This window comes from Chiloscyllium punctatum, chromosome 38 (genome assembly GCF_047496795.1).
Source record: "Chiloscyllium punctatum isolate Juve2018m chromosome 38, sChiPun1.3, whole genome shotgun sequence".
NCBI lineage: Eukaryota > Metazoa > Chordata > Chondrichthyes > Orectolobiformes > Hemiscylliidae > Chiloscyllium > Chiloscyllium punctatum.
In genome coordinates this window covers 68,442,592-68,514,680 of record NC_092776.1, presented here as the reverse complement: position 1 = coordinate 68,514,680, position 72,089 = coordinate 68,442,592, and positions in this window count along the sequence as shown.

Sequence of the window (72,089 nt, the reverse complement as noted above, 5' to 3'; positions counted from 1 at the left end):
ACGCGTGTTTATAGTGTCTGGTCTGGTTGTGTGAGGTGGACTGAGAAGGTGATATAACTGATCCTTTCAGTGATATAGCAATGCCTTTATTTTTGTTCTCAATCATGCCATTGGACCCTACAAATTCTGACTCCTCCGGCCAGCCCCATTCTTCAGTCTAACTCCATAATTCAGCAACGTGTTGTCCCATGAGTAATTGTCCAGTTTCAATGTTTTGTTCTGTCTATTCCTCTGGCCTTGCTCACCCTGGAGCATCGGGATTCACCGCAATAAACCTCAGTAAAGTCACTCCTCAGAACCAACGCTCCAGGGAACAGAGCCCCAGCCCATTCATTCTCTCCATGCAGCTCAACATCACTCACTCCCACCACTCTAAACGATACTGTCAATATACTTGGAAATCTTTTCTGCACGCTTTCAAGTTTAACAACATCTTCCTGTAGCAGTGAGGACAGAATTAAAGGCTGAATTACCGCAGTGACTAAAACTAGCGAAAGTGAGTATTGCAGATGCGGGAAAGCGTCTGGTGCTGGAAAAGCACAGCAGGTTAGGCAGCGTCTGAGGAGCAGGGGAACCTGATTTCTGTTTGAAGGACTTTTGCCCAAAACGTCGAATTTTCCAGCTCCTCAGACGCTGCCTGACCCGCTGTGCTTTTCCACCTTTTAATGATAAATGGGCTCCATTCAATGTATTATGCTATATTATGAGCGGAAGCATCACTGACAGCACTAACAGGGAAAAGCAGCTCCAGAGAGAATGGGGAGGAGAGATCATTATCTAAGGACATTAGACTGGAATGTTCCAACAACGGATCAGAACATGAGAACGTTGCATTGGAACGTTACAACAATGGACAGGAGTTTACCCGATTATGCTTGGTTTCTTTCTACAAGTTATTATTGGTTGTCAGTGCATGCGCAGATCTATTGTGCTCTTCGCATTATTCAATATTTTTATTATCCTCTCTTGTCTATCGTTGGTGTTCCTGGTAAGTATCACCGTCCCAGATATGATTTCCTTTAAACTAGTTATGTCTGCATTACTGTTAATTCATATAGTCTTCACTTCTTGACACGATTACTGTTCATGTTGAGACTCTGAACTCAAATATTCACTCTGCAGATCACGACGAACTGCATCACTGAACTTGTTCAATTAGTTACTCCCTCCTTGCTCCTGGCAGTGTTACTCAATGGGTCTCTACGTTTAACTACTCACTTTCAGATGTGAACCATTGTCTCACTGCCCTTGTTATTTAAATATTGGGAGCGTGGATGTCATTGTACTCTATTATGTTTACAAAGTCCGTTTCCATCCCGGGACTCCATCTCATCCCTGGCCAATTCTTTTTTTCATTCATTTCTGGGACTTGGGTTTCGCTGGTTGGCTAGCATTGATAACCTAAATCTGTTTGCCCTTGAGAAGGTGGTGGAGAGCTGCCTTCTGGAATCGCTGCAGTCCTCATGCTGTCGGTTGACCCATAATGCTGGTAGGGAGGGAATTCCACGATTTTGACCCAATGACATTGAAGAAATAACTGTATATTTCCAAGTCAGGGTAGTAAGTGGCATGGAGACGAACTTGCAGGTGGTGGTTAAACCAGACGAATCACAACATTGTTGATCCCTTTGGCTATGAGCTGATTCCTGACACCATGTCCTGGCCATTATTAACTTTAACTACTCACTGCTCCAGAATATACTTCACTGGCTGAACCCATCTGCTGTTTGAACCTTGAGCTTTGTAATACAGTCTTAATGATGACAACAATCTGCTGCTGACACTCTCGGGTTGAAACCTGCAGAAACAAATCTGATTCGAACTCACATCAAAATTCCATCCACCTGACATTCCTGTGCATGCTGATCGAAATCGCTATTGTGTCTTGAAATGACTTTATTTTAATATTCTCAAGCACTTTAACTCATCTGTCCATGAAACTTCCCTCAGTTTCTCTGTGTCGATTATCCAAATCCCTGCCAGTTCTTCATATTTAAATTGGTTTCCTTTAAGTGTAGTTTCTCTGAGACATTGATTTTTCACATTCAACCACCCCAAGTGCACGCCCCCAACACACACACAGACACACACAAACGTGCACTGTGTATCGTTCCCATATGATAATAAAGCTTTGCAATGCTCCTCATGCTGGGCAGATAATCCAGTTTACTGAGCAATGCACTAGCACAATCTGCACAGCTCTCCATGTTGGTCTGTCATCTTGTACCAGCATATGTTGTTTGAAGTGTTCCGTGAAACCGATTCAGAATTTGATGAAGCAATCCATTTCAGCTGATCTGAAAATACCTTTATTCAATTATCTTGCTCTTGTAATTTTGCTCTCTAAGTGATCAATTCCCCAGTTAGTCCCACTACTCAGTCTTTTTCTCCATATTTCCACAGCATGTTCTCAGTTAATTAATTGTTTGTTTCTGCCTTTAACGTGAATCTCTCTCTCCCCTGTATCTTTCCCTAGCCTTGAGCTTTGTCTCTCTCGTGTGTTGAGTGCTGGGATTGCGAAGCTCAGAAGGAATGAAATGGTGTGTGTCAGGCTGCTGTTCACTTCCCGCTGTGTCCCCTGTGGTGTTCAATATTGGAAAGGGGTGTGAGTGTGTATATCGGTATGTCATTCACTTCCCGGTGTGTCCCATGTGGTGCTCCATGTTGGATAGGGGTTAAAGCAGCTTTGACACATATCTTTGAAAGATGGTCTGTGCCTGCCCACTGAACGTCTGACGTCTGTGTTTGTCCCTTTGAGCTGATTACGTGGTCAGTAACACGATGATTTCCCTTGAGTATTTTTGTACAGGACCAGGGTTCTAACATCTCTGACAATGCTGTCACTTCAAAAAAATGTTTATTTTCTCGTTTTCTTCAAAGACAGATCTTAAAGGCCGGACTGCCTACTGCAAACGGCTGAAATAAATAAGTTAGGAGGCTTTTAGGTTTTTTATAAGTAAATAGTGATAACAATAGCCAGCTCGCACAGACCAGACTTTCCAGGTTTTCTGAGCTGTAACAATCATCATGTGCCCTGGGGTGGAAGAAGGGTTGGATGCTTCAGTAAATGATCCCTAGCTTCTATTCTCTCTGAAATCTGTCTTGATGCTGTTTACTCCTGGATTGGAGAACTGCATGCAAGACTGAATGGCCTTGGATATGTCTTTTTGTCGAGGGGCGAGTTTATGAGATGTTAGTACATTGGAACAGTTCATTAGTGGAACGCACTGTATCTAATATTCTGTTAAGATTTCCAAAGTTAAGTTATTCTAAACTCCACTTCTTTTTGTATGTATTTTTATTACAGTGTTTAAATAAATTGTGTTTTGCTTAAAGTTGGGTGGTTTGACCAGCCGCATCACATCTAGAAAACCCATTTCACTTCTACATTTACGAAAAGGTATTGGGGCGGCAGTGCTCAGTGGTTAGCACTGCTGCCTCACAGCACCAGGGACCCAGGTTCAATTCCCACTGCTGACTGTGTGGAGTTTGCACAATTTCTCGATATCTGCGTGGGTTTCCACTGGGTGCTGTGGTTTCCTCCCACAATCCAACGATGTGCTGGTCCGGTGAATTGGCCATGCTAAATTGCCCATAGTGTTAGGTGCATTAGTCAGGGGTAAATATGGGGTAGAGGAGTGCGATTGGGTGGTTAGGTCTTTGGTGGGTCAGTGTGGACTTGTTGGGCTGTAGGCCTTGTGTCAATACTGTTGCGAATCTAACCTAAGACAAGGTTGGAATCCAGGTTACCATCTTAATGCATTTTAAGGCAGTCTCGTCTGTTCCATAGCAAACTGGGGATACTTGTTAGTTCGAAATCGATAATTCTAAATTGGGTTCAGGATTAGACTCCCTACAGGGTCGAAGCAGGCCATTTGGCCCAACAAGTACACACCAGCCCTAAGAAGAGTAAACTACCCAGAAACATTCTCCTCCTCTATTACTCCGTATTTACCCCTGACTAGTGCAAATAACCTACAAATCACTGAACAGTACGGGCAAGTTAACATGGCCATTTCGCCTAAACTAAATATATTTGGACTGTGGGAGGAAACTGGTGCACCTGGAGTAAACTCACGTAGGGACGAGGAGATTGTTGGGGTCAATGGCACCATCTTGTAGTTGTTACTGTCTTTTGTTGTAGATGTTGAATTCGGTTGGTTTTGTACAATGCTTTGCGTAGTAATGGCTATTTCTGTCTCTAAGAGTTTTCTGGGTGAGGACAAAGTGAAGTTGGAGATTTTACAAAAGGTGAGCAAGGCAAAGCTTTTAGGATTGGCAGACAAGCTGTAGTTGGGTTTGTGTTTGGGAGAAAAGGAGATAATTACAGCTGTGGATTGGCATTTACATTTTGGTGGAAAGACCATCAGAATCATTTGAAGAGGTAACAAGTAGGTTAGACCAGGGGAACCCAGTGGATGTGGTCTATCTGGACTTTCAAAAGGCCTTTGATAAGGTGCCACACGGGAGACTGCTGAGCAAGGTGAGGGCCCATGGTGTTCGAGGTGAGCTGCTGGGATGGATTGAGGATTGGCTATCTAACAGAAGGCAGAGAGTTGGGATAAAAGGTTCTTTTTCAGAATGGCAGCCGGTGACGAGCGGTGTCCCGCAGGGTTCGGTGCTGGGGCCACAGCTGTTCGCATTATATATTAATGATTTGGATGAGGGAACCGGGGGCATTCTAGCGAAGTTTGCCGATGATACAAAGTTAGGTAGACAGGCAGGTAGTACTGAGGAAGTGGGGAGGCTACAGAAGGATCTAGACAGGTTGGGAGAGTGGTCCAGGAAATGGCTGATGGAATTTAACGTGAGCAAGTGCGAGGTCTTGCACTTTGGCAAAAAGAATATAGGAATGGACTACTTTCTAAATGGTGAGAAACTTAATAAAGCCAAAGCACAAAGGGATCTGGGAGTGCTAGTCGAGGATTCTCTAAAGGTAAACATGCAGGTTGAGTCTGTGATTAAGAAAGCGAATGCAATGTTGTCTCTTATCTCAAGAGGGTTGGAATATAAAAGCAGAGATGTACTACTAAGACTTTATAAAGCTCTGGTTAGGCCCCATTTGGAGTACTGTGTCCAGTTTTGGTCCCCACACCTCAGGAAGGACATACTGGCACTGGAACGTGTCCAGCGGAGATTCACACGGATGATCCCTGGAATCACAGGTCTAGCATATGAGGAACGGCTGAGGATACTGGGATTGTATTCGTTGGAGTTTAGAAGATTAAGGGGAGATCTAATAGAGACGTACAAAATAATACATGGCTTTGAAAAGGTGGATGCTAGAAAATTGTTTCTGTTAGGCGAGGAGACTAGGACCCGTGGACACAGCCTTAGAATTAGAGGGGGTCATTTCAGAACGGAAATGCGGAGACATTTCTTCAGCCAGAGAGTGGTGGGCCTGTGGAATTCATTGCCACGGAGTGCAGTGGAAGCCGGGACGCTAAATGTCTTCAAGGCCGAGATTGATAGGTTCTTGTTGTCTAGAGGAATTAAGGGCTACGGGGAGAACGCTGGCAAGTGGAGCTGAAATGCGCATCAGCCATGATTGAATGGCGGAGTGGACTCGATGGGCCGAATGGCCTTACTTCCACTCCTATGTCTTATGGTCTTATGGTCTTATAATCTTTGGAAATGGCTCGAATTTATTTGCAGATGAGGCAGCTTGAAGGCAAAAAGGACTTGAGACAGTTTGAAATACGATTGAAAGTAGAATTAAAAGAAACGGAGAGGAAGAAGAAAGACAGAAAAATAATGAAGAAAAGCAGAAAGAGAGAGTTTCAACTTCAAACGTTAGCAATTTGAAAGGAAGGTCGACTTAGCAGGATGGAGATGAAGGGAGATGGTAGGCCTGATGAGGAGGATAGTGAGGATGAATAGCTCTATGGTAGCCACAGGCCTGATGCGGATCTGTTTAAATATGTACAAGCATTGTCTACATTTGATGAGAAGGATGTAGAAATCTTTTCAATTTCATTTGCGAAAGTGGATACGGGAATGCAGTGGCCACTGAACGTGTGGATTTAGTTGATCCAAACAAAGCTGATAGTTATAACGAGTGAGGTATTTGCATTCCTATTGGAGGAGGTATCTGGCCAGTATGAGGAGGTGAAGAAAACCATCTGAAGTGCATATGAACTTGTTACAGAAACCGACAGAAAATGTTTTAGAATCTAAAATTGCGTCCCTGTTTAAATGTACATTGAGTTCGAAACGATCAAAAAAGTAATTATGAAAGATGGGTAAGGGTATTAAAAACAGAACAAACCTGTGACACTCTTAGAGAGATTCTTACTTTGGAGGAGTTCAAAAACTCACTTCCTGCAATCGTGAGAACCCGTGTGGGAGAGACGAGAGTTTAAAATGGCATGATTAGAATCTTAATTGGCTAATGATCATCAGTTGGTTTATAAATCAAAGTTTGGCTTCTGGAAAGGTTTGAGAAGAATGTGCAAGATCTTAAAATGTATAACTGTGTGTACATTATACTGGCATAGGCCAGGAGTGGCAGGTATAGGTATTACAGCATTAAGAGGTACAGAAGCATGTAATTCTTTTAAGCTGAGACATGAAGAGATATGTCATTCAGAAGGACTATTGAGATGGGGAGTGCTCCATTATGTAACGTGTGGTTGGAATGTCCGGTGAAACCATCAACTGATATGTTTCACAATTGGGAAGGACGCCTTGAGCTTGGTGTTGGCGTTACAACATTTCACCAGTTAAATTGCCAATAATGTGTCTGAGACAAATATATATACTGATCATAACACCTGAACGTTTTTGGAGAAATTTAGGGAGAAAACTTCCAGTCTGTTCAGACACAGTTATTATTATTGCCATTCAATTTGGAAGTTATACAGGTGACTGGACAAGAAACCGCATTTGCTAACAAGCTGTCGAGACGTGGATGAATAAGAATATAGAGACGTTCTGTCGCAGAGGTAAACTGACTGAAATAGAATGGAGTTTCGAATGTTTGCATGCTTTGTGTCAATGCAATATATATGTATTACAGTCTCCTGACGCTGTAAGAATAAAAGGTTTAAAATTAGGCTATGTTTCTATGTTGATGGTTCGTTTTTTTTTCAAACGGGGATTTTCAGTTATTGAAAAGTTAGTGGAGGGTCTGGGGATGATTTGCTGGAGGTTGTGCTGTGAGTTGGCTCAGACATTCAGCGAGGCCTGAGGATTTGGTGATCCAACTGTGGATGGAGCCTGGGGACTGTAGTTACAGCATCTGAGTCTGTAACACGAACAACAAATGGAGCAGAGGCTGCAGAGAAGGGAAGCTCTAAAACCACGGACTGAGTGTGCGAATGGAAAGGGGTCTGCTGTATCCACCCCGGGTTTTCCAGGAACAGCTTCACAAGCTCCACTTAACACAGGATCAGAGTCCATCTGGTCCCTGACTGAACAAGGAGCTGGTCACAGAGCGTTGTCACCTTCTTCAACATGACCTCCAGCTTCATACTGGGGAGGACGGTGCTGCTGCCAGTGGCTGTTAGCGTCACAGTCTAATTCAGCTTCTATGATACGGAACTTTCCAGGCAGGAGTGGGTGACATATCCATCATGTCCCAACATCTCCCAATATCTCAGCATCAATGTCAATATTTGGTGACGGAGGATACATATTGTGGCTGAGGTGAATATTTTCTCTCTCGGTTGAGATCTGCCAGTGGTATCCGTGTTTTCTCAGTATAGCAGGATTCCCGATGATGTCCTGAGGAGAGCTACAGGAACTGAAGGAACTCTCACCCCACTAATGTTACAGTGTGCCCATGCACAGTATATCACGTTGGTGAATATCCACTGTCCTGGCAGCAGCCACCGCCTCTTCATTCAGAAGTAGTCAGCTATGCCCATCGTCTTTGGGTCTGCATTCAGAAAGAAAGTGTAGACTCTCGGCTAACGGCTATCCCCTTGATACACGGCTCAAAACACCCTCCCACTCACCACTCCCCACCGCCAACCAACCACATCAAAATATCCCATGTGTACTGAGAGCAAAAGGACCACTGGGAATGTCAGAGAGTAGACCATCATGGAGATGGAGATATACTTCCCATGTCTGAATGGGTTCGAGTGAACCCTCCAGAACACAGTGTATCTCTATGTCGTGTAATCCCACTCCATTTCAGTAATATACTGCATTCTATTCGTCCTGAAAAAAAAACTGGCAGGTTATACATTCCGTTCTATTCCATTTGGCAAAGTATTATTCATTGAGTTTACCTGCCCATATCAATTTGCAGACTCTCCACATTGTCTTGATAACTTAATGTCTTGCTTACCTTCGTGTCATCACCAAACTTAGTAGTAGTATATCTGTTCTACCGTCCTGATCACTGATATCGATTGTAAACAGTTGAGGACCCAGCACTGGTAACTGTGTGTCTCTACTGGTTACATTCTGTCAAACTGATTAAGACTGATATATCCAGAGTGCCTGGTTTCTGATAGATAACCAGTCCTCCCCAATTCCGGTGGTGCACAGTCGAAGGGCTGAATAAGAAAGAGGAACAATCCAGCCCCTCGAGCCTGTTCTGCCATTGAAAACAATCATGGCTGATGTCATCGCGGCCTCAATTCCATTTTCCTGCCTGCTCTCAATATCCCTTCGTTTACTCAAAGTCCCAGCATCCCCTGCACACTGTGGCAGTGAATTACACAGATTCACAACCGTTTGAGAGAAGTAATTTCTCCTCACCCCTGTTTTAAATCTGCTCTGCCTAATCCTAAAACTATGATCGCTTGTTCTAATTTGCCTCACATGAGGAAATAACTACTCCACACCGACATTATCAATCACCTTTAACATCCTCCAGACCTCAATGAGGTCTCGTCTCATTCTTCTAAACACAGAGTTTATCGGCCTGAACTGCTCAAACTCTCTTCAAAAGACAAATTCATATCTAGAATCAATCTAATGTACTTGTTCTGAACGGCTTTCATTGTAACTACATCACTCCTGCAGTAAGGACAACAAAGCTGAACACAGTGCGTCAGTTCCAGTCTCCCGAATACCTAGCAGAGTTGCAGTAATTCTTCCTTCTCCTTACACTCTATTCGTTTTCAAGTAAATGCTGAAATTGCACTTGTCTATCTCATTCCTTGCTGTACCTGCCTATGAGGTTTCTGTGGTCTGCACAAGGACACCCAGATGCCTCTGCACGTAAGCACTCTGATATTGCTCTCCATTTCCAAAACATGTTGGATTCCTCTGATCAAAATGGTTAATCCCATATTATCCACGTTAAATTTTAGCTGCCAGATGTTGGCACGTTCATCTAAACTGTTCATGTCCATTTGTAATTTTTCTACATCTTCATTACATCAACCTACTTTTCCACTTGTTTTAGCGTCAGCTTAAAATGTGGCTGTCGTGTTTTCTCTCCTCTCACCCAAGTAATGCAATGGATGGTAAATTGTCAGGTCATGTGGTCTGAACTCTATGGAGCACCAAAAGTTGCCAACCACTAACGAAACACCTGTTCCATCTCTCTGCATTTTGTTGGCTCACAAGCACTCTGTCCAGGTGAATAACTTCCTTCCAAACCCATGTCCTCTTACTTTACAGCTTAATATTTTGCGCAGTGTTTAATCAATGCCTTTTCAAAGTCCTGGTACTTTACATCTCTAAGATCTCTATTGTCTACTTTGTTTGTCACCTCTTTAAAGAACTTGAACAAACAATTTTTTTTTTAAATGCTGGTTCTAATGTATTCTGGTTTTACTTTGCAAATCTCCTGTTGTTAATTAATTAATAATGGATTCTCATAATTTTCCTTAATTCCCAACAGTTTGCTCACAACCTTTTTTTTCATAAGTGAAGACTTTTATCCTAATTCCTAACCTTTCTGTAACCTCTGTGTTTCCTTTACCGTGTTCCTGTGGAATAGGTACAAAGTTTTAAACGATCTGCTCCAGTCGCTGTGTAAGAGGCATGAGTGGCTGAATGGATTCACACAGTTCCTGGTCTATACGCTCAATCGGCTGAATGACCTCATGGTGTTCCTACATTATCATCTCGATGACCGGAATGTCCTGAGTTACAGATTCAAAATCTGCTTCTGCTCCTCCAGATAATATGTCAGAAGCCTGAGGGCTTGTGGAATCTTCCTTTTGCTGTCTAACATTTTGAGGGTCTGAACGGTTTTTTTGATATTCCTTCATAACAGGCTTGAGATACTGAACAATCATGAGCTGCATTTCTGAAATGGGATCGAAGGAGTGATTTGTCTCCTCCTGTTCCCATACAACAGACACATGGGTGAATTACCTCCAATTTGCCATCACAAGTTTCAAATATTTTTATCTTCTTCTTTAATCTCGTGCTGAATGGCCTCCTGTTATTCTAGTGTACCAATCTCTTTCAGTTCCTGTGTTAGAGACGTGAGGAGGCTGAATGGACTGATCCTGTTGCTGCATAACAGTAGGCCACGTGGCCTACTCTGCGTGCAGCGTTTTAGAATCGAGGAGCTGATTGACCTCCACATGTAATTGTATATCAGGCACCAGGGGCAGAATAACCTTGTCCTGATCTGCTGTAAAAGGGTCGAAGACCTGAATACCCTTCTTCTGTTGCTGTGTAACTGGCTGGAGAAATGGAATTGGCTGTGTAATTGGCTTCTGTTGCTGCCTCTTTCCGGTGTTCTATATAAAAAGAAGATCATTTTTCTTTCTTGTAAACTCTAATGTGTATTGAATCAACCTGATCATCTTTTCCTTATAAGTTAACCCCTTAATTGCAGGAATCAGTTGAAGGAACCATCTCTGAGCTGCTTCAAATATAACAATACGCTTTCTACAATGAGGAGACTAAATCTGTAAGCACTACACCAGGTGCGATCTGATTAAGATCCTGTACAGCGTCAGATACACTTTACCAGTCTGCTGTAATGATGCTACCCAGGTTAGAGCAGTCTCAGCTGTCTGGGGGACTGTATAGCATTGTCGAAAGACCATTGTCCTTCTCTAGTCCACCAGCATAACGGGAGATCTGGTGAAAATGTCATAATAACACTTGAGAAGAATGAATAACGTGAAGACTTTATCTCAACGTCCAAATAGGCTTCACCAAGTATCGCACACCTGAACTTACCATTAATCTTCCCAGATGCCACATCACTCAGATTTTACAGAATCGGGTAGGGTGAAGCTTAGAAACAGCAAGGAGAAGCAAAGATTAATGGGAGTTATATATCAAAGTGAAAGTTGCAATACAAATGTTGGGTATGGTATAAAACAGGAAACTAGTTACCCAGGTTTGTGGGTACCACAATAATAATGAACAGTTTCAGGCTCCGTATAATCTGTGTTAACCCACGTGAATAACAATGCTGTGAAAATAGGTTTTCTGAGCGGATTTGGGATGGTTTCCTTGAACAGTATGTTGAGCACTGAGGTAGAGGTCAGGCTGTTTTGAAATTGATGTTATGTGATCAGAAGAGATAATTGAAAACCCCGTTGAAAAGGAGGTTTCGTGAATAGTAACAACTATATATTGAATTTTATATGACGTCTGAATACAAAAAAGTTGTTTTTTGAAATTGTGGTTATAAACCTGAGTCATGCAATTCATGAAAGTATGAGGCGCAAATTAGCTTCGGTGAATTGGAGACGTACATGAAAAAGATTTACTGGAAGACAGGCAATAGTTGTTGTTTCAATAAACACCTTAAAATGTACAATATGCACATGTCCACCACAGTTCAAACAGCAAATGGGTAAGGAGACTTAACAATAGTTAACAAAAGAAGTTAATGATTGCATTAGATCAAAGGAAGCAGCTCAGAAAAATGTTAGATATTATTGTAAGTCATGGATTCAGACATTTGAGGACCAATGAACTGATACAGAAATAAAAGAAAATGCAAACTAACAAGAAACATAAGGATGGCTCAATGGTTCTCTCGATACTTGATGGGAAACTGAAGACAAGGATCGTGTGGAACGGGGAATATCCACACAAGATAATTTCTTGCAGAGATCTAGAAAGTTACAGGGAAACTAAGCCGTTACTTTCATGTAGCCACATATGGGAACTGATTTTAAAAAGTCCTGATTTCAAGGATAACTTAGCAAGTTACATTAAAAATATTGTTTTGGTGGCAGGAGACAGACGGTGGTGGCAGAGGGCTGATTGTGTGTCCGGAGACCAGTGTCTGCTGGTGTACCACAGGGATCAGTGCAGTGTATCTTACTTTTTGTGGCATTCGTAAAAAATCTAGATGTGAATGTGTAAGGGGGTGGGGGAGTGTGATAATTAAATTTGTATTTGACACAAAAATTGGCCGGGTGGTTGGCAGCGAGGAGAAAGGTCTTCTGTTATAGGAAGATACAGATGGAATGGTCAGATGGTCAGATGGAATGGATCTCTGATAAAAATGTGGTGATGTATTTTGGAAGAAGGAACCAAAAGTGGGGTATACAATGAATGGCAGCATACGAGTAAGCTCAGAGGGTGTTTCTGTATAGATCCTGAATGTGACTGCACAGGTTAATAGGTTCGTGAAAATGTGAGGACTGCAGGTGTTTGAGACCAGAATCAAGAGGTGTAGTTCTGGAAAAGCAAGTCGGTCAGTCAGAACCCAAGGAGAAGGACAGTCGACGTGTCAAGCATAAGTTTCTCATCAGGATTGGTGGCCACATTCCTGATGAAGAGCTTATTCTCGAAACGTGACATTCCTGCTTCTTGGATGCTGCTTGACTGACTGCGCCTTTCCAGAAATATGCTTTTAGACTGAGGTTAATATGTTAGTCCAGAAGGCAGAGGGAACCTTCGGCATTCACCGACGTATAAGTTGTCAGAGCTATACAAGTCTATGTTGAGGCGATGTTGGAATACTGTGCGTAGTTCTGGGAGTCATATTGTAGGAAAGATGTGATTATAGTGGAGGGTATGTGGAGGAACTTCACTAGGATGTTTCCTGGGATGCAGCATATCAGCTATGGAGTGAGGCTGGATATACTCTGGTTGTTTACTTTGGAGCAGAATGGCTGAGGGGGAGGTGATTCAGAAGGATATGATTACCAGGGGGATTTCCAGAAAGACTTTTGCTGAAGTCCCAAACCCAGTGTGCAAAATCAAATCGTATGGGATTGTGGCAACTATTTCGACATGGTTACAGAATGGGATAGCTGGCATGAAAGAGTGAGTAAAAGTGTTTGATTTTGATTTTATGACCAGGTGTATTTTCCAGGATAAATGCAATAAAATACAGTAAAAAGCTTTTAGTTGTTGCCACAAAGTGGTGCCATTTTGAATAATTGAAGACAATGGAACAGACAGAAGATATAGCTTGAAGAGAGTTCATCGGTTGTGAGACAGTTCCGCATCATCGACCACCCCTGCAACCCAACACCTCCATGACAGCTTCATCCCCATCTACACCTTACCCCAGCAGCATCGAAGTTGCTGATGCTCAGGCACTATCTTTGCCACAGGGCAGATACACCTCCATCAACAGCTCATTGCCCCCTCTGCCAGACCGTTCAGCGACATATCTCTTACTGCTGGACCCACCTCATCGATGTTACCATCATGGCCTCCCACTATCCGCTTCACCACCACCAACGCAGGACTCAACCAACAACAAGTCTCCAATCTTCAGGCAACACCTTTTGCTGCTGGGCCCTATCTCACCACGTTGCCTCTGCTGATATAGCAGCTGCCAATTCCAGGTCATGTGCTTGCTCCGGAAAAGTAAGTAAGGACTCACTCCTCTCCGCAATGGGCTTAGCTTGAGTTCCAAGCCCCGGGTTCAGATTGAGGACAGTAAATTAAAGAAAGAAAACTGAACGAGAAAATAAGAAGAAGAAAGCAGGTCAGAATGTACAAACCTCCAGCAAAGGAGCCCTTGAACTGGAAACACTGGATTAAAAGGATCCTTCTCTTGACGATGAATGTACGTGGAGATACTGAGGAATATGCCCTTGGGTCACAGCTGTTCGCAAATGTCTCAGATATTTGGTTGATGGAATCAATTGCAATATATCTCAGTCTTCTGTCGGAGAAATGCATTGAGGAGATTCTCGGCCGTGATGAGAAGCCGGGAGGCTCACTGTTTTGAATAACCTACTCCTTTCCTGATGTTTCTGTGCAGTCTGTGGGAAAGCTCTGCCAATGTTGTCACAAACTCTCAGCTGTTAGGAGGGAGGTCTGTTCGGGGTTAAGAGGCCTGTGTTTCCCTTTTCTGATGCAGAAGCTGGTGCTGCGTGTTCTGTCCGGTTTTATCTTTTAAGACCTAGGAGTAGTTTGATACAATTGAGTGTCTTGCTTGGACATTTCAGAGACCATAGAAAGGTTTATCACATGTCGATGTGTCTATCGTCACTTTTAGGCCAGACCAGGAAAGCACAGGAGATTCACTTCCTGAAAGTACATTGGGGAAGGAAAATTGTGTTTATAATTGACACTGGCTTCAAAGTCATTATTACTGACACAAGAGTTTCGATATCGATATTTTATTAATTGTTATTAACTTCCACCAGCTGCCAGAGCATTAGCCTGGTCTGGATTAGTAATCCAGTAACATTTCCATCTCCACATAGGGACTGATCACATACCAAACTGAGCAGGTTACTTCTGTGCTGCTTGACAACTTTGTCAAAACGAAATCCAAATAATTTGACTGTTATGATGGAATTGAAGGGGTGATGTTGGTCATACTGTAATTCTTCTCCTCTTAAGGGGCTTGTCATAATTGAGTAATTTTCCACATTGCCAGATAGATATCAGAGTTGAAACTGGAATGAAACAGCTTTTCCAGGGACACGGCTTGTTTTACATTGCCTTTGCGTATCTACTGTGTTCAGATGTTTCTTCATGTCACATAAAGCGAATCAGATTGTTTGAAAACTGCCATTTGTAATCCTGTGGACATCCTGAAGAGGTGAGGTAGATCATTAACTCAATACTTCTGGCTGAGTATGGCGCAGATAAGGACATGTTTGTCTTTTGCACTGATGTGCAGGCTGTTCCATTATTAAGGAGTGGGACATGTGTTGAGCCACATGCGAGTCATTTAATCCATTTATGACTGGATCTGGCAGGACTGTAGAGATTCGAACTGATCTGTTGGTCTTGCAATCATTCCGCCCTCCCTATCAGATGGTCATTCTGCTGCTTGGAATGTAACCAGTCAAGTGCGGTGGCTTTATGGTTTGCCATCAGTTTTAGGGACACATAGTTCTGCCCTGGCTTGTTCACCACACTCGTCGCTGAAGCATAGATCCGCTTATTGGAAATGGCAGACTGAGGGATTATCCCGGGCAAAAAGTTGCAGATTATGATTGAAGATAATTTTGATTCTGCTGTTGCTGTGGTCTACAGCGCCATATGGAATATACAGTTTGAGCTGTAATATCTCCAATACAGTCCTGCTGCCAGTACCCCAGTTCGCACCAAGTCCCATTCACCCATGCACTCATTGACCTACTCTGGTTTCTGATGTCGTACGCTTCCAATTTTATGTTCTCATTCCACTGAGGGTCTCTCCATGTTGTCACACTTATAGTTTCACTCATTGCCCAACAGCCTTTCACATATTCATCAGAATTCTTTCCTTTCCAGTATGTGCTACCTTCTGTGTTTGGAGTGAATACATTTTCCTCTGTTTCTCTCGCTGGCTGAGAGTACGAGCTCTGTATTGTCAGTGATGCCAGTTTTTACGTCATTTCAGAGACACGGAAATTGTGCATCTTGTGTTATCTTTCACTTCCCGGTATATGGCGTTCCAGGTTGAACAGGGAGTTTGAGCCACGTTGACACATGTCTTTGAAACGTGGTGAAAAGCAGAAATTGCTGGAGAAATTAAGCAGCATCAGTGGAGTGAAAGCGGAGTTAATCATTTGGGTCCAGTGACCATTCTTCGAGGCTCACAGTTTCTTTTTGTGTTCTGGTTTCATATTCTAGTAGCCAGAGTTATTTGTTTTATTGAAAATGTATTTTGTAAATTTTTGGAGAAAAAACAGCAGATCTGGCAGCATTTGCGGAGACATAGAAACAGAGTTAGCATTTTAGGTCCAGTGTGACTCCTCAGTCCATGCTGACTATTCCAATGCCAAACTAACTTAGTCCCTCCTGCCCGCACTTGGTCCATATCCCTCCAAACCTTTCCTATTCATGTACTTATCCAAATATCTTTTAAATGTTGTAATGAAGGACTGGTTGCATTTGAACTGGAAGGGGACCTATGCCCTTGGGTGGAAGGTTTGATCGAGTAGTTCGAGAGGGTTGAAACTAGTATGGCAGGGGGGTCGGATCCTGAGCTGTATACCGGAGGTGAGAGTTTAGGCAGATGTAGCAGTAGCAAGATGTAGACCAGCTAGTGGGAAGGATTTTCCTGGGAAGGAACCAAGGGATCAGTTAAAATGTGTTTGCTTTAACGCAAGGAGCATCAGGAATAAAATTGATGAACTTATAGCATGGATCAGTTCCTGGTGCGATGATGTTGTGGCCATAAGAGAGACATGGGTTTGTCAGGGGCAGGAATGATTGCTGAATATTCCAGGGATTAGAGCATTTAAAAAGAATAGAGAGGGGGAAAGTGGAGGTGGTGTAGCACTACTAATCAGAGAGAGCATCACAGCTACAGAAGCTTCCATTGTCGAGGAAGCTCTGCCTACTGAGTCAGTGTGGGTGGAAATTAGGAACAGCAAGGGAGCAGTCACCTCGTTAGAGGTTTACTACAGGCCTCCCAATAGCAGCATGGAGATTGAAGAAAGCATAGTTCGGCAGATTTTGGAAAAGTGTTGTCGTAGTAGGGTTGTTGTAATGGGTGACTTTAACTTAAACATCGGAACCTCCTTCGAGCAGAAGATTTGAATGGAGGTGTTTTTGTAAGGTGTGTTCAGGAGGGTTTCCTAACTCAGTACGTTGACAGGCCGTTCTAGACTTGGTTCTCAGAAACCAGCCGGGGCAGGTATCAGATCTTGTGGTGGGAGAGCATTGTGTTGATATGACTACAACTGCCTCACTTTCTACATAGCTATGGAGAAGGAAAGGATGAGGCAAAATTGGAAGATATCTAATTGGGGAAGAGGAAACTATGATGCGATTAGACATTTGTTAGGAAGCATGGACTGGGAGCATTTGTTCCATGGAAAGGGCACTATAGACATGTGGATACTGGTTAAGGAAAAGTTGCTGCAAGTGATGAATAAATATGTCCCTCTGAGACACGTAAGAAGCGGTAAGATAAAGGAACCTTGCATAACCAGTGCAGTGGAGCTTCTCATCAAAAGGAAGAAGGTAGCTTACGTAAGGTGGAGGAAGCTAGTGTCAAGCTCAGCTCTAGAGGATTACAGGCAGGCGAGGAAGGAGCTCAAAAATGGGCCGAGGAGAGCCAGGAGGGGGCACGAGAAAGGCTTGGAAGAACGGATTAGGGAGAACACAAAGGCATTTTACACTGATGTGAGGAATAAGAGAATGGTCAAAAAAGAGTAGGGCCGATCAGGGATAGCAGAGGGAACTTGTGTGTGGAGTCTGAGGAGGTAGGGGGAGCTCAAAATGAGTTTTCTACTTCTGCCTTTATGACATAAACGAACTTTGTCGTGAATGAAACCTTTGAAGAGCAGGTGTGCATGCTGGAATGGATAGAAATAGAGGAAGCTGATGTGCTGAAAATTTTGTCAAACATTAAGATTGACAAGTCGCCAGGCCCGGACCAGATTTGTCCTCGGATGCTTTGCGAAACGAGAAATGCAATTGCTTCGTCATTGGCAAAGATCTTTGCATCCTCGCTCTCCACTGGAGTCGTACCTGAGGGCTGGAGAGAGGCAAATGTAATTCCTCTCTTCAGGAAAAGAAATAGGTAAATCCCTCGCAATTACAGACCAGTAAATCTCACATCTGTCGTCTGCAAGGTGTTAGAAAGGATTCTGAGGGATAGGATTTATGACCATCTGGAAGATCATGGCTTGATTAAATACAGTCAACACGGCTTTGTGAGGGGCAGTTTATGACTTACAAACATTATGGAGTTCTTTGAGGATGTGACTGGTAAAGTTAATGAGGGTCGAGCTGTACATGTGGTGTAAATGAACTTCAACAAGACATTTGATAAGGTTCCCTATGGCAGGCTCATTCTGAATGTCAGGAGGAATGGGATACAGGGGAACTTCGCTGTCTGGATACAGAATTGGCTAGTCAACAGAAGACAGCGACTGGTAGTAGATGCAAAATATCCTGCCTGGAAGTCAGTGGTGAGTGGTGTTCCACAGAGCTCTGTCCTTGTGTCTCTACTGTTTGTATTTTTTTTAATGACTTGGATGAGGGGATTGAATGATGGATTAGCAAGTTTGCAGACGTCACAAGGGTTGGAGGTGTCATTGACAGCATAGAGGGCTGCGGCGGGACATTGAGAGGATGCAGAGATGGGCTGATAGGTGGCAGATGGAGTTCAACCTGGATAAATGCGAAGTGATGTATTTTGGAAGGTCGAATTTGAAAGCTGAGAACAGGATTAAGGATAGGATTCTTGACAGTGTGGAGAAACAGAGGGATCTTGGTGTTTAGGTACATAGATCCCTTAAAATGGCAACACAAGTGGACAGGGTTGTTAAGGAAGCATATGGTGTTTTGACTTTCATTAATAGGGGGATTGAGTTTAAGAGCCGTGAGATCTTCTTGCTGCTCTATAGAACTTTGGACAGACCGCACTTGGAATACTGCGTCCAGTTCTGGTCGTCCTGCTATAGGATAGATGTGGATGCTTTGTAGAGCGTTCAGATGAGGTTTATCAGGATGCTGCCTGAACTGAAAGGTTTATCTTATGACGAGAGGTTGACTGAGCTCGGACTTTTTTCATTAGAGACAAGGAGGATGAGAGGCGACCTAATTGAGGTATACAAGATAATGAGAGGCATAGATAGAGTCGATAGCCAGAGACGATTCCTCAGGACAGAAATGACTAACACGAGGAGTCATAGTTTTAAGTTGGTTGGAGGAAAGTGTAGAGGGGATGTCAGAGTCGGGTGCTTTACACAAAGAGTTGTGAGAATATGGAATGCGTTGCCAGCAGCAGTTGTCGAAGCAAGGTTATTGGGGACATTTTTGAGAGACTGCTGGACATGAATATGGTCACAGATATTTGAGGGTGCATACATGAGGATCAATGGTCGGCACAACATCGTGGGCTGAAGGGCCTGTTCTGTGCTGTACTGTTCTATATTCTATGAAAATAAAGAATAAGGGGTAATCCACGATGGAGGACGGGAAAAAATTCTGGCTGTAAGAACCGGTCCGTTTTTTGAGGTACTTTAGGTGTTGGAGGTGATTTCCTCGAATTCCAGGAGCAGCAATTACTGTTTTATATGTTGTTGCATTAGATTAGAGTAGATTGTTTTGGAACGTTGGAAAAATGAAGTAAAAACAACAGCAGTTTAACAGGGAGAAAGGCAAACAAAGGGAGCACATGGTGAGGACAGTGCAGGAGAGAGAGAGAGAGAAAACCTGCCCATTTACTGTCTTTGCTGTTGAATTCGTGTATCGCTGGACATCAGAGTGCACCTGGGAAAATTAACAAACAGTGAAATTCACAACTAATCTTGGAGGCACTGTTGGGCGAATCCACAGCACAGAATCAGATAAGTTAATTGTTGTTTTAAGTCTATCCAATAGAAAGGCTGCAGTAGTGGGTACAGTGGATACTTTCTTGATTATATGTTTTTGGAGAAAAGTCTCTTGATTAAACTTAAAATATAAGCCATAGCTATTAACTTAACCTGGGGCAGTGTTTGTAGAGGAATAAGACGGTGTTATTTTCTGGGTCTGTAGATTGTGAAGGAGCAAAAATGGCCTTTGCAGTGATATGTACTTCTTGTCAGATGTGGGAGTTTAAAGAGGGTTTAAAGGTACTGCGGATTATATCTGGCATAAATGCTGTTGGATGCAAATCTTATCAGATCGAGTGGATAAGTTGGAGAGACAAATAGAAGCGATTAGGAATTTGCCACAGCGAGAGTATGTGATGGATGGCAGTTATAGGAAGGGAGGAAGTCTCAGATGGGTTAACTCCAGGAAGGGTAAGAGAGGTAGGCAGCTAGAGCAGGAGTCTTTTGTGTATATACACATTTCAAACAGGTATGCTGTTTTGGAAAATGTAGGGGGTGAGGGATTCTCAGGGGAACGTAGCAAAAACAGCCAGGTTTCTGGTATTCAGACCGGCTCTAATGTAACGAAGGGTACGTCGGCTTCCAAAAGATCAATTGAGTTAGGGGATTCTGTAGTCCGAGGTACAGACAGACGTTTCTGTGGCCAGCCGAGGACAAGCAGAATGGAGTGTTGTTTCCCTGGTTCCAGGATCAAGGATGTCTCAGAGAGGGTGCAGAATGTTCTCACGGGGGAGAGAGGCCAGCAGGAGGTCATTGTCCACAATGGAACCACTGACATTGGAAGAGAAAAGTTTGAGACACTGAAGGGAGATTACAGAGAGTTAGGCAGAATTTTAAAAAGGAGGTCCTCAAGGGTAGTAATATCTGGATTACTCCCAGTGCTAAGAGCTAGTGAGGGCAGGAATAGGAGGAGAGAGCAGATGAATGCATGGCTGAGAATCTGGTGTATGGGAAAAGGATTCACATTATTGGATCATTGGAATCTCGTTTGGGGATGAATTGACCTGTACAAGAAGGACGGATTGCACATAACCTGGAAGGGGACTAATATACTGGCAGGGAAATTTGGTAGAACTGCTTAGGAGGATTTAAACTAGCAAGGTGGGGGGTGGGTCCCAGGGAGATAGTGAGGAAGGATATCGATGTGAGGCGGGTACAGCTGAGAACAGAACTGTGTCAAAAAGTCAGGGAAGGCAAGGACAAGGTAGGACTAATAAATTAAACTGCATTTATTTCAATGCAAGGGGCCTACCAGGGAAGATAGATGAACTCAGGGCATGGGCAGGAACATGGGACTGGGATATCATAGCAATTACGGAAACATGGCTCAGGGATGAGCAGGACTTGCAGCTGAATTTTCCAGGATACAAATGTTACAGCAAGGATAGAAAGGGAGGCAAAAGAGGACGGGGAGTGGCATTTCTGATAAGGGATAGCATTACAGCTGTGCTAAGGGAGGATATTCCTGGAAATACATCCAGGGAAGTTACTTGGGTTGAAAGTGAGAAATAAGAAAAGGATGATCACCTAATTGGGATTGTATAATCGAACCCACAATAGTCAGAGGGAAATTGAGAAACAAACTTGTAAGGAGATCTCAGCTATCTGTAAGAATAATAGGGTGGTTATGGTAGGGGATTATAACTTTCCAAAGATTTTTATGGGACTGCCATAGTGTTAAGGGTTTAAATGGAGAGGAAATTCTTAAGTTTGTACAAGACAATTTTCTGATCCAGTATGTGGATGTATCTACTCGAGAAAGTGCAAAATGTGGCCAACACTTGGGAAATAAGGCAAGGCAGGTGACTGAGGTGACAGTGGGGGAGCACTTTGGGGCCAGTGACCATAATTCTATTCGTTTTACAATAGTAAAGGAAAAGGATAGACCAGATATAAAAGTTGGAGTTCTAAATTGGAGAAAGGCCAATTTTGACGGTATTAGGTGAGAACTTTCAAAAGCTGATTGGAGGCAGATGTTCGCAGGAAAAGGGACGGCTGGAAAATGGGAAGCCTTCAGAAATGAGATAACAAGAATCCAGAGAAAATATCTTCATGTCAGGGTGAACGTGAGAAGGCTGGTAACTATAGGGAATGCTGGATGACTAAAGAAATTGAGGGTTTGGTTAAGAAAAAGAAGGAAGCGTATGTCAGGTTCAGAAAGGATAGATCGAGTGAATCCTTAGAAGAGTATAAAGAAAGTAGGAGTATGCTTAAGAGGGACATCAGGAAGGCAAAAGGGGGACATGAGATAGCTTTGGCAAATAGAATTAAGGAGAGTCCAAAGGGGTTTTACAAATATATTAAGGACAGAAGAGTAATTAGGGAGAGATTAGGGCCCCTCAAAGTTCAGCAAGGCGGCCTTTGTGTGGAGCCACAGAAAATGGGGGAGATACTAAATGAATAATTCGCATCAGTATTTACTGTGGAAGAGGATATGGAAGACATAGATTGTAGAGAAATAGATGGTGACACCTTGCAAAATGTCCAGATTACAGAGGAGGACGTGCTGGATGTCTTGAAACGGTTCAAAGTGGATAAATCATCAGGTCCTGATCAGGTGTACTCGAGAACTTTGTGGGAAGCTAGAGAAGTGATTGCTGGGCCTCTTGCTGAGATATTTGTATTATCGATAGTCACAGGTGAGGTGCCGGAAGACTGGAGGCTGGCAAATGTCGAGCCACTGTTTAAGAAGAGTGGTAACGACAAGTCAGGGAACTGTAGACTAGTGAGCCTGACCTCGCTGGTGGGAAAATTGTTGGACGGAATCCTGAGAGACAGAATGCGCATGTATTTGGAAAGGCAAGGACTGATTCGGGATATTCAACATGGCTTTGTGCGTGGTAAATCATGTCTCATAAACTTGATTGAATTTTTTGATGAAGTAACAAAGAGGATTGATGAGGGCAGAGCAGAAGATGTATCTATATGGACTTCAGTAAGGCGTTTGACAAGGTTCCCCATGGGAGACTGTTTAGCAAGGTTAGATCTCATGGAATATAGGTAGAACTAGCCATTTGGATACAGAACTGGCTCAAAGGTAGAAGACAGAGGGTGATGCGATGTGCTGCATTTTTGGAAAACAAATCTTAGCAGGACTTATATACTTAACGTTAAGGTCCTAGGGAGTGCTGAACAAGGCGACCTTGGAGTGCAGGTTCATAGCTCCTTGAAAGTGGAGTCGCAGGTGAATAGGATAGTGAAGAAGGCGTTTGGTATGCTTTCCTTTATTGGTCAGAGTATTGAGTACAGAAGTTGAGAGGTCATGTTGCGGCTGTACGGGACATTGGTTAGGCCACTGTTGGAATATTGCGTGTAATTCTGATCTCCTTCCTGTCGGAAAGATGTTGTGAATTTTGGAAGGGTTCAGGAAAGATTTACAGGGATGTTGCCAGGGTTGGAGGATCTGAGCTACAGGGAGAGGCTGAATAGGTTGGGGCTGTTTTCTCTGGAGCGTCGGAGGCTGAGGGGTGACCTTATAGAGGTGTACAAAATTATGAAGGGCATGGATAGGATAAATAGGCAAAGTCTTTTCCCTGGGGTCGGGGATTCCAGAACTAGAGGGCATAGGTTTAGGGTGACAGGGGAAAGATATAAAAGAGATGTAAGGGGCAACTTTTTTTCACGCAGAGGGTGGTACATGTATGGAATGAGCTGCCAGAGGATGTGGTGGAGGCTGGTACATTTTCAACATTTAAGAGGCATTTGGATGGGTATATGAATAGGAAGGGTTTGGAGGGATATGGGCCGGGTACTGGAAGGTGGGACTAGATTGGGTTGGGATATCTGGTCGGCATGGATGGGTTGGACCAAAAGGTCTGTTTCCATGCTGTACATCTATATGATTCTATGAATCTAAGTATTGATTACCCACGAAATTCTTTAGACTCTGGAAATTCTGGTTTCTGCAGACTGGAAAGTAGCTATTGTAATACTAAGTACTTAAAACTGGAGTGGGAGGCTAAACAACAAAAGAAAGATAAACGGGTAAGTTGATGTCACGTCTGAGGAAAATATTAGAACCTTCTGTGAGAAATTTTATAAATCAACGCCTTGGAAATCACGGTGTGCCTTGGCAGAGTCATCTTAGATTTAGAAACCGGGAATCATCGTTGTGAAAACTGTGAAGATTGTGTTAGTTGATGCATCCACAAAAGAGAACCAGTGGGAGTGGTGTATTAGAATTTGCTGAATATTTTTTACAATGTTGCTCACAAGTGAACAAAGGAAGTTAGAGGACATTGATAAGCTGCGGACGGGGGGAGCTGGATATACCACATGGATTGAGAATTGGTCAGCTGAAGCAATGCTGAGCTTCTTGCACTTTTATGGACCGAAGTCAGTTACTCATGCGATATCAAATGTTTTGGTGTTTGAACCACAACAATTTACAAGGCATAGAAATGATTTGGATGTGCATCTCATTTTGTATTGATTAAATGGTACAAGGTTGAGAAGTGTTGTTTTTCAAAAGGACCTGAATGTCTTTGATCATCAGTCACCAAAAATAGCACCTCGAAGGGCGTTAGGTATTCAGCATCTTATGTGGTATGTTGCCCTTCATTGTAATAAGATTCAAGTGCATAAGTGAAGCCGTCTTCCTGCATTTGTTGAGCCATGATAAGAGGTGTTTGGGGCATTGTGAACAGGTATGATCTCCTATGTAAGGCATGATCTCATTAATACAGGCACACCTCAAACAAGTAACAGCAGTCTAATTCATGAGATGATGACACCAAGAGGAGACAGTGATGAAATTGAGTATTTAATCTGTAGTGCTATGAGACAAGGAGGGATGGTTACGTTGCAACGTGAGGGTTGGCGCCGATCACATATTTGTAAAATAGACGCAGTTAGGGTGAGAAATAGTTAACTTAGTAGATTTATTGTCACATGTGCCTAAGTCCAGTGAAAGCTTTATTTATGAGCAGTATCAGCAGATGACAGTAAGCAAGGACACACAGATCATAAGATGAAAAATAAACGTGGATAGAGTAAGGCATAGACGTTACAATGCGCAGGACATTCAAAAACACGATCAGCATGAACAAGATCAATATTAATTGGAGATACATAGCCCATTCGTTAGTCTAATATATTATTCTTAATACATTATATGTCTCAATGAACTCTCCTCACATTAATGTGCCATCGCGATGAGGTCCTACAATACGAATTTAGGGAGTGAGGAACCAAGTTAAAAAGTAGGAAGTCAGAGGTAGTAATCTCAGGATTGCTAACAGTGTCAAGTGTTAGTCAGAATAGGAATGATCGAATAATCACTAGGAATGCGTGGCTTGAGAGATAGTGCATGAGAGAGGGGTTCAGATGTTTGGGACATTGAAACCAGTCCTGGGGGAGGTGGGACTATTACAAATTGCATGGTCTACATCTGGGTAGGACTGGTGCCAATGTCCTGGGGGTGCTTTTGCTAACGCTGTTGATGCAAGTTTAAACCAATATGGCAGGGGATCGGGAAACAAATGAGGAGGTTGGTGCACAGAAAGCGGGGAATATCTAAAGCCTAAGGAACCAGATAATGAAGTCAGCATGACTGAGGGGAAGAGGAAGCAGGAAGCAGAGAATGAACATACAAGGACTGGCAGATTTAATGCAATTAGTATCGCAGGTAAGGCAGATGAACTGTGGGTTAGGAATAGTACCTGGGAATATAATGTTATTGCTATTGCTGCGACTTGGTTGAGGGAAGGTCGTGATCGTCAAATCAATATCCCAGGATATTAATGCTTCAGGTGGGATAGAGAGAAAGGTAAAGGGGGTGGAGGAGAAGCGTTACTGGTCAAAGAAGATATCACAACTGTGCTGAAGGAGGGCATCATGGAAGATTCGACCAGTGAGGCAATATTGGCAGAACTCAGAAATAGAAAGGGTGCGGTAACAATGTTGGATTGTACTACCAACCTCTCAAAACCAAGCATGAGATAGAGGGACGAATAAGCAGATTGACCACAGAAAGATGGAGGAGCGACAGGATGGTGGTGATAGGAGATTTTAATTTTCCCAACATTGACTGGGATTCATTGAGTGCTAAAGGTCTAGATGGAACAGAATTTGTAAGGACCGTCCAGGAGCGTTTCTAGAGCAGTGTAGAAATAGTTCAACTCGGGAAGCGGCCATACTAGACCTGGTGTTGGGAACTGAGTCCGCGCAGGCAGTGGAAGTTTCAGTCGGGGATTATTTTGGGAATAATTATCACAATTCCATGAGATTTACAATAGTCATGGACAAAGATGAGAGTGGTCCTAAAGGAAGAGTACTTAACTGGGGGAAGGCCAACTATAAAAACATTCGGCTGGAGCTGCGGAACGTAGATTGGGAACTGTTGGATAAAGGGAAATCCACATTTGAGAAGCGGGAGGCTTTTGAAGAGAGGTTAATTAGTGTTCAGGAGCGATATGTTCCTGTGAAAATGATGGATAGAAATAACAAGGTTAGGAAACCATAGATGACAAGTGATAAAATGAGGTAGGAGAAAGTGAGGACTGCAGATGCTGGAGATCAGAGCTTAAAAATGTTATGCTGGAAAAGCGCAGCAGGTCAGGCAGCATCAAAGGAGCAGGAGAATCGACCTTTCTGGCATAAGGCCTTCTTCATGAATGAGGACCGTGTGTCAAGCAGGCTAAGATAAAAGGTAAGGAGGAGGGACTTGGGGGAGGGGCGTTGGGAGTACGTTAGGTGGAAGGAGCTTAAGGTGAGGGTGATAGGCCGGAGAGGGGTGGGGGCGGAGTGGTAGGGAAGAAGATTGCAGGTCAAGAACGTTATGCTGAGTCTGAGGGTTGGGAATGAGAAAAGGTTGGGGGGAGGGGAAATGAGAAAGCTGGAGATGAGAGTAGCCAAGACGAAAAAGGATGTGTACATAATGTCTCGGTGAATGAAGATAGAGGAAGCCTTGGAAGATTTTGTGAATATAGGACCAATCTGAAATGAGGAATTAAGAGGGCTAAAAGGGGTCATGAGATATCCTTAGCAAGCAGGATTAAGGAAAACCTCAAAGCTTTTGTTCATATTAAACGAGCAAGAGGGTAATTAGAGAAATGGTGGATCCACTCAAGGACAAAGCAGGAAAGATAAGCTTGGAGGCAGAGAAAGTGGGTGAGATTTTTAATGAGTATTTTGCATCGGTAATCACGAAAGAGAGGGGCATTGAGGATGTTGAGGTTAGGGATAGATCTTTGATTAGTCTTGATCAAGTCTGTGTAAGGAACAAGGAAGTGTGATTTCCAAAAGGCATTAAGAAGGACAAGTCCCCAGGTCTGGATGCGATCAACCCCAGGTTACTAAGGGAAGCAAGAGAGACAATACCTGGGGCTTTAACAGATATTTTTGCAGCATCTTTAAACACGGTAGCGGTCCCTGGGGAATGGAGAATTGCTAATGGTATCTCCTTGTTTAAGTAATATCCAGGTCATTACAGACCACTGACCATGTAGCCAGTGGTAAGGAAACTACTGGTGAAGATACTGAGGGATAGGGTACATACCCATTTGGAAAAAAAGGGCTTCTCAGTGCGAGGTAGCATGGATTTGTGCAGAGAAGGTCATGGCTTACAAACTTAATAGAATTGTTTGAAGAGGTGCCAAAGTTGATTGATGTGGGAAGGGATATAGATGTCATATAGATGGACTTTAGGAAGCCGTTTGATTAATTTCCCCATGGTAGGCTAATGAAACAAGTGAAGTCGCATGGGCGTTCTACCTAGATGGATAGAGAACTGGTTAGGCAACAGGAGACGGAGTGTAATAATGGAATGGAGCTTCTCAAAACGGAGATCTGTGACAAGTGGTGTCCTACAGGGACCCGTGCTGAGACCACTGTTTTTTGTGATAGACATAAATGATTTATGTTGTTTCATTAGCAAGTTTGTAAGGGATTATAGTCCAAAAGGTTTAATTGGAAGCACAGTAGCTTTCGGAGCGTGTTGTGCCACGATTTAATCCTAATGTAAAATATAGTTACAACCTACGCACTCCTCAATTCACTGCTATTCATGTTCATGTCCAGCAGTCGCTTAAATGTCCCCAATGACTCTGCTTCCACCACTACCACTGGTAACGCATTACATGCATTTACAACTCTCTGTGTAAAAGAAAATGCCCCTGACATCTCCTTTATACCTTCCTCCTAATATCTTAAAAACTATGAGTTCTAGTACCAGTCATTCCTGGGGAAAATCCCCTGGCCATTGGCTCTGTTTTTCTCATTATTTTGTACACCTCGATCTGGTCTCCTCTCTTCCTCCTTCTCTCCAGAGAGAAAAGTCCAAGCCTATTCAATCATTCTTCATAAGGCAAGCCCTCCGGTCCAAGCAGCATCTTGGTAGACCTTCTTTACACCCTCTACTAAGCCTCTGTATCGTTCCTATAGTTGGGCGAACAGAACGGGACACAATATTGCAAGTATTGCCTCACCAGGGACTTGTAGAGCTGCAGCAAAACCTCACGGATCAAACACCATATGGTTTGTTAACAACCCTATCCACTTGTGTGGCAACTTTGCGGGATCTATGTGTTTGATCACCCAGATCCCTCTGTCCCTCCACACTGCCAAGAATCCTGTCTTTAATCCTATATTCAGCAATCGAGTTCCAACTTCCAAAATGCATCACTTCGCATTTATCCAGGTTGAACTCAATGTGCCATTTCTCAGCCCAGATCTGCATTCTGTCTATGTCGTGCTGCAGCCTGAAGTAGCCCTCTGTACTATCGACGACACCTCCAAACTTTCTGTCATCTGCAAATTGACGAACCCACGCCTCATCATCCTCATCCAAGTCATTTATAAAAACTTCAAAGAGCAGAAGCCCAAATACAGAGCCCTGCGAGACCCCACTCAACACTGTCGTCAAGGCAGAATATTTTCCATCTACTGCCACTCTCTGCATTCTGTCAGCCAGCCAATTCTGTGTATATCTGTTGAATGCCTGGAAACAGAGTGTTGGTGGAGGGTTGTCTGCGTATGTGTGATTAATGGTCGGTGATCGCGTGGTGGTACAGGGTTTTTTATGTTTTCTGTACATATCTGTTTAATGACAGGAGACAAATGGTGGTGGTCGAAGGTTGTGTGTGTGTATTTTTGTGTATGTCTGCTCAATTGAAGGAGAACAGGGTAGTGGTGGAGGTTTTGTGTGTGAATGTTTTTGTGTATATCTGCTCAATGGCAGGAGGACAGGGTGGTGATGGAGGGTTGTGCGTGTGTTTCTGTGTATATGTGCTTAATGGTAGGAGACAGTGTGGTGATGTGGGTGTTTCTATGTATATCTGTTCAATGACAGGCGACAGGGTGGTCATTGAGGGTTGTGTGTATGTTGCTGCGTATATCTGCTTAATGGCAGGAGGCACGTTGTTCATGGAGTATTGTGCCTGTGTGTTTCTGCATATATCTACTTAATGTCAGGAGACAGGGTGGTGTTGGAGGGTTGTACATGTATGTGCGTTTTTGTGTATATCTGTTTAAGGGCAGTAGACAGGGTGTTCGTGGAATGTTGTGTGTGTGTATTTCCGTGTATAACTGTTTGGTTACAGGAGACAGGGTCGTGAAGGAAGTTTGAGTGAGTGTGCATGTGTGTTTCTGTGCATATGTGCTTGATGGCACGATACAGTTTGGTGTGTGTATGTTATTGTGTATGTCTGTCTAATGACAGGAGACAGGGTGGTGGTAGAAGGTTGTGTGCCTGTTTCTATTTTAAAGGCTGGAGATAGTGTGGTGGTGGAGGGTTGTGCATGTGTGTTTCTGTGTATATCTGATTAACGGCAGGAAACAGGGTGGTGGTCGAGGGATGTGTGTGTGTGCTTGTGTGTGTATCTTTTTTAATGGCAGGAGACAGGGTGGTGGTGGATGGTTGTGTGTTGGTTTCTGTGTATATCTGTTTAATATCAGGAGGCAGGGTGGTTGTGGTGGGTTGTGCGCGTGTTTTTCTGTGTATATCTATTTAAGGGCTAGAGACAGAGTCGTGGTAGAGGGTGCTGTGCGTGTGTTTCTGTGTATACCTGTTCAATGGCACGGGATAGGGTGGTCATGGAGTGTTGTGTGTGTGTTTCTGTGCATATCTATTCAAAGGCAGGAGACAGGATGGTGTTGGAGGGTAGATTGTCTTTGTTTCTGTGTCTATGTGCTTATTGGCCGGAGACAGGGTGGTGGAGGAGGTTTGTGAATGTAAGTGTGTTTCTGTGTATATCTGTTTAAGGTCAGTAGGCAGGGTGTTCGTGGAAGGTTGTATGTGTGTTTCTTTCTATATTTGTTTACTGACAGGAGACATGGTGGTGGTCGAGGGTGGTGTGTGCGTGTTTCTGCATATATCTGTTTAATTGCAGGAGACAGGCTGGTGGTGGAGGTTTGTGTGTGTATTTCTGTATATACCTGTTTAATTGCAGGAGACAGGGTGGTGGTGGAGGATGGTATGTGTTTGTTTCTGATTATATCTGTTTCATGGCAGGAGACATGGTGGTGGTTCAGGGTTGTGCGTGTGTTTCTGTGTATATCTGCTTAATGGCAGGCAACAAGATGTTCGTTGGGGGTTTTGTGTCTGTGAGTGAGTTTCTGTGAATATCTGTTTAATGGCAGAAAATAATGCGGTGGGTAACAGTTGTGTGTTTGTGTATGTCTATGTATATCTCTTTAATGGCAGGAGACAAGGTTGTAGTGGAGGATTTTGTGTGTGTGTGTTTCTGTGCATGTCTGTATATTGGCAGGTGACAAGGTGATGGTGTTGAGATGTGTTTGTATTTCTGTTTATGTCTGTTTAATCGCAAGAGAGACTATGATGGTGAATGGTTGTCTCTGTGTGTTTACGTGTATATCTGAATAATGGCAGCAAACAAGGTGGTGGTGAAGGGTTCTGTATGTGTGTGTGTTTCTTTGTATTTCCGTTTAGAGGCAGGAGACAGGGTGGTGGTGGAGTGTAGTAGGCGTGTTTGTATGTTTATCTACTTAATGACAGGAAATAAGGTGGTGGTGGAGGGTTGTGTGTGTGTTTTGGCATACATCGGTTTAATGGCGGGTGACAAGGTGGTAGTAGAGGGTTTAGTGTGTATGTTTCTGTATATATCTGTTGAATTCCAGGACACAGGGTGGTAGTGGAGGGTTGTGTGTGTGCATATTTCTGTAGAAATCCATTGAATTGCAGGAGACAGGGTGGTACTAGAAGGTTGTGTGTCTGTTTCTGGGTACATCTGATTAATGGCAGAAAATAACTTGGTGGTGTAGTGTCATGTGTGTGTATTTCTGTGTATCCCTGTTTAATGGCAGGAGACAGTATGGTAGTGGAAGGTTGTGCGAGTGTGTTTCTGTGCATATTTGATTTATGACAGCAAAAAGCATAGTGGCCGAGGGTTCTCAATGTGTGTGTTTCTGTGGATATCTGTTTAATTGCAGGAGACAGGTTGGTGGTGGAGGCTGGTATGTGTTTGTTTCTGTGTACATCTGTTTCATGGCAGGAGACATGGTGGCGGTTGATGGTTGTACGTGTGTATCTGTGCATATCTGCTTAATGTCAGAAAACAATGTGGTGGTGTACGTTTGTGTATGCATATTTGTTTAATGGCAGGAGACAGGGTTGTGGTGGAGGGTGGTGTGTGTGTGTTTCTGCGTATATCTGTTTAATAGTAGGCGAGGGGTGGTCGTGGTGGTATCTGTGTGTGTGTTTTTGTGTATGTCTGTTTAATGACAGGAGACAGTATGGTGGTGGAGGCTGCCTGGATGTTTCTGTAAATATCTGTTTAATTGTAGGAGACAGGGTGGTGTTGGAACTTGGTGAGTGTGTGTTTCTCTATGTAACTGTTTAATGAAAGTAGACAGGGTGGTCGTGGAGGGTTGTGTGTGTTTCTGTGTATATCTGTTTAATGACGGGAAACAAATTGGTGGTCAATGGTTGTGTGTGCGTGTGCGTGCGTGCGTTTCTGAGTATATTTGGTTTAATGGCAGAAAACAACGTGGTAGTGGAGGGTTGTGTGTTTGTTTCTGTATATGTCTGTTTAATGGCAGGAGACAGTGTAGTGCTGAAGTTATGCGTTTATGTTTCTGTATATATCTGTTTAATTGCAGGAGGCAAGGTGGTGGAGGAGGGTGGTGTGCGTGCATGTGTTTGTGTGTGTATATATGTTTGATTGCAGGAGACAGTGTGATGTTGGAGGAATGGGTGTGCGTGTTCCTGTGTATATCTCTTTAATGACAGGAGGCCAGATGGTGGTGGAGGGTTGTCTGTATGTTTCTGTAAGTATCTGTTTAATTGCTTAATGGCAGGAAACAAATTGCTGTTCAAGGGTTGTGTGTGCATGTGTGTGTGTGTTTCTGTGTATCTCTGTTTAATGGCAGCAGACAGGGTTTTGGTGTCGAGATGTGTGTGTTTCTGTTTATATCTGTTTAATCACCGGAGTGTGTGTACGTGTGTTTATGTGAATATCTAATTAATGGCTGCAAACAGAATGGTGGTGGATGATTCTGTATGTGTGTTTGTTTCTGAGTATATCTATTTCAGGGCAGGAGACAGACTGGTGGTCGAGGGTTTTGTGTGTGTATTTCTGTGTATATCTGCTCATTGGCACGAGGACAGGGTGGTGGTGGATGGTTGTGTGTGTGTGTGTGTGAATCTGTGTTTATCTGTTTAATGCCAGGAGGCAGAGTGTTGATGGAGGGTGGTCTGTGTATGTGTTTTGTTTTCTGTGCATGTCTGTTTAATAGTAGTTGATAGGGTGGTGGTGCAGGGTTGTGCGCACATTTGTGTATATATCTGCTTAAGACAGGAGACAGACTGGTGTTCGTGGAGGGTTTTATGTGTGTGTGTTTCTGTGTGCATCTGATTAATGAGGAAACAGCGTGGTGGTGGAGGGTTCTGTATGTGTCTGTGTTTCAGTGTTATCTGTTTAAGGGCAGTAGACAGGGTGGAGGTCGAGGGTTGTGTGCATGTCTTTCTGTTTATATCTGCTCAATAGCAGGAGAACAGGGGGTTGGAGGGTTGTGTGTGTGTTTCTATGTGTAACTGTTTAACGACTTGAGACAGGGTAGTGCTGAAGATATGTGTGTATGCATCTGTCTATATCTGTTTATTTGCAGGAGACAGGGTGGTGGAGGAGGATGGTGTGTGTGTTTCTGTGTATATATGTTTAATTGCAGGAGACAGTGTGGTGGTGGAGGAATTTGTGTGTGTGTTGCTGTGTATATCTGTTTATGGGTAGGAGACAGATTGGTCGTGGAGGTTTTGTGTGTGTTTCTGTGTAGATCTGTTTTTAGGGCTGGAGACAAGGTGGAGAGTTGTGTGTGTGTGTGTATTTCTGTATATATCTGCTCAATGGCAAGAGAACAAGGTGGTGTTGGAGGATTGCATGTGTGTTTCTGTGTCTATCTGTCTAATGGCAGGAGACAGGGTGGTGGTCGCGGGTAATGTATGTGTGCATTTCTGTGTATATCTGCTCAATGGCATGAGACAGGGTGGTCTTGGCGGGTTGTGTAAGTGTGTGTTTCTGTTAATATCTATTCAAGGGCTGGAGACAGGGTGGTGGTGGAGGAGGGTCTTGAGTGTGTGTTCCTGTGTATATCTGATTAAAGGCAGGAAACACAGTGATGGTGGAGGAATGTGTGTGTGTTTCAGTGCATTTCTGTTTAATGACAGGAGACAGGGTGGTGATGGAGGATTGTGTGTGTTTCTCTGTGTAGCTCTTTAATGGCAGGAGGCAGGGTGGTGATAGAGGGTTTGGTGTGCGTGTTTCTGTGTGTATCTATTTAATGGCAGGTGACAGGGTGGTGATGGAAGATTGTGTGTGTATTTCTGTGTGTACCTGTTTAATGGCAGGAGACAGGGTGTTCATGGAGTGTTGTGTGCGTGTGTTTCTGTGTACATTTTTTAAGGGCTGGAGAACGGTGGTGGTGGAGGGTCGTGTGTGTGCGTATTTCTGTGTATAACTGTTTAATGACAGGAGACAGTGTGGTGGAGGAGGGATTAATGCGTGTTTCTGTGTATAACTAATTAACGACAGGAGACAAGGTGGTGCTGGAAATATGTGTGTATGTTTCTGTATATATCTGTTTAATTGCAGGACGCGGTGGTGGAGGAGGGTGGTGTGTGCGTGTGTCTGCATATATCTATTTAATGACAAGCGACAGCGTGGTGGTGGAATGTAGAGTGTCTGTGTTTCTGTGTTTATATGCTTACTGGCAGGGGACAGAGTGTGGTGGAAGGTTGTGTATGTATGAACGTTTCTGTGCATCCCTTTTTAAGGGCAGTATGCAGCGTGTTCGTGGGAGATTGTATGTGTGTTTCTGTGTATATCTGTTTAATGGCAGGAGTCAGGGTGGTGGTCGAGAGTTTGTGTCAGTTTGTTTCTGTGTATATCTATTTAATGATAGGAGGAAGGGTGGTGCTCGAGTATTTGTGTATGTGCATTTCTGTGTGTATATCTGCTCAATGTCAGGAGACAGGGTGGTGATGGAGTGTTGTGTGTGCGTATCTGTGTATATCTGTTTAATGGCAGGAGACAGGGTGGTCGTGGAAGAGTTGTGCGTGCGTGTGTTTCTGTGTATATCTATTTAAGTGCTGGGGACAGGGTGGTGGTGGAGAGACATGTGTGTGTTTCATTGCATATCTGTTTAATGACTGGAGACAAGGTGGTGGTAGAGCGATGTATTAGTCTGTGTTTCTGTGTATATCCGTTTAATGGAAGGAGACAGGGTGGTGGTGGAGGGAGTATGTGCATGTTTCTGTTAACTTGCAGGAGACAGGTTGGTGAAGGAGGATTGGGTAAGTGCGTGTGCATTTCAGTGCATATCTGATGAATGACAGGGGATTTGGTGGTGGTGGAGAGCAGTGTGTGCGTGTTTCTACGTATATCTGTCTAATCGTAGGAGACAGGGTGGTGATGGCGGGATGTGTGTGTTTGTGTTCCTGTGCATATCTGTTTAATGACAGGAGACAGGGTGGTGGTGGAAGGTTGTCTGCATGTTTCTGTAAATTTAGGTTGAATAGCGTGGTTGTGGAGAATGGTGAGAGTGTGTTTCTGTGTGTAACTGTTTAATGGCTGGAGACAGGGTTGTGCTGGAGTTTTATGCGTGTACTTCTGTATGTATCTGTTTAATTGCAGGAGACAGAGTGGTCGTGGAGGGTTGTGTGTGTGTTTCTTTGTATATCTGCTTAATGACAGGAACCAAACTGGTGTCAAGGGTTATGCGTATGTGTATGTGTTCCTGTGCATATCCGTTTAATGGAAGAAAACAATGTGGTGGCGCAGGGTTGTGTATGTGTTTCTGTGTATGTCTGTTGAATTGCAAGGGACAGGGTGATGGTGTCGAGATGTGTGTGTGTTTCTGGTTATAAATGCTTAATCGCCGGAGAGTGTGTGATGGTGGGCCGGTGTGTGTGCGTGCGTGTGTGTTTATGTGTATATCTGTGTAATGGAAGCAGACAGGGTGTTAGTGGAGGGTTGTGTCTGTGTGTGTTTCTCTGTATATCGGCTTCATCGCGGGAGACAGGGTGGTGGTGGAAGATTGTGTGCTTGGTTTCTATCTATATCTATTTAATAACAGGAGAGAGGTATTAGTGCAGGTTGCTGTGTATGTGTTTCTGCATATCCCTGTTTAATGGTGAGAGGCAGGGCGACGGTGGAGCTTTGTGTGTGTGTTTCTGTGCATATCTGTTTAATTGCAGGAAACAGAGCGGTCGTGGAGAGATGTGTGTGCTTCTGTGTATATCTGCTTAATGACAGGAAACAAATTGGGTGTCAAGGGATGTGGTGCGCGTGTGTTTGTGTGTATATCTGTGTAATGGCAGCAGACAGGGTGTTCGTGGAAGCTTGTGTGTGCGTGTTTCTGTGTAGATCTGTTTGATGGCAGGAGACGAAGGTGGTTTAGTTTTGTGTGTGTTTCTGTGTATATCTCTCTATTAACAGGAGGCAGGCTGTTAGTGGAGGGTTGTGTCTGTGTGCGTTTCTGTGTATATCGGCTTAATAGCGGGAGACAGCGTGGTGGTGGAGGTTTGTGTTGTGTGTTTTAGTGTATCTCTGATTAATGGCAGGAAACAGGGTGGTGGTGGAAGGTTGTGTGCTTGTGTTTCTGTCTATAATTGTTTAATAACAGAAGACAGGTATTAGAGCAGGTTGGTGTTTATGTGTTTCTGCATGTCCCTGTTTAATGGTGGGAGGAAGGGCGGCGGTGGAGGGTTGTGTGCGTGTGTTTCTGTGTATCTGTTTAATGGCAGAAAACAATGTGGTGGGGAAGGGTTGTGTGTGTGTTTTTGTGTATGTCTGTTTAATGGCAGGAAACAAATTGGGTGTCAAGAGTTGTGTGCGCGTGTGTGTTTGTGTGCGTGTGTGTGTGTTTCCATGTCTATCTGTTTAATGGCAGAAAACAATGTGGTGGGGAAGGGTTGTGTGTGTGTGTGTTTCTATGTATAACTGTTTAATGTCAGGTGACAGGGGGAATGGTGTCGAGATGTGTGTGTGTTTCTGTTTACACCTGTTTCATTGCTGGAGAGTCTGTGATGGTGGACTATTGTGTGCGTGAGTGTGTGTGTGTTTCTGTGCAGATCTGTGTAATGGCAGCAGACAGGATGGTTGTGGATAGTTGTATGTGTGTGTTTCTGTTTATATCAGTTTAATGGCAGGAGACAATGTGGTCGTGGGTGATTGTGCATGTGTGCTTCTCTGTATATCTGTGTAATCACAGGAGACAAGGCGGTCATGGAGTGTTATGTTGCGGAACGTTTCAGAGAACACCTCTGGGACACCCGGACCAACCAACCCAACCACCCCGTGGCTCAACACTTCAATTCCCCCTCCCACTCCACCAAGGACATGCAGGTTCTTGGACTCCTCCATCGCCAGACCATAGCAAACACGACGGTTGGAGGAAGAGCGCCTCATCTTTCGCCCAGGAACCCTCCAACAACAAGGGATTAACTCAGATTTCTCCAGTTTCATCATTTCCCCACCCCCCCACCTTGTCTCAGTCAAATCCCTCGAACTCAGCACCGTCTTCCGAACCTGCAATCTTCTTCCTGACCTCTCCGTCCCCAACCCACTCCGGCCAATCACCCTGACCTTGACCTCCTTCCAACTATCGCATCTCCAACGCCCCTCCCCTAAGTCCATCCTCCCTACCTTTTATCTTAGCCTGATGGACGTAATTTCCTCATTCCTGACGAAGGGCTTATGCACGAATCGTCGATTCTCCTGTTCCTTGGATGCTGCCTGACCTGCTGCGCTTTTCCAGCAACACATTTTCAGCTCTGATCTCCAGCATCTGCAGTCGTCACTTTCACCTCCATAGTGTTATGTGTCTGTGTTTCTGTTTTTTTTTCATGGCAGGAGACAGGAAGGTGGTTTACAGTTTTGTGTGTGTTTCTGTGTATACCTGTTTATTGACCGTAGGCAGGGTATTAGTGGAGGGTTTTATATGTGTGTGTGTGTGTGTGTGTTTGTGTGTGTGCATATGTGTGCTTCTGTGTATATCTGCTTAATAGCTGGAAACAACGTTGTGATGGAGGGTTGTGTTGTGTGTTTCTGTGTGTATCTATTTAATGACAGGAGACAGGATGGTGGTGGAAGATTGTCTGTATGTTTCAGTAAATTTCTGTTTCATAGCAGGAGACAGCGTGGTGGTGGAGGATGGTGAGTGTGTGCTTCTCTGTATAACTGTTTAATGGCCGGAGACAGGGTGGTGCTGGAGTCTTGTGTGTGTTTATTTCTGTACGTATCTGTTTAATTGCAGGAGACAGGGTGGTCGTGGAGGGTTGTGTGTGTGTGTATCTGTGTATATCTGCTTAATGAATGGAAACAAAATGGGTGTCAAGGATTGTGCGTGTGTGTGTGTGTATGTGTGTTCCTGTATATATGCGTTGAATGGCAGAAAACAATGTGGGGGTGGAGGGTTGTGTATGTGTGTTTCTGGGTAGGTCTGTGTAATGGATGGAGACAGGATGGTCGTGGAGATATGTGTGCGTTTCTGTTTATATCAGTTCAATGGCAGGAGACAGTGTGGTCGTGGATGATTGTGTGCGTTTCTGTGTATATCTGTTTAATCACAGGAGACAGGGTGGTCATGGTGCGTTTGTTTTTGTGTGTGTTTCTCTTATATTTGTTTCATGGCAGGAGACAAGAAGGTTGTTTAGTGTTTTGTGTGTGTTTCTGTGTATATCTGTTTAATGGAAGGTGAGAGCGTGATGGTGCAGGATTGTGTGTGTGTTTCTGTATATATCTGTTTAATTGCAGCAGACAGATTGGCGATGGAGGGTTGGGTGTGTGTGTGTTTGTTTCAGTGCATATCTGTTTAATGACAGGAGACAGGGTGGTGGCGGAGGGTTGTCTGTATGTTTCTATAAATTTCTGTTTAATAGCAGGAGACAGCGTGGTGGTGGAGAATGGTGAGTGTGCATTTCTGTGTATAACTGTTTAATGGCTGGAGACAGGGTGGTGCTGGAGTTTTATGAGTGTATTTCTGCATGTAGCTGTTTAATTGCAGGAGACAGGGTGGTCGTACAGGGTTGCGTGAGTGTTTCTGTGTATATTAGCTTACTGACAGGAAACAAGCTGGGTGTCAAGGGTTGTTCGTGCGTGTGTGCGTGTTCCTGTGTATATCTGTTTAATGGCAGAAAACAATGTGGTGTTGGAGAGTTGTGCATGCGTTCTGTGTATGTCTATTTTATGACAGGGGACAGGTTGATGGTGTCGAGATATGTGTGTGTTTCTATTTATATCTGCTTAATCGCCTGTATGTGTATGTGTATGTGTGTGTGTGTGTATCTGTGTAATGGCAGCAGACAGGATGTTCGTGGAGGCTTGTGTGTGCGTGTTTATGAGTATATCTGTTTAATGTCAGGAGATGGAGGTGGTTTAGTTTTGTGTGTGTTTCTGTATATATATCTTTATTGACAGGAGGCAGGGTGTTAGTGGAGGGTTGTGTTTGTGTGTGTTTCTGTGTATATCGGCTTAATAGCGGGAGACAGCGTGGTGGTGGAGGGTTGTGTTTTATGTTTCAGTGTACGTCTGATTAATGGCGGGAAACAGGGTTTTGATGGATGGTTATGTGTGTGTATTTCTGTGCATATCTATTTAATGGAAGATGACACCGTGATGGTGCAGGATTGTGTGTGTGTGTGTCTGTATATATCTGTTTAATTGCAGCAGACAGATTGGCGATGGAGGGTTGGGTGTGTGTGTGTTTCAGTGCATATCTGTTTAATGACAGGGGACAGGGTGGTGGTTGTGTGTAGTGTGTGCATGGTTCTGTGTATATCTGTTTAATCGTTGGAGACAGGGTGGTGATGGAGGGTTGTGTGCCTTTGTGTTCCTGTGTCTATCTGTTTAATGACCGGAGACAGGGTGGTGCTGGAGGGTTTCTGTATGTTTCTGGAAATTTCTGTTTAATAGCAGGAGACAGCGTGGCGGTGGAGAATGGTGAGTGTGTGTTTCTGTGTATAACTGTTTAATGGCCGGAGACAGGGTGGTGCTGGAGTTTTGTGAGTGTATGTCTGTACGTATCTGTTTAATTGCAGGAGACAGGGTGGTCGTGGTGGGTTGCGTGTGTGTTTCTGTGTATATCTGCTTAATGACAGGAAACAAGCTGGGTGTCAAGGGTTGCACGTGCGTGTGTGTGTCCCTGTGTACATCTGTTTAACGGCAGAAAACAATGTGGTGTTGGAGGGTGGTGTGTGCATTTCTGTGTATGTCTGTTTAATGGCCGGGGACACGGTGATGGTATCGAGATCTCTGTGTGTTTCTATTTTGTACTTGCTTAATCGCCGGAGTGTGTGTGATAGTGGACGTGTGTGTGTGTGTGTGTGTGTGTGTGTGTGTGTGTGTGTGTGTGTGTGTGTGTGTGTGTGTGTGTGTGTGTTTCTGTGTATATCTGTGTAATGGCAGCAGACAGGATGTTTGTGGAGTCTTGTGTGAGTGTGTTTCTGTCTATGTCTATTTAATGGCAGGAGACGGAGGTGCTTTAGTTTAGTGTGTGCTTCTGTGTATATCGTTTTATTGACAGGAGGTAGAGTGTAAGTGGAGGGTTGTGTCTGTGTGTGTTTCTGTGTATATCGGCTTAATAGCGGGAGACAGCGTTGTGGTGGAAGGTTGTGTTGTGTGTTTCACTATATCTCTGAGTAATGGCAGGAAACAGGGTGTGGTGGCGTGTTTTGTGTGTGTTTTTGTGTATACCTGTTTAATGGAAGGTGACAGCGTGATGGTGGAGGGCTGTGTGTGTATGTTTCTGCATATATTTGTTTTATGGCAGGAGACAGGGTGGTGGTGGAAGGTTGTGTGCTTGTGTTTCTGTCTATAACTGTTTAATAACAGGAGGCAGGTATTGGTGCAGGTTGGTGTGTATGTGTTTCTGCATATTCCTGTTTAATGGCGGGAGACAGGGCGGCGGTGGAGGGTTGCGTGTGTGTGTTTCTGTTTATGTTTTTTTATTGACAGGCAACAAATTGGGTGTCAAGGGTTGTGTGTGCATGTGTGTTTGTGTGCGCATGGGTGTGTTTCCATGTATATCTGTTTAATAGCAGAAAACAATGTGGTGGAGAAGGGTTGTGTGTGTGTGTGTGTATGTTTCGATGTATGACTGTGTAATGGCAGGAGACAGGGGGACGGTGTCGAGATGAGTGTGTTTCTTTTTATACCTGTTTAATTTCCAGAGAGTGTATGATGGTGGACCATTGTGCGTGTGAGTGTGTGTGTGTGTTTCTGTGTAGATCTGTGTAATGGCAGCAGACAGGTTGGTCGTGGAGGGTTGTATGTGTGTGTGTTTCTGTTTATATCAATTTAATGGCAGCAGACAGTGTGGTCGTGGATGATTGTGTGTGTGTTTTTCTGTGTACATCTGTTTAATCACAGGAGACAAGGTGGTCATGGTGTGTTTTGTGTGTGTGTTTCTGTTATATTATTTTCATGGCAGGAGACAGGAAGGTGGTTTAGAGTTTTGTGTGTGTTTCTGTGTATATCTGTTTATTGACCGTAGGCAGGGTGTTAGTGGACGGTTGTGTGTTTGTGTGCATGTGTGTGCTTCTGTGTATATCCGCTTAATAGCGGGAGACAACGTGATGGTGGAGGGTTGTGTGGTGCGTTTCAGTGTATATCTGATTAATGGCAGGAAACAGGGTTTTGCTGGAGGGTTGTGTCTGTGTTTCTGCATATATTTCTTTAATGGCAGGAGACAGGGTAGTGGTGGAAGGTTGTGTGCTTGTGTTTCTGTCTATAACTGTTTAATAACAGGAGGCAGGTATTGGTGCAGGTTATTGTGTATGTGTTTCTGCATATTCCTGTTTAATGGCAGGAGACAGTGTGGTGGTGGAAGGTTGTGTGCTTGTGTTTCTTTCTATAACTGTTTAATAACAGGAGACAGGCATTGGTGTAGGTTTGTGTAAGTGTTTCTGTGTATCCCAGATTAATGATGGGAGACAGGGCGGCGGTGGATGGTTGTGTGCATGTGTGTTTTTTTTTAATATATCAGTTGAATTGCAGGAGACAGCGTGTTGTTAGAGGGTTGTGTGTGTCCATTGCTGTGTATTTCTGTTTAATGACAGGAGACAGAGGGGTTGAGGGGGACTGTGTGTGTGTTTCTCTGTATATTTGATCAATAGCAGGAAATACCTTGGTGGTGTAGGGTGGTGTGTGTGTGTTTCTGTGTATAACTGTTCACTGGCGAGACTACGTGGTGATGGAGGGTGCTTTGTCTGTGCTTCTGTGTATATCTGTTGTGGTTCTGTTCGCCGAACTGAGAATTTATGTTGCAGACGTTTCGTTCCCTTTTTAGGTGACTACCTTAGTGTTTGGGAGCCTCCTGTGAAGCGCTTCTGTGATGTTTCCTTCGGCATTTATAATGGTTTGTCTCTGCCGCTTCCGATTTTCAGTTTCAGCTGTCCGTTGCGGTGGCCAGTATATTGAGTCCAAGTCGATGTGTTTGTTGATAGAATCTGTAATAAGTGCCATGCCTCTCGGAATTCCCTGGCTCTTCTCTGTTTGGCTTGTCCTGTAATTGTAGTGTTGTCCCAGTCGAACTCATGTTACTTTTAAACTGCGTGTGTGGCTACTAAGGATAGCTGGTCGTGTCGTTTCGTGGCTAGTTGGTGTTCATGGATATGGATTGTTGGCTGTCTCCCTGTTTGTCCTATGTAATGTTTTGTGCAGTTCTTGCATGGACTCCATCAAGTCACGTTTCAAAAATCATTTTAATCCGCGTGCTCAGACATATCATGAAACATATCTGTGGGATGTGAAAATTTAGGATCAGAGGCCGGGGCACTACCATCACTCAACAATAGCCCCTTTAGCTGCAACATGATTCTCCTGTGTGTTTGTTCATCAGCTTTCTTTGAACATACTGTGATACCGCCCCCCGCCCCCCACCCCCACCACAGAAGAATCGAGATCATCTGTTCCAGGGAAAGTGATACCACCACAAGTTCATGGAAGGAAATCGAATCCAGAGCTCTGATACAGGGCAGGCGTGCTACCCACTACACAAGACTTAAACCATGCCCAGAATGTGCGTCATATTATAAGTATCAGTTTTCAGCTCTATATGGATTTATTAAATTCTGATTAACATTACTGAAAAACACGGGCAACAGTTTTCATTGTTAACCAAATAAAAGCTATGAGCCTCAACCATAGGATGATGAGTGCATGCGCTCTGCCATCGATATGAACAATGAACTTCTTTAATTGCTTGGAAAAGATTTCCAGTTTAAATGGCTATTATCTGTAATCTGCAATATTCGGGCAAGAAATCCTGCAGAAACACTCTGCACGGAAAGAGCACAATTTCTGTCCAAAAAACACTGGCCACTATTTCCAACCTCTCACATGTGGCTTCCCTCTTCCTGAAAGTATTAAGTGATACAAGGCATCGGTTTACTTTCCAGCCTCTCCTTAGCCTCTCCTCCCTCTACTTGCACAAAGCAAATCAAGTTCTTCGTCTTTGGGAAACGCAAGGCCTATGTTTGAAGACCTTCTGGAGAGGCTACGGTCTTTTAAAACTGAAGAATGAGGGTGAGCAGGCAGTGATATCACTCATTGGGCTGAGGTGTGGCAGTTCGAGTTTAACTTGTATAAATGCGAGGTATTGCATTTTGGTAAAATAAAAAGCGGGGTGGGTTACACAATTAATAGTAGTGCGTTGGAAGTCTTGTAGAAAAAAGGGGCCCACAGGTGCAGATCGAATTCGCAGAAGTTTGTGGCATTTATAGACAAGGTGTTTAAAGTTACTTCATTGCTCAGACTTTTGGGGTTAGAAGTTGAGAAGCCATGCTGAGATTGTGCAGGACATTGATTAAGCCTCTTCTGCAGTACTGTGTGCAATTCTGATATTGGAAGGAGATTATTAAGCTCAAGACGGTTCAGAAGAGATATACCAGATGTCGCCAGGAACAACCCATCTTCTGCCTCAGGAGCCAACAAACACACAAAATGAACATTGAACTCACTAATTTGCAAATCTCCCCTCGACGACCCAGATCCCAGATCCACGCGTCCGACACAGATGCGCCCTCTCGTGGGAACGTACCTGTCCATCTTCCTACCCACCGATCCGCTCAAACTCCCCACCGACCAATCACTATCACCTTCTAGCTTCGCCCACCTATCACCAACCTTTCCCCCAGCCTCACCACCACCACTCATTTATTTGTCAGACCCATTTACTCCTTCGCAGTTCTGAAGAAGGGCCCTGCCTGAAACGTTGACTGTCTTGCTCCTCAGATGCTGCCTGACCTACTGTGCCTTCTCCACTATCATACTTTATCTTCACTTAATTCTCCAACATCTGAAGTTCCCATTGTCTCTTCGGTACAATTCTCTGTTAATCCCACATGCCTGTTATAACCTCACGCTGTCTTAAGTATATATTATCTCCAGATCATGGCCTATAAAAGTTCTCACAATCTCTTAATAATAATGTCATGCCTCAGCAGTAGTTACAGGGTCTATGTTTCCATTTATAAGCAGAGAAGCATGTTGGTGTTCCGATAAACCTCTGGCATTACGTTCATATCCAATGGAGACTGAATGGTTACACACAATTAGTCTACCAGACTCAACATTCGTTCCCTCAGTCACCTCGAGTACCCAATCCAGACTGTGTAAATGTTAATCATTATTTTAAATTATAATAAAACATTATTGAATTGAAAGGCATTGGCTGCAGCTATTTGTTCTGTGACTGGGATTAATGTCAGTCTCCGTGGATCCTAAATGTGTCACGAGTGCTTGCCTCTTTTATTAATTTAGGATTCAGTTCAAAGTGTTACCCATAGTATGAGTGGGAGCATCGCCGACAGTACAGGGATCAGCAGCACTAGAGAGATAGGGAGGAGATATCAGAATCTGAGAACATTAGACTGGAATGATCCAACATGGACAGGAGGTTATCCAGTAGTCTTTACTGGCTTTCCCAAACTTGGATATCATTAGTATGGGGGACCTATGATATACTGATTGTTATTCAAGCTTTTTACTATCCTGGCTATAGTTGGTCATTTGAACTGTGTATTAAAGCAGGTTAAGCTGAATTGTTGTTCATGTTAATGAAATTAAGAAAGATGGAAGTCACGTTTTCAGCTCCAATGAAAAATTCCATTCCTTAGAAAGTATAATGAGCTAATTTTATTTTCAAATGACTCGCCAATATGCGAGGAGAAACTCTCAAGCTCCATAATCCTTCTAGCCCTGCACAGATCTATATGTCCATATCCTCTCCACTCGTTAATTCACTCCAATACCACCATCATGAAATCCCCGCCTCCTCCACAGCCACAGTGCACCTCCTGAGTAAACCATCATTTGAGCCGCTGTTAAATCCGGAATTACCTGTTTCAAGCCCCTTCTAACCACATGTCAATCAGAAAATAATTGCACTTGAAATGTTTAACTTGTTCTCTGCACAGAAACTGTCTGACGGCAAGATAATGCACCGTGCTCAAGTCTAGAGCCACAGAATAATAATCTGTTAATATGAAGGAAATTGGTGGCATTGAAGTGAAACCATCATCGTGAAGTATAAAAAGCCCATCTGCTTGCCTCATGTCCTTTCGTGAAGGCAATGGGTCATCCTTCCCTGATCAGGTCTCTGTGTGACTCCAGACCCACAGCAATGTGTTTTACTTTTTACTGTCCTGTGGAACAGCTGAACAAACCACTCAGTTCAAGATAGGCATAACATGCTGGCCTGACCTATGAGGGAAGAACACAAGGAAAGATAGCTCCCTCCCTCTGCCTGTTTCCCATATTCCTACAGCTCATTTCCATTCAGATGGTGACCATTCCTTATTTCAAGTGCATTCTTTCTTAGTGTTTCCCTTAATGTGATGTTAATCTCCCGTAGCATCTCTGGTGTTGGCTTTCTTAATGCTCACATATAGATGTAAGGAGTTTTTAAATGCCACGTCAGTCGCAGTGTAGCGAGAAGGAAAGGATTTTTACGCCATAGGAAAGAAACGGAGATGTCTCAGTGAGGAAAAGGAATTATTGTGATCAAACCTGACAGTGTTGTTGAGGCAGTCTTTGGGGCATTGAAGACAGATTTTCTTTCCTTTATAAGAAATAATCGCCCTGCCACAGAGAGAGTGCAAAGGTTTTTCACCAGACTAATTCCTGGGGTGGTGGTAAAATGAGGGGTGAATGAAGATTAATCTTCAGCGCTGTGAGACAATAAAAGATGATTGCATTAAAACTTAATGGGAATGAACAGTCTCTCATGATGTTCTAAACAGACATTGATACGGTGATAAAATCCATGGCTTGTTTTTACTGGAGTTACAAGAGCCTCTGAGGATGTTCCCATCACCACTCCCAATAGCGATAGAGAAAGGGAGAGAGAGAGAGAGAGAGAGAGAGAGAGACAGAGAGGGCCAGACTTTGAATATGGTGCATTTCGTGTGTGATCCTACACTGAACATTACGTTATCCAAAATCCTGACAGCAGCCACAATACCTTCATTCTAAAACAGTTAACTATTCCCATCATATACTGACCTCCATGGAGAACATGGGTTTGTCTACTCAGAGATGGAAGATGCCTCTTTGAGACTTGATACAAAACATCTGGCTTCCTTGCTCACTGCCAGCAAACCACTTTAAAGTAGCAGACGTTCCACCAGCAATGGACCCACGAGGAATCTCGAAGAGCCATCCATGAGTGCAGTCTCTGCTCCATTGGTTTGTCATATTGGAGCATCAGTGACATCCTCCTGTTCATGTAAAACTATCTCATGGGGCTGAATGGCCTCATCCAAGTTCCATGGGACAGGTTCAAGGGTCTGATTTGGCTCTACTTGATCCTGTTTAACATCTCGATGCACTGACCAGACCCCTTCTCTTCCTGTGGAACAAGCCAGAGTAGTGAATGTGTTGTCCCTCTTCTTGTTCAGTAGTTTCGTTGGGCTGAATGGCTTCCACATTTCTGCATATAACCAGCATGAGATGTTGAATGACTTCCTCTTCTAACTGAGTGTGACAGCACTGTTACATGAATGTTACCTACACTTTAACAGCACAAGCCTGAATGCTGTCCGGGTCTTACTGAACACGGACACAGGCTGCATCAGGAGCTGATCGGGGACAAAATGTTCTGAACATTGTGTAACCCTCAGTGACCATTCCCACCTCTAATCTTATGATGTGGAAAGACATTGATGAAGCAGCTGAAGATGTTTGTGCTGATGAAGTTACCCTGAGGATCTCCTGAAGAGATGTCCCGGGACTGAGAAGATTTTCGGCCCCCAACCACACGCATCTTCCTTTGTGCTCTGAAAGAACTCAGCCAGTGAGGAGGGGACACGTGATGCCCATTAAGCTCAAATACGATGGCGCTTCCGATGACATTCTCATTCAAATGCTGCCATGATATTAAGGCTATTCACTCTTTGTTGAGCCCCTGTGTTCCCCCTATTGTTCATATCATTAGGTGATGGTGTCTGTGCGGGGAGTGTTTTCCTCACAGAGGGTAGTGAATGTTAGGAATTATCTTGTCTCGAGAGCTAGGGGAGCTACATCACGGAAAGTATTTAACAAGGTGGTAGATGGATTTTTGATCTGCCAGAGAGTTGAGAGCGTGTGAAAAATTGGACATTAAAGATGAGATAATATGAACAGTAGATTGGCCATGATCGTGTACAATGCATTGGTTATCCGAACGACCTGATCCTGTCCGTTATGTTCTCATATTCTGTAATTACAAAGTTAATGGTTGTAATTTTCCTGCACGTTATGTTATTGAAAGTTCCAATCAGAGAGTGCAAAGTACTTTATGAGTCATCGCTTAGTGTGGTCTGGTAGCTGAATTCACAGTGAATCTGGGTCTGTACCATGATCAATAAATGAAGCACAAGTTGCGGAGAGGAGGCACTCTGTAAAGAGACCAGAGTTGTCTTTCGAACCCAGCCTGGGTTTTGAAGTAACATTCTCCAACCCACACCAAAATATGTGAGATTTCCTGGAGGGAATGAATGAGATCCTATGTTACTGTGGACCTGGTATTTGGAGCAAGATGCCCCCATCAGCAGCAGTGCAGGAGGTTTGAGGGGCTGAATTGAACATAGGAACATAGAAGGTGCATCATCGCTGTTGATGTACACAGTGCCTTTCAATATTAAAAAAGTCCCTGCTTTATCATTTGATGACATGTTTATATGCGTCTGTGTAATTTGTAAATATCTGTCGATGTCTATATAATACGTGTGTTGTTATCAATACATCTTATTCTTAAAATTGTTCTCAAGCTTTAAACTCCTTAACAAGAGAAAACATGCATCCAGCTGAAACACCTCTCAGAAAGTCATGTATGGTTCAAGAAGATTTCTCATCTCAGATCAAAACTGATCATCACCCATAAAAAAAGGCCTTCCTTCCAGGAATGTTTGAATGTCTTATTTTTTAAGTTTAGGCGATCAAAACTACACACAGTGTATCCGATGTGGTCGCAGCAATGCCCCGTACAGATGTAGTAAAACATTCCTCATTAAACGTGATAGCCTTTGCCAGAAACAGCATCATTCCACTTAACTTCCAAATCACTTGCTGCATCTGCAGACTAACTTCATATGATTCATGTCCAAGGAACATGGAAACCGCCTGTATCACAGAGTTCTGCAATCTCTCTCCATTTAATTGTTCGCCATTGTTTTATCCTTCCTGCCACAGTAGACAACTCACCTTATGTTCTTTCTGGTGGACCTTTGCTCAATAACCTTCCCTCTCTGTATCACATTGCAGACTCAGTACCTCCCTTTGACGACATCTTGAACGATCATCTTGGTGATGCGCGAATTGAGCTTCACGCCATTCAGTTCCCTTCATCCAGATCTTTGATACAGATTATTTGTCATTGATGATCCCACAGTGACTCTAGAGCACTACACTAGTCACAGGTTTGCAACCTGAAAATAAACATTTATCTTTGCTCTCTATTTCCTGTTAGCGACAGCTTCCCTGTTCCTGTGAAGCCCCTAAGGTGGGTTGAATGGTCTCCTCCTGGGCTGTGTAATGTACTCAACGAACTGAATTACTTCATTCTCGATTCCTGTGTAACTCCTTCGAGCGGCAGATGGTCTTCTCCCGTCTCATTGTAACGATCCCGCCTGACTGAAAGGGGTGGTCCCCTACCTTGTAACAGCATCGAGGGGTGGATTGAGCGAAAACACATGGGGTAGGTGCAGCAGTATATCTCTGTAACAACCTCTCGGGCTGGATTGAGGGAACAACACAATGTCTCGGGGCAGCAATATATCTCTGTGATCGCCTTGAGGGGTGGATAGAGGGAACAACACATGGGGTAGGGGCAGCAGTACATCTCTGTAACAGCCTCAAGGGTGGATTGAGGGCACAGCGCCTATGGTAGGGAAGCAGTTGGCCTTTTGGCTGCACCATTCAGAATGCTCATACCTAGTCCGATTGTGTCTGACTATCCGTCTCCTGTCTGTTCCCAATAAACATTGACTGTACTGTCCAGCAAAGATCAGTTAAGCTCAGTGTTTAATATCTTCAATAACCGAGTCTTCACTGATCCCTGAGGACGAGGACACCACAGATAGCACAACACTAAAGTGAAAGGGACGTCCTTATTTCATTGTGGGACCCGTTATTTTAAACCGTGTTAACTTAACATCAAATCACCACTTGTTTTCAGACATAAGGACACAATAACTAGGAATAAACATAAAGCATTCCGGACTTCAGACCTGTCCCACATTCCCGCTGACCGTTCCAATCAAGTATGTGTCAAACCCAGCCTCTGCTGCTGTCTCAGAAAGAGAATACCTGATAGCATAACACCACAAGAACATTAAAGCTAGGAGCAGAATGAGGTCATTCGGCCCATCGAGTCTAAAATTCCGTTCAATAATTTCTAATATGTCCCTCAACCTCAATCTTCTGCTGTCTCCCTCGAATCCTTGATCCCCTTACAAATCCGAAGCATATCAATTTGCGTCATAATGACACTAATTTCTGTTCCTCTGTGAGTCTGACTATGTTTGTTTGTGTGTGTGTGTGTGTGTGTGTGTGTGTGTGTGTGTATGTGTGCGCATGTCTGTGTGTGCGCGTGCGTATATATATATATATATATATATATATATACACGTGTGTGTCCATGTGCTTGTTATCTGTGTGTTTGTGTGTCTACGTCTGTCTGTCTCTGTATCACCCTGTGTGTTTCTTAACTGTGTTTGTGTCTATTTGTATGTGACGGTATATTTCTCTGTGTTTCTATCTGTGTGTATGCCTATCTCCTTATAAGTATTGTGTGTGTTCGTATATTGGAGTGTTTACCAATGCTTCTGTGTATTTCTGTGCCTGCGTCTCTGTGCAGTGAGATATTTGTGTCTTTTCTTGGATGTGAAAGGACTGTCGCTGGAACTGCCAGTGGGTTTAAAGTGAGAATTGTCTTTCACTGAGCAGTGCTCCTTAATTGGTTGGTGGTACGTGGATATTTCAGAATCTCCACACGAGGCGTCCCAGCCCTGTCTGGCTCGTACAAGTGTTCTACCCACATGGCAAGGGGAGGGGGTGAGGGAATGGATATCGGGCACTTCACCACCCGACTTTGCCTTTCTGTCCTATTCCAGGCTCTTCCTCCTGGAATGGGAGAAAGGGAGGGTGGGAGGGAGAGTGGGAATGGGTGACCCAGCTGTTAGTGTTGGTGTAGTTGGGGGGAATTGTGAGGGGTCTGGAATGAGCCAGTTGACAGTTTTGAATCCATATAGTATTATTAGTGTGGGGGGTATTGCGTAGGTGACAGAGAAATTTAGGAAGAAAGTTCCTGATTTCAATAGTGAGAGTGGTAGTGCCTGAGAATTATCTGAAAATAGAGCGTTAAACTTGTTCGGTGTAAGTGCTATTACAGATATACAGTTAGTCTGAGCGAGGAGAGAGTATACGGTAACTCCTATTCTGACAGAGCGGGGAGGATATCGATGCTTATCCTGTATTGCAGGACATTTCTTCAGATCATCTCAGTGTCGAGGTGAGGCTTCCCGAATGTCTTGTCCAAGCCTCTCACTAATAACGACTCAGATCTGTCCCTCAGCTTCCACAGAATCAGTTTCGGTGGAGCTTACAGATAGCAAGGAGAAGCAAATATTGGTGTGTTATATATCAAAACCGAATGTTAGCAGAAAATCTCAGCATCATATACTCTCGAAATTAGATAGGCAAGTATTGTGGCTATTGCAATCTTATTGGATGGTCTCAAGTTGCATCTAAACTGCGTTAACTAAGTGACTGCTCATGTTGTGAATAATAAATTCCGTAAGTGTATATGAGGTGGGTTGAAGAGTATGTTGTTAATCTAACTAGATAACAGTTATTTTGGATTTGGTATTGTGTGGTCGGGCGGGCAAATTAATAACCTTGTACTGAAGCAGCTTTGAAGGAATAATGACATTAATATGGTGCATTTTACATGGCGTCTGTGTAAAATATAGAACGCTTGAACTTTTTAATTATCATCATGGAAGACTGGAGGCTAGAGGGTCAAGTTCACTGCAGTGAATGGGAAAGTACAATATAACATTCATTGGGAGATAAGCAATGGTTGTTAGAGTCATAGAGTCCGACAGCGCAGAGACAGGCCCTTCGGCCCAAACTGCTCCATTCCTACCAAAATGTCCATCCACCCTAACCCCATTTCCCTGCCATTGCCCCGTATCCTTCTAATCCTTTCCTATCCGTGTATTTGTTCAAATGCCTTTTAAATGTTGTTAATGTATCCACCTCAATCACTTCCACTGGCAGCTCATTCCATATGCGTATCAGCCCCTGTGTGTAAAAAGATTGTTCCTCAGGTTCCCTTTTACTCTTTCTCCTCTGACCTTAAACTGATGCTCTCTAGTTTGTGATTGCCCAACCCCCCCAAAAAAAGACTGAGGACATTCACTCTATCCATACCTGTCATGATCTTACAGACTTCAATATGATCCTCCCTCAGTCTCAAATACACAAAAGTAAAAAGTCCGAGCTTGTCCAACCTCTCCCTATAACCCAGTCCATTGAGTCCTTGGCAACATCCTTATAATGTTTTTTTTTTTTCTTCACTCTTTCCAGTTTAATAACATCCTTCCTATAGCAAAGTGAACAGAACTGAACATAATGCTACCAATATGGCCTCAGCAGCGTCCTGTATAACTGCAATATAACTCCCTAATTTTGATACTCAGTGAAATACACTGATTAAGGCGAGTGTGCCAAGAGCTTTTTCACTGCACTGTCTACCTCTGAATCAACTTTCAGAGAACCATGTACCTGAATTCCACGGCCCCTCTGTTCCACTACACTCCTTAGGACCCAACCATTCACCATGAAACCACAACCTTGATTTGACTTTCTAAAATGCAAGAACTTACACTGATCTATATTAAAATCCATTTGCCATTTCCCAGCCGACTTCCCCAGCTGATCAAATTGCTACTGTAATATCTGAAATTTATGATACCTTCCTCAATCTCCACAATGCTGCTTATTTTAATGTCGTCTTCAAACTTAGAAATCATGCCTGTACATTCTCATCCAAATCATAGATATATGTAATATGCAGTGGTCCCAGCACTAACCCCTGAGGTAATCCACTAGTCACAGGCCTCCAATCTGACCAGCATTCTTCCAGTAGTACGCTCTGCTTCCTACCATCAAGCCAATTTTGTACCTAATTTGCCAGATCCGCCTCAACTCCATTTGATCTAACCTTCCAGAGCAACGTAACATGTGGAATCTTACTGAAGGCCTTACTGGAATCCATATAGACTACGAATACCACCCTTCTCTCCTCAACGATTCTGGTCACTTCATCAAAGAACTCCAACACATTTACGAGTCATGATCTCCCATGCACAAAGCCGTGCTGAATTTGATGAAGGGCTTTTGCCCAAAACAACGATTTTCCTGTTCCTCGGATGCTGTATGCTTTTCCAGAACCATTCTAATCTTACTCCGAATCGCACCCTGTTTTTCCAAATGCAGATATATCCAATCTCTCTGAATCTTCTCAAGTAAGCTCCACTAGATGTGAGGTTGACTGGCCTTTAGTTCCCAGGTTTTTCATTTTAGCCTTTCCCGAATGTGGGCTTAGCATACGCTCCCCTCCAGTCGACCAGGACCTCACTCGCTGGCCAGCAATGATGGAAAAGAGCCAGCAGGGCTCCCACAATTTCTTCTCTGCCCTCCTATCCTCCTGCAGTGTTCCTGAATGTATCTGGTCCGGACCAGGAATTTTTAGAAATACTGCAAAGTCTGAAAAATATGTCTATTTATTTCAGGTACAAACACGAAAGAGTGAGAAAGTGACTTAAATATGGTTAACATCACAAATTAGAAAATATATTAATCACAGAAGTGACTTCAGAAGAATTCCAGATATTGTGGAAAGCTGAGAATTCTCAGAAATTATCGATCCAGGAATGGAAGGCCATGAAACTGATAAGGAAATCAAAAAGATAACATACATCCTAACAAACAAGAACACAAAGACTGCATCAGTCTACGATCTATATTTCAAAGGAAACAAAATAAAAGGAAGATCAAATGTGGAAATTTGTAATCGGGATAGGAGAGATCATTGTGGAGAACAGGGAAATGGCCAAGAAAATAACCAGTTACTTTACATCTGTCTTCATGGAGGAAGGTGCAGAAGATTACAGAAATACCAAGTGATCATATCAGACTTCTGCAGCTAAAGACATAAAGTCAATTCATATCAGTAACAATGTAGTACTTGAACATGTAGCTGGATTGAGCATTGCTAAGTCTGACGAAACAGATGCACTTCCTATTAAAATGTCAGAAATAAATCACCAATTGCACTGTCGATGACTTTGCTTTATTTTCCTCTACGTTCTGCAGAGACCGGCAACTATTGTGGATAAACGTGATCCAAGCATTATCGATTAATGGAAACGTTCCAAACAGCTACAAAGGGAAGCAGACATAAGTGTGGAGAATTGCAGACGAATTAACTTGACATCTGTAGGGAAACTGTTGGAATCTATTACACAGGATGACATCTTTTATATTTAAAAATGAACAACAATGGAGAGAATCAGCACGCATTTCTGATAGAGAAGTCATATTTGATAAACTTCGGAATTGTTTGAAGATGTTTCTTCCAGCACAGATAATGGGGAACCAGTAGAAGTGGTATATGTTGGATTTTCGGAAGGTTTTCTATAAGAACTCACACAGTGAGTTCATAAATGCAATGAATGTGAAGGCTATTTGGAGGAATATATGTAAATGGAAAGTTAACGTTTGGTTCGCCTTCATTTGAGAGAGTCAAAATATTAATGTAAAGACATGTTGAAGCAGTTTCACAGCATGTTGGTGGGACTGTATCCGGAGTATAGTGTACAGTTTTGATGACCGAATCTCAGAAATACACTGACCACAGAGGAATTGCAACGGACGTTCTCCAGATTAATCCCTCAGATGGGATCCTTGGCGGAAGGTTTGCTAGTGCTCTTGGGTGGGGGGGGGGGGGGGGGGGGGGAGGGGGTTAAACTAACTCTGCAGGGGCATGGGAACCGAGACTGTCGCGTTAGGGTGCAGGACCTGCAGTGGAAGGAGGTTAGGAACATGGCATCAATCTCAAAGGAGGGTGCCTGCAAACAGGAAAGTGGCTTGAAGTGTGTATACTTCAATGCAAGAAGTATACGAAATAAGGTCGGTGAACTTGCAGCGTGGGTTGGTACCTGGGATTTCGATGTTGTAGCTATTACGGAGACATGGGTAGAACAGGGACAGGATTGGCTGTTGCAGGTTCCAGGGTTTAAATGTTATAGTAGGGTCAGAGCTGGGGGTAAAAGTGGGGGAGGTGTGGCATTGCTTTTCAAAGATAGTATTACAGCGGTGGAAAGGACGATGGATGTAGGAGTTTTTTTACAGGCCTCCTAATAGTCCTACAAACGTAGAACAAAGGGTTACGTGGATGATTAAGGAGAAGATTGAAAGTAATAGGGTGGTTGTTATGGGGGACTTTAACTTTCCTGATGTTGATTGGGAAAGCTATAGCTCGATTTCGTTACATGGGTCCGTATTTTTCCAATGTATGCAGGAGGGTTTCCTGACACAATATGTAGACAGGCCAACAAGAGGCGAGGCCATTCTGGATTTGGTTCTGGGTAACGAACCAGGCCAGGTGTTAGAAGGGACATTAACCACAATTCGGTGACTTTTACTCTCGTGATGGAGAGGGATAACTGTGCACTACAGGGCAAGAGTTATAGCTGGGACAGGGATATTATGATGTGGTGAGGCATGACTTAGGATGCGTGGCTTGGAAAAGTAGGCTTCAAGGCAAGTGCGCAATTGATATGTGAAGCTTATTCAGGGAGCAACTATTGAGTGTCCTTAATATGTATGTACCTGTCAGGCAGGAAGGAAAGGGTCGTGTGAGGGAGCCGTGGTTTTAATATGGAATTGGAATCCCTTGTTAAAGGGAAGAGGGCGGCCTATACAAAGATGAGGCGTGAAGGTTCAATTGGGGCGATTGAGTGTTATAAGGTAGCCAGGAAGGATCTGAAGAGAGAGCTAAGAGCAGCAAGGAGGGGACATGCAAAGTCCTTAGTTGGTAGGATTATGAAAACCCAAAGGCTTTCTATAGGTATGTCAGGAATAAAAGAATGACTAGGGTAGGAATAGGACCAGTCAAGGATAGTAGTGGGAAGTTGCGTGTGGAGGCTGAAGAGATTGGGGAGACACTGAATGAATACTTTTCGTCAGTATTCACTCAGGAACAGGACATTGTTGCTGATGTGAATACTGAGTCAAAAGTAATTAGAATGGATGGTTTTGAGGTATGTAGGGAAGATGTGTTGGAAATTCTGGAAAGGGTGAAAATAGCTAAGTCCCCTGGGCCTGATAGCATTTAACCTAGGATTCTCTGGGAAGCAAGGGAGGAGATTCGAGAGACATTGGCCTTGATTTTTATGTCCTCGTTGTCTACAGGAATAGTGCCAGAAGACTGGAGGATAGCAAATGTGGTTCCCTTGTTCAAGAAGGGGAGTAGAGATAACCCTAGTAACTATAGGCCGGTGAGTCTCACTCCTGTTGTGGACAAAGTCTTAGGGAGAATTGTAAGCGATAGGATTTATGAACATCTAGATAGGAATAATGTGATCAGGGATAGTCAGCATGGCTTTGTGAAGGACAGGTCGTGCCTCATAAACCTTATTGAATTTTTCGAGAAAGTGACTGAGGAGGTGGACGAGGGGAAAGCGGTAGATGTGGTGTATATGGATTTTAGTAAGGCGTTTGATAACGTTCCCCATGGTAGGCTACTGCAAAAAAATACGGAGGTATGGCATTGAGGGTGAGTTGGAGGTTTGGATTAGGAATTGGCTGGTTGGAAGAAGACAGAGGGTAGTAGTTGATGGTAAAGTTTCATCTTGGAGTGCAGTTACTAGCGGTGTTCCACAAGGATCTGTTTTGGGACCATTGCTGTTGTCATTTTTATAAATGACCTGGAGGAGGGGCTAGAAGGTTGGGTGAGCAAGTTTGCGGATGATACGAAAGTCAGTGGAGTTGTTATCAGTGAGGAAGGATGCGTCAGGTTACAGCGGGATACAGATAAGCTGCAGAGCTGGGCAGAAAGGTGGCAAATGGAGTTCAATGTAGCTAAGTGTGAGGTGATTCACTTTGGTAAGAGTAACAAAAAGATGGGGTACTGGGCGAAGAGTCGGATACTTGGCAGTGTGGATGAGCAGAGAGATATTGGTGTCCATGTACACAGATCTCTGAAAGTTGCCACCCAGGTAAATAGTGCGGTGAAGAAGGCATGTGGCGTACTGGCTTTTATTGGAAGTGGAATTGAGTTCCGGAATCCTGAGGTCATGTTGCAGTTGTATATGACTCTGGTGCGGCCGCATCTGGAGTATTGTGTGCAGTTTTGGTCGCCATACTATAGGAAGGATGTCGAGGCACTGGAACGGGTGCAGAGGAGGTTTACCAGGATGTTGCCTGGTATGATAGGAAGATCGTATGAGGAAAGGCTGAGGCACTTGGGGCTGTTTTAATTGGAGAAAAGAACGTTTAGGGGTGACTTGATAAAGGTGTACAAGATGATTAGGGGTTTAGATAGTGTTGATCATGAGAACCTTTTTCCACGTATGGAGTCAGCTATTACAAGGGAGCATAGCTTTAAATTAAAGGGTGGTAGGTATAGGGCAGATGTTAGGGGTAGATTCTTTACTCAGCGAGTCGTGAGTTCATAGAATGCCCTGCCAGTAGCAGTGGTGGACTCTCCCTCTTTATGGGCATTTAGACGGGCATTGGATAGGCATATGGAGATAGTGGGCTAGGGTAGGTTAGGTGCGCTTGGATCGGCGCACCATCGAGGGCCAAAGGGCCTGTACTGCGCTGTATTCTTCTATGTTCTATGTTCTATGGCGAGATTGCCTGATGAGGAAACTCGGCCTATGTTCTCTCGAGTTTCAAAGAATGAGAGGTGGATCACAGTGAAACTTAGAAAATTCACAAAACATGTCACAAGTCGGAAATTAACAGAATGCTTCCCTTCTGTCTACTTCACAATCAAGACAAATAACGGCAGGATCTGGGATAGGCCATTTAAGTCTGCAATAAGAAGGAATCTTTTCACTTGGAGGAAACTGACTAACACAGAGGAACGGAAACTTCCTGGAAGGGAAAGATTAGAGAGACGCCCCAGATAATCAACAAGTGTGGCAAGCGGAACAGAATAAACAGGGAACAGGTCGGACCCATTGTTGTCTTCACAAGTTGCATCCAAATCAACTTAGTGGTAGGAGACAAAGGGTGGTGGTAAAATGTTGTTTTTGTGACTTGAGGCCAGTGTCCAGTAGTGTACCACGGGGATCAGTGCTGTGTCCCTTATAATGTGCGATTTTTAGCTGCTGGTTTTGGAATGCATTGGGCAACTCCTACTCCTAAAAAAACTCGTGGCTCCAAATAAACCTGATGTTCAATAACTTGGTGTTATGTGATTTTTAACGTTGCCCAATGCAGTCCAACACCAACACTTCCAATTCCCCCTAATCTTGCCTGAACGCAGGTTTCTATGACCTGTGATAGTCAGTCCTCACTGAGTGATGAACTTCCTCCTTATTGCAGTCTCAAATGCCCTGTCCCTGATCCTGCCATTATTTGCCTTGAATGTGGATTAGACAGCCAGACAAGCACTCTGCTAATTTCCAACTTGTCATGTTTTGTGAATTGTCTAAGTTTCACTGTGGCCCACTTCTCAATGTTTGAAACTCGAGATAACCCAGGCCGAGTTTCCTCATCAGTCAATCTTGCAATCTGAGGGAAGCCAGTGTCCAGTGGTGTACCTCAGTGCTCAATGCTGTGCCCCTTATTATTTGTGATTCGGAGGTGCTGGTGTTGGACTGCGGTGGGCAAAGTTAAAAATCACACTACACCAGGTTATAGACCAACAGCTTTATTCGGAGGCACGTGCTTCCAGAACGCACAATCACCTGATGAAGGAGCAGCGCTTCGAAAGCTCGTGCCTCGGAATAAACCTATTATACTATCACCTGACGTGATGTGATTTTTAACGTTATCATTTGTGGCATTTATAAATGATGCAGATGTGAATATGGAGGAGGGTGGTGAGTAGCCTGATAAGTTCATGTTGGACACAAAGATTGCAGAAAGATACAGATGTAATGGTCAGATGGGCAGAACAATTGTGTTTGGAATGTAACCATGATAAATATGAGTTGATGCAGTGTGGAAGACAGAAAGATACACGGGAGTACTCAATGAATGGCAGCACACTCGGAAGCTCAGAGGGTGTTTCTCCACACATCACTGAATGTGAATGGAGAGGGAAATACACACGCTGAGAACGCATAGCGGACCCTAAACATGGCCTTTATTCATCGATGCATACATTATAAGAGCTATGCGGAACTTTATTTCGGCCAAGATGGAATACTGTATGTAGTTCTGGGAACTACATTACAGCAAGAATGTGATTGCACTGAAGGGGGTGCAGAGGAGATTCACCAGGATGTTCCTTGGGATGGAGCATATCAGCTGTGGAGAGAGGCTGGATAAACTCGGGTTGTTTAGTTTGGAGGAGAGAAGGCTGAGGGGTACGTGATTCAGTAGGGTAAAATTACGAGCGGTATGGTCAGGGTGGATAGGAAACAGCTGTTCCTTTTAGTCAGAGGGCCAAGAACAGGGGAGCACACTGTTAAATTGAAGGGACTGAGGTTTAGTGAGGAGTGGAGGATTGTTTTTTTTAACCCAGTGGGTCGTGGGGTCTAGAATCTCCTGAGAGAGAGGTTGTCACGGGTAACCTCACAATCGTTCAAGAATACATCGGTCAGCACTCGAAATACTATGACAATCATGGCTATGGGTCTTGTGTCGGAAAGTGGAATTAATATTGACCGCGGTCTATTTCTGATGGTACAGAGACTGTGCTCCTCTGATTGTACGGCTGTGGAAGGTTAATCATTGAGCAGCGTAAGACAGGAATTGTGTTTCTGAAGAGTATATTTACAAGGGTTATAAGAGTGAACTCTTAGTAGCTTCTAAAAATATGTCAACTGCAAAATTAAGGGAACAAAAGCTGTAGCTTTCTAACAGTCTGATGCCAGAGAATTGAAAACATGGAAATAGCAGAACTGCGGAGCAAATAATTCAGTTATGTCTTCACAGAAGAAAACAAAACAATAAAGAAATATTTCCAACAATACTAGGAAACTTTAGTCTGGTGAGATAAAGGGAATAGAATGAAATTAGCAAGTAAGCAGTTAGAGGAAGTATTGGGACGAAAAGTAATGGGCATAGACAAAGTCAGCAGTTATTTATGAAATGGGAACCATATTTGTGAAAGTAACTTTTAACAAAATTTATAGAAGCAATGAATGTAATAGGATTGGATTTTCCAAAAGATTTTAGATAAGCCCCAAGCCTATTGCACAAATTCGAATCCTATTGGACTGGGGCTAATATATGGTCATGGTTTTAGCATGGGAACGTTAGCAGGAAACAGTGAGTAGGAATAAAGCAATGTGTTTTTTAAGAGACGAAGGCATGGATGATATTGCAGGGATCGGGGCTTGGCCCCATTTATTCACAATATGTGTCATACATTTGGTTGAGGAGATCAAATGCAATATCCCCAAGTTTTCAGATGGCACTAAACGATGTGGGATTGTGAGTGGGTGAGGAGGATGTAGAAATTCTCCAAAGTGATTGAGACAAGTGGGGTAAATGGGCAAATACGTGACAGATGAGAGGCAATATGGATAGATGAGAGATTGTGTAATTTGGTTGGAAAAATAGAACTGCAGCTTATTATTTGAAAAGGGATTGGTTGAAAAATATTGATGTGTAAAGGAACTTAAGCTGCATTGTTCTTCCTTCTGCGCAGACCTGCGAAAGCTATCCTAGAGTTCCGAAGCCATAATCAATATTGGGAATGGCATTGGCATGCTGACCAGTGTACATAGACCCACCAAATGGGTGACTGTAACATTGAAAAGGATTTGGATTTCCTTGTACACCAGTTACTGAAAGCAATATTACAGGAACAGAAAGTAGTTAGGAAGGTAAATGGTGTGTTGAAATTCATTTGAGGGGGATTTAAGCCCAGAAGTAAAGTTGTCTAACTGCAGTTGTACACGGCCTTGGTGTGACCCCATCTCGAACATTGTGCAGTACTGTGTGCAGTTTTGATCTGCTTACCTAATAAAGGACAAACCTGACATTAAGTGACTGCAGTGAAGGCTGACCAAACTGATCTCTAGGATGGCAGACTTGTTGTGGGAAGCAGAGTTTATGTCGACTGAGCCTGCATTCCATGGGCTTTAGGAAAATGATTGGACTCACTGTGATATGTATATAGAACTCTGACAGGGTGAGACAGACTGGAATCAGGGATGAAACTTCCCGTCCCTGGGACATCGAAAACTAGGGGTGACAGTATTAGATACAGACAGGCCTCTCTGCATTGAGGTTAAAATAAATGTATGCACTCAGAGACTGGTGAATCTGGGTAATTGTCCCCCAGATCAGTCTGCGGAAACAAAAACACTGAATATAAATAAGGATTTCCAGACACTAAAGTAATGGAGAGAGGGAGGGCAGGAGAACGGTGTGAAGATAGGGCAGGCATCATTATAAGCTGTTCTCTGATAATGCGGTAGCTGTGTTTCTGTGCAACATTGCTTTATAAATAATATAAATAAAAATAATAGCCCCTATGGGAAACACGGGATAAGAGTGACACCCCTTCACCAAAATATCAGTAAAACACAGACACTCACGCATTCTAAGTAAATCTGTGAACCATAAATTGTAATGAATTAATACAGTAACTGTAACACCTTAATACTACAGTCATTGACTACAGCCTTGCACCTTTCCCCAAGATCCTCAACAGAAACTACGTGAGCCGACTGACCATGTCATGCCGACGCGGAATTCCCGCTCTCCCCAAGTTCTGTCCCCGGTTGGAAATAAAGTTCCTGCTAAATGTCGACTACAGTTCCCAGTTTCAGGCTCAGCTTCAAGGCTTGCAGATCGGATTGCATTCCTGTTTTAGCTGACCACATTGAGGGTGCATTTTGGAGACAGAGGATCCTGAGGCTGAGTTTTTCTGTTCAGCTGGTGCCTGAGATGGAATCACGTCACAGTGAACAGGAGCTTGGTTTATAAAAGAAAGGTCCGCAATTCACTGATCACATTACAGCCAAATCGTATTTAATAAACACGTGTTAAAGGAGAACTGCCTATATATTGAATGGAGCAGCGATTGTTATGGACTGAAGGGACTACAGCAGTTCCTGTTTTATATTTCCAAATGTTCAAACATATGAAGGAAAATGAACACTTGGTGAGGAAGACCACATTTCTCCATGAGTTAGATTAAGTGAGGCTCAATGTGTTGAACGGCCTACTCTTTTCCCGATGTTTCTCTGTAGCCTGTGGGAAAGCTCGGTAAATGTTGCCACAAACTCTCAGGTGTTAGGAAGGAGGCCTCTGCAGTGTCGTAAGGACTGTGTTTCTAGTTCCCTTTTCAAATACCGAGGCTGGTGCTGGGTGTTCTGTCCGGGTTAATCCTTTAAGACCCCGGTACAGTTTGATACAACTGAGTATCTTGCTTGGCCGTTTCAGAGACCATTGAAAACGTTATCACATGTCTGTGTGTCTGGAGTCACTTTTAGGCCAGATCTGGAAAACAGTGGAGATTCACTTCCTGAAAGTGCATTGGGGAAGCAAATTGGTATTTATAATTAATATTGACTTCAAGGTCACTATTACTGACTCTAGAATTTAGATCTCGATGTTTTATTAATTGTTATTAATTTCCAACAATGCCAGCGCGTGATGCTTGTCTGGATTAGTAATCCAGATTCCGGATTAGTGGTGCTGGAAGAGCACAACAGTTCAGGCAGCATCCAAGAAGCTTCGAAATCGACGTTTCGGGCAAAAGCCCTTTAATTCATTAGTAATCCAGTTACATTTCCAAAGCAGCACCATCTCCATCCATCAGAAACTACACTGAGCAGGTTATTACTGTGCTGCTTGACAGCTCTGTCAAAAAGAGCTCCCACCAACTTGGCTTTTGTGATGGGACTGAGGGTGTGGTAATTGTTGAGATTGTAATTATGGTCCTCTTCAGATAATGGATATAGTTGAGTCATTTTCCATATTGCCAGGGAGATGTCAGAGTTGGAGCTGGAATGAAACAGCTTCCCCAGCGACACGGTTGTCCTATTGCAGGAATGGTGTCAGGGCCTATTGCCTCTGTCGTATCTACTGTGTTCAGCTGTTTCTTCATGTCACGTGCAGCAAATCGAATTGGTTGAAGACTGGCATCTGTGATTCAGTGGGCATCATGAACATGTGTGAGGTGGATCTTCCACTCCACACTTCTGGCTGTGAATGGTGCAGATACTACAGCCTTGACTTTTGCACTGATGTGCACAGCTGTTCCATTATTTACGATGGGGATAGTTCTGGAGTCCACTCCTCCAATAAGTTGACGTTTATGACTTTTGGCAGAACTGCACATCTTAGAGCTGATCTGTTAGTCTTGGGATAGTATCTCCCTCCCTATCAGATGTTAGTCCTGCTGTTTGGAATCCAACCAGTCAAGTTCGGTAGCTTTAATGGGTTATCATTAGGTTTAGATACACATGTTTCTTACTCTGGCACGTTCACCCTACATTCATCACTGAACCATAAATCAGCTTGATGCTCATGGTTGACTGGTGAATTATCCTGGGTAAAAAGTTACAGATTGCGATTTAATACTAATCTGCTTCAACTGCTGTTATCTACAGCATCACAGGATAACCCAGTTTGAGCTGCAATATCTGCATTTCAATTCTACAGTCTGTCCCCAGTACACACCGAGACCCATTCACCCATCATCCCTGTACTCAGTGACCTAACCTGGTTTCTGATGTGGGAACACTTCCATTTCCATTTCCTCATTCTGCTGAGGTCTCTGCCTGGTGTCACGCCTCCAATTTGTTACTTTACGCAAACACTTTAACATATTCATCTGAATATTTTCTGTTCCCGCAATGCCATGTTCTGTGATTGAAGTGAATGCGCTTCCCTCGGTTCGTCTTCCTGCCCATGATTCAGAGTTCCATAGTGTCAGTGATGCCAGCCTCATATAGTTTCCGAGCCAATGAATTTGTGCACCATGCGTTTTCGTTCACTTCCTGTTGTAAGGCGCTCCATGCTGGGCAGGACGTATGAGCAGCTTTGACACACGTCTTTGGAACCTGTTCAGAAACAAATTGCTGAAGAAACTAATCAGGTCTGGCAGCATCATGTAGAGTGAAGTACAGTTGATCTTTCGGATCCATTCACCCTTCTAAAAAGCTCCTGGTTTCGCCAGTAAGTTTTTTTTTCCAGTATCCGTAGTTATTTGTTTAGTTGAAAAATTGTGTTGTGCCTATTCTTTTCTGGAGAAATTCAACAGGTCTGGCAGCATCTGCAGAGACAGAGAAACAGAGTTAGCGTTTCAAGCCCAGTGTGACACTTCTTCAGAATGGAAAAGGCTTGGAACTGGGCTTTTTAATCCATTGACAGAGGTGGGGGATGGATGACAGGAAAAAGAGGTTGTGGCAAAAGTTAAACTGGTTTTTAGCAGTGGTGAAGTGGAACATTATGTAAAATGGCTTTAAATAAGGTGTGAGTGGGGGAAAGGGCTCTCTCTATTGCAAGATAACACACAACCACACAGGGTCCTAGGAAGGCCAGGAGGGAGAATGTTGACCATGTTATATGACACAGATCTGACCATGGGTACGTTTTCAATGTGAGATTGTCATCCCCTTCAGGCAAAGGCTTTCAGGTGTTTGCCTTCTTATTGGCACTAATAAGAGTTTCATGCTGCCTTAGTATTGTAACATGGAGAAAAACAAATCATAGCATTAGTTTGGGACTGAGTGATTTTTACCTGTCATTTTAATGTTGTTTGAAACCTGCAGTGTTTATCATTAAATGCTTGTTCTTGAAGTAAGTATCAGGTGGAGTGTAGGAGGTTGAAGGGTGACATTATAGAAGTTTATAAAATCATGAGAAGCATGGATAGGGTGAATAACCAAGGGGCTTTCCACAGGATAAGGGTGTTAAAACATTGACGACATAGGTTTAAAGTGAAAGGGGGAAGATTTCAAATGAGACAAAGGGGCAACTTTTTCATCGAGAGGATGATGTGTGTATGGAATAAGATGCCAGGTGTGGAAGATAGCACATAGAACATTACAGCACATACAGGCCCTTCGGCCCTCGATGTTGCGCCGTGCTGCCATACCAATCTGAAGCCCATCTAACCTACACTGTTCCATATACGTCCATATGCTTCTCCAATGGCGACTTAAATGTACTTTAAGTTAGCGAAACTACTACCGTTGCAGGCAAAGCATTCCATACCCTCACTACTCTTCATCTACTGGAGCGGTAGACGCATGCACAGCTACAACATTTCAAAGACATAGAACATAGAACATAGAACATAGAACAATACAGCACAGAACAGGCCCTTCGGCCCACGATGTTGTGCCGAACTTCTATCCTAGATTAAGCACCCATCCATGTACCTATCCAAATGCCGCTTAAAGGTCGCCAATGAATCTGACTCTACCACTCCCTCGGGCAGCGCATTCCATGCCCCCACCACTCTCTGGGTAAAGAACCCACCCCTGACATCTCCCCTATACCTTCCACCGTTCACCTTAAATTTATGTCCCCTTGTAACACTCTGTTGTACCCGGGGAAAAAGTTTCTGACTGTCTACTCAATCTATTCCTCTGATCATCTTATAAACCTCGATCAAGTCACCCCTCATCCTTCGCCGTTCCAACGAGAAAAGGCCGAGAACTCTCAACCTATCCTCGTACGACCTACTCTCCATTCCAGGCAACATCCTGGTAAATCTTCTCTGCACCCTCTCCAAAGCTTCCACATCTTTCCGAAAGTGAGGCGACCAGAACTGCACACAGTACTCCAAATGTGGCCTAACCAAAGACATTTGAACAAACGTATGAATGGGAAATGTTTTGAGGCATATGGGCCAAATGCAATCAGATGGAACTAGTTTAGTTCGGAAAAACTGGCCAGCATGGATAGGTTGGACCAAAGGGTTTATTTGTGCACGATAAAACTGTATTAATCTAGAAAGTGAGGGAAAGGTGAGAAAAGATATGATGTAATCAAATTGGAAATAAACATAAAAACAAGCTTCACGAGCTTTTCCATGTATATATATATATATATATATATATATATATATATATATATATATATATATATATAAAATTCCAATATTACGGTGTGACCTTAGTTAGGAATGAAGTCAGGAAAGCATATTGATGATATTTGGAGGTTGTGATTGTAGAATTGGCTAGAGGGAAGAGGCCGATATTTTAAACTATTATTTGACATAATTCCTCACAGGGAAGGTACAGTAAATATTTCAATGGCATAATCAAAATGGTACGTGGATGGAAGTTTATGAACTGTCTCTATCAAAAGAAACAAGGTTTTTAACATACAGATAAGACAAAGGGTAGACAGGTCAGCAGTAATTCATGGTTGGATTTAAAAGATATATTTACATTTGATTGGTGGCACTGTGTGAAATATTCCATAACTCTCTGGATTACAGGCGTGCTCCAGTGAAACTGGACACCCTCCAATATGGCGCCTGTCTTCAAGAAAGGAGCGAGACTGAAAGCCGGAATCATTTAGTCTAAATTATTGCTGGGAATCTGCTAAAGTCTGTTATTATGGAAGGAATTGCAGGGCATTTAGAAAAGTTTCACACACGGGGATCTATATTTTTCTTGGAAAATCATGCAAAGTTTTTCTGGCGATCCATGAGAATGTAAGGGCCAGCTTGATAGACATGAGGCTTTCCAGAGATTTTCCACAAAGCATCACAATATAAAGGTTCTTACACAAGACAGACAACGAACAATGTATTAGCATGGAATGGCGATTGGTTAACCCATAGAAATCGGAAAGTCAGGATTCATCGTCTTTATGAAGAAGAAATATCTGCTGGAGTACAAATATCAGTCTGACGGCTTCAGTTATTTGCAATCTATACTGATAGCCTGACGGTGGGAACTGAGTGCAATACACATCTGAATTTGTGGATGACACGGAGAACGAAAACGCAGGATTTTACTTAATAAAGAGGACTCCAAAACTAAAGAGCACTACAAAGGGATTGGTGTGTTCCTGTGTATGAAGCACAACGTCAGCATGCTGATGCAGCAAGTAACTATGTTGGTTCATTAGACGGGTTCCTGGGATAAAAGGGCTGAATGGAGTACTCCCGCGCTCACGGTAAGCTTTTAAAGGCTCAAATCAGTTACTTACCACTCCCGGCAGGCCCCTGCTGCAAGCTCCCGCCCTTCGACTTGCTGCTGCAGCTGAAAAACAAAAATATCAGAAGCGAAACATGTCTGAACTTCTTCCAATGTCACTATATCGTTACTCAGAAAAGGAGACGGAAAATAATCTCAGATGATTTTTATGTTTGTTTTCTCAGAGTAGTGAGTCTTTGTACATCTCTTCCCCTAAGAGTATTGGAGGCAGGGACATTGATTTTTTTTAATCAGGCACAGACGGAAGGTTCATAAATAACAACGAGGGAAGGATTATTAGGCAGGAATATGCAGTATGGAGGAAATGCTGACAGGGGTACCAAATGACACTGATTCAAAACATCCAGAAATATAATGCAAAACAAAAATTATAACATAGATAAAAAATTAAAATGCTAGAGTGACAGAATACAGTTCCAAAAGACCATGGGGCTGCTCTGTCATTAGAGAGAGACCAGTCATGGTGGTTTACTCTGAGGGGCACCACATCTCGGGTGATGGGGTGAGGTTGAGAGAGAGCCCTCATCATGGTAACCTCTGTCAGTGTGGGGAATTCAACCTGCGCTGTTGGCCTCCCTCTGCATTACAAACCAGCCGTACAGCCAAATGAGTGGGAGACAGTGTAACTGTTACAGCCAGAAAATGTCACAGGCAAAGGGAAAGTGAAACTTTCATAACAAGGATAAAGGTAAAATTCAGATAACAGTAAAGATGACAGTTGAGGATAAAAACGCTCTCTGCCAGAAATTGAATTCTATAATGGGACAATTGTTAAGAAGCTATCTTTGGCTGAATACAATAAAGTGAGACAAGTGAATTAGCCAGGATTCTTCATTGTAATTTGGTATCGTTAACCATAACTAACTGTGTATTTCTGATTGGTCTATGGAAAATGTGTTTATCATTACGTAGACTTATAAAGCTGATGGAATATATTGATTGGGGAGTACATTCCCATTGGAAATACCCTTGAACAGGTGCTTGAAGAAAATTAGGATACAAGTGTCTGAGTGTTGGCTGGTCAGTGACACAAACCCAAGACATTGAATGACTGAAAGTTCCTCTAAGATGGAGATGAGTAAACCACCAGATCAGCTGCGATCTTAATGAATGCTGGAACACATTTTTAAGGGCTGAATGGCCTCATGATGGACTTGAAATGTATGTGATTTTAAAAATCTACATCTCTACCCCTTCCCCTTATGCTTTACATATTGGGCCAATGACATTTTTCTGAAAAAATGAATTATTTGGAACATTATCCCGAACATTCCATAATCAGCATTCTCCAGAATATTCTGTCGCCATGAGGGGTTTTGAAAAGGTGAGAGAGCGAGGGAAAGAGAGAGAGGGAAGCTGCTGCATGTGATAGTGAGAGTTTTGGAGCATGAGCCTTATTTGGGGTAGGTGCTATACCAGATGTACAGTGAGTGTGTGGGCGCAGACAGAATACAATGACCTTATCCTAACAGAGCAGGGAAGGTTATTGATGCTTGTCCTGAATTGCTGGAAATTTCATCAGACTGCAGATATTGCACTGAGCTGTGTGGCGAGTTCAGACCATGTTTGGTGGGTCTGGTTTTGTGGCCCCCTCTGGGAAGAGAAAGTCATCTTCTTTATTATCTCATCCACCTGCCCCTGTCGACAAACAGTGGTGCAATTGCCCCTTATCTGGCATGCTCGTGGTAAACTGTGCAGGGCTGCTCGAAACAGAGAAAGCTCAACCGTGCACCCATTGGCCTTTTAAAGATGGCACCAGTGCCAGTGTTTCCAGAATATTCAGGGGCGTCCAGGCGATGTTGGGAACCTACAACCATGATGGGTGGGAGAATAGGACTGGCATTGAATGATACGGACACTATGGGGTAGGGTGGGTAGTTAATAAGGTAAATTAGATAAGATAGCACCAGGAAACTAGTATCCAAACTAGCTCATCCAAAACTCCATCATCTGAATTCGCAACGTTATCCCGTTCACCCATCATTTCTGGGTATACTGGCTAACGTTGCAAGATGCTGTTGAAATATCTTCACTTCAACATTCTGAAACCTCTGATCATCCATGAAATTTTCTCTCAATCTCCCTTTCTCATTTTCCCAAAGTCCTTTTTTTTGGTATTTAAACTGATTTCCCTACCATCTCTCTCTGACAGGGATTTTTACCAGATAACCGCTTTGTGATGGCACAATGGAGGTATGGAGCTGTAAATGCATGGGGGCTGTACATCTTGTCACTTCCAGTATGAGCTGCAATTTTCCCCACACTGGGAAGGGATCTAATACAGTGTTACTGAACAATGTACTTGGGTGGGGTACACAGCTCTACATGCTGGGAGAGTAACTGCTCCTGGTTTACAGATAGATTCACTGCTATTCCCTGTACACCTCCCCATACTGAACAGATACCTTATCCACGTTTATAGAAGAAGCCCACTTGTTTGCGCTGCACATTAACCCATGGTGGACTAACAGTTTTGTCCAGATTTCTGAATCAATGCGCTGGTGTGGTCTGTACTGTTCCCCATGTTGGACTGATAGCTAATGGATTAGTCAGAGCTGCACAGTATTCCATCATGGGCAGATTGCTTGGTTATCCTGAGACTGGTCTGCACAGTGCTCCGTGCTGTACAGATATACTGATGAAGGGCTTTTGCCCGAAACATCGATTTTACTGCTCCTCGGATGCTCCCTGAACAGCTGTGCTCTTCCAGCACCACCAATCCAGAATCTGGTTTCCAGCATCTGCAGTCATTGTTTTTACCTCGATATCTCATCTGTCTGATCGAGTCTGGGCTGGATCTGTGAGGTGGATTGTGTATCTGATTTAATTATTGATAGGACTGTCACTCCTCCAGCTCGATGTATTCCGCTGTCAACCCCGTGTTTCTGCAACTTATTGTCCATTAGTAATTATCCAATTAAAGCGTGAATACCTGCCCTTCTTGTCATGGCACCAGCGGACGCCTCTCACAATATATGAAGATGGTAGTCGACCCGAACATTTTCTGATTGTGTGGTGCTGTGTTTCAGATGCAATTCGTTTGGTCAAAATATTCACCATTAAGCAAAGCACAATTTATTCAAACACTGCAGACAAAATACAACAAAAACAAGAGAAACTTGGAAAAACTTAATTTAATGGAAAATTCAACAGATTAATTGGTTATTTAATTACTAAACAGTAACTGCTACAATATTGTAACATCCTGGAAACACACACTTGCCATAAAAATAAATTTAGGAAACATATTGTCTCACACGCAGTTCTCCAATCCAGGAGGAACGAACATCAAGAGTCAATTCTGTGGGAAATCTCCCGGAGAGAGCGTAGCAGCCAGGAGAGAGTTGCTGCCTTAGCTGTAAAACAAAGAATCCTGGCTCTGTGACAGTTTGACCATCATTCCACACGACCAGGCCGCGGCTGCAAGGACCAAAAGGAATGTAATTTATCTACACTATCTACACCACAGTAGTAGCATCTCAAAAATGCCTAGCCCCACCTAATCCCCGCAATGTTGGTAAGATATATTGTGTAAGTTAAATATTATTAATTAAATCCAAAGGATGCAGCAGGCCTGGTGATCAGACACAGATGGCCTTCGGGAGTCCATCACTTCCTCCTCTGCCGAAACACAGTAGAAACATCGAGCTTGTGAAGAGAAAGCATCATCGTTCTCCCTCACATCTAACATTAAACATGGAGATGTGCCATTCACCCAATAGTCAATGATGTCAACATCCCAACGACACCAAGTTATGCCAGGGTTGTTGCGAAAGGGGTTAACGAAAGCTGTTTGTTCGGTGACTCTAATTGGTGCCAGTTTCCATGGATCATAATTGTGACATTGGAGGTTTTCCTCTTCTATTAATAAGGGGCTTCCTTCAACCTGTTATCTCAAAGTATTCGCGGCAGTTTCATCCTCAAGATGGTTGGGATCAGCAGCTACAGAGAAAGGGAGAGGAAGACAGATTAGAACATTAGACAGGAATGTTCCAACAATGAATCAGATTCTGAATGCATAGTGAAATGTTCCAACAATGGATCAGAATCTAAGTGTTTTAGACTGGAATGTTCCAACAATGGACAGGAGTTTATCCGATGGTCTTTACTGGCTTTCTCAGGACTGGGCATGGTCAGAGTTGCGGATACGAGCAGTACTGATGATTATTCGAACTGGATATTATCCCATCCTCGCTATTATTGGTGTAGCTAGTAACCTATCTCTGTCAATTCTATAAACGATCGTGAAGGCTATTGCTATTTCCGTTATTTATAGTTAGCATATGCATAAACTGTTATCTTTCGTTTCAGTCACAAACTCAATTTCATTTCCACCTATTTCAGACTCCTCACTCATAAATATCTAAGAGGGAAGAGAATTGTTCAGATCCTTGAGTCTTCCTTTTACCCTGAACTGTTTCTCTATATTTTCTCTGCCATCAGCCCTGCCCACACCCACGTCCATAATATCCCCAGTCTCCACCTCTGCCTCAGTGCTGTTGTTGAATTAGCCGTCATCTGTATCTTTGTTGACATCACTTTTTACGGCTCCAGTTCTCTTCTGAACTCTCCTCCAATTGCAAATATTTTGAACACACACTTGTTCCTGCCTCTCCAGCTGTTTCATATCAGAGTAGTAATCAAAGTGGCCGGGTCATTGAGAGGCACAGGTTATAACCTTAAAGGCATTGTTTCAAATCCTATCACCGCTAATGACAGAACTTAAATTTGAATGACAAAAATTGGAATGAAATCTCATTTTACTAATGGCAAACGTAAACCATCAGGATTTCTTTCATTATTTCAGTCTTTGGTAAAGAAAGTAAGTGTAACTTCAACCCCACGAACACATGGTTGGCTCCATATTGTCTTGTCAAATGGCCTCACAGTCAAGGGCAGATAGTGATGGACAAAAAATGCTGCCCTTGCCAGTGATGCTGTCATCCCGTGAAACAGCAGCATTTACGGTTAAATAAACCAATGAACTGTGGATGCTCGAGATTTGAAATAAAAATTCGCCGGCCTCTGAATATATTGATGAATCTCAGGAAGTATGGCAGACTTTGTTACGAGAAGAACAGATAAAGTTTCAAGTCTAGTGACCCTACAGCAACACTGAAAGCAACCAAGAAATAATAGTATTTAAATCAGGCTGGATGAATGAGGGGGAGATTAGTTGAATGGATGGAGAATTGTCCAGCAAGACAGAGAGAGAGAAATGTAAAGCAAACAAATCGACTGCTGATAATGAAATAGAAGGAAAATAAAAAGGGAATTTCTTGTAACATTTCTTGTTTTTTGTTGCTCCCTATATTCCTGAATATTACATCAATCTATATATGCCCCTGTTCAAAGTGAGTTCTATTCCCTCTGTCTGTCTTCTCTGAATGTGGTGGTCAACTGCATCAGTTATCCTGATGCTGCCGTTATAGCTGCTGAGATACAGAGAAACGGAATGTTACATTGTCAACTGCTTCTTTGGAGAATGGAAATTTTACTGTGTGTGTGCCAGATATGTAAAGGCTTTCTCAGCCAGGAAGAGAAATATTTTCAACACGGAATGAATGAACTGTGTGTGTGAGGATTTGACTTGCACCTGTCATTAGAGAGTAAAGACAGGATCTGTGGATGCTTTTCTCGGGTGTGTATTATCAGCTGCTGCATCAGAGAGACCAAGCTTCTGGTGATCCCACTCTGGACACTGCATTTATAGAGTGCTTTGTTGCATGGGAAACAAATAGAGCCGAATCTACACAGAAGGAAATCTCTGTACACGGCGAGGGGATGGGCATTGTATTATCATCCCTGGAATGTCCAGGAATATTTTTCTAAGCTGAACCAATTCCAAACAGAAAATGTGAACCTTTCAAAAATGAGGAGGTCACTGAGCTGTGTCCCCTTCATCAGTATAATCTGAGTCCCACACCAGGGACAGAACTATGCAGACACTCACCACGAAGAGAACTGGATTAATTCTGGACTGTCCAGGCAGGAGTTGTTAACATATTCATCATCTCCAAAGTGCAGTCCTCCAAATTATTCACTGGCTGTCAGAAGCCATCTGCCAGCTGAGAGGATTACATTTAGTCTATGTCCCTGAAGAAGGTACAGAAGCAAACTCCCAGATATACGAGAAAACAGCGGGA